The sequence below is a fragment of the Papaver somniferum genome, chromosome 11 (genome assembly GCF_003573695.1).
Source record: "Papaver somniferum cultivar HN1 chromosome 11, ASM357369v1, whole genome shotgun sequence".
NCBI lineage: Eukaryota > Viridiplantae > Streptophyta > Magnoliopsida > Ranunculales > Papaveraceae > Papaver > Papaver somniferum.
This window is the reverse complement of record NC_039368.1, coordinates 25,383,718-25,455,806: the sequence shown is the minus strand read 5'-3', so window position 1 is coordinate 25,455,806 and position 72,089 is coordinate 25,383,718. Positions and strand designations below refer to the sequence as shown.

At 36.2% G+C, this 72,089-nt stretch overlaps 2 protein-coding genes and 1 non-coding gene across 4 annotated transcripts; 2 read left to right on the top strand and 1 right to left on the bottom strand.

The window, feature by feature from the left end:
- The first annotated feature begins 43,056 nt into the window (after positions 1 to 43,056).
- LOC113322366 (outer envelope protein 61-like) lies at positions 43,057 to 48,498 on the top strand. The gene is made up of 11 exons (XM_026570439.1): positions 43,057 to 43,376; positions 43,895 to 44,125; positions 44,609 to 44,665; positions 44,780 to 44,908; positions 45,261 to 45,338; positions 45,710 to 45,780; positions 46,186 to 46,241; positions 46,374 to 46,581; positions 46,889 to 47,471; positions 47,561 to 47,704; positions 47,914 to 48,498. Exons 1-11 carry the CDS (start codon positions 43,281 to 43,283, stop codon positions 48,058 to 48,060), a joined length of 1,800 nt encoding a protein of 599 aa, XP_026426224.1. The 5' UTR covers positions 43,057 to 43,280; the 3' UTR covers positions 48,061 to 48,498.
- A 758-nt stretch (positions 48,499 to 49,256) lies between these two features.
- On the top strand, positions 49,257 to 52,692 carry LOC113322667 (E3 ubiquitin-protein ligase SINAT4-like). 2 transcript variants are annotated; one of them, XM_026570801.1, is made up of 5 exons: positions 49,257 to 49,419; positions 49,544 to 49,607; positions 50,516 to 50,855; positions 50,945 to 51,331; positions 51,927 to 52,692. In XM_026570801.1, the coding sequence occupies exons 3-5, from the start codon at positions 50,670 to 50,672 to the stop codon at positions 52,248 to 52,250; spliced, it is 897 nt and encodes a 298-aa protein (XP_026426586.1). In that variant the 5' UTR covers positions 49,257 to 49,419; positions 49,544 to 49,607; positions 50,516 to 50,669; the 3' UTR covers positions 52,251 to 52,692. The 2 variants fall into 2 exon arrangements, with proteins under 2 accessions (XP_026426586.1, XP_026426585.1); XM_026570800.1 differs by lacking the exon at positions 49,544 to 49,607 and having other exon boundaries at positions 49,259 to 49,419.
- Positions 52,693 to 52,882: 190 nt separating this feature from the next.
- On the bottom strand, positions 52,883 to 52,954 carry TRNAC-GCA. The gene has a single exon. It is a non-coding gene; the product is annotated as a tRNA-Cys (tRNA).
- Positions 52,955 to 72,089: the final 19,135 nt, after the last annotated feature.

Here is a 72,089-nt window from a genome sequence, read left to right as displayed (position 1 = left end):
AATCAATCGAAAACAAAAGATAAACCGCAATTATCTAGTTTCCCACCAACGGTACACGCTAGAGCTTCTCAATCCCAAAGAAGACTTTAAACTGAGCGGCCGTAAGATATTTCGCCTAATTAGGTTACTCTCCTCTCAGAATAGGCGGCTACACCAGTAACAACAACAAAAGAGGAGGTCTGTTGTTACGAAGGATTAGTTTGCTAGAAAGACAAACTTTAAGTATTTATAGATAAGGAAGTTTGGACACCAAGGAATTTTCCAAAACCAAAAATATTATCAAGATATTCTTTAAAGCAAAAATTCGGTTTCCATAATTCCTGGAAATGCTCTGTCCAAAAATAATGATCGAAATCTCTCAGAAAATCTAATTAGTAAATGCACATTACCAATTCTTGTATTTCCCTATAAAATGAAATTAATAACCTTAATTAAAAGATTCTTAACTTACTTATGTTTCGATTCTGGGATTTTCTTCCTTTAGCCAATAAGGAATAACTTTGAACAATTAAAGAAATAAACATTCACAGCACGTGTTCAAAGTATGTCGACATCCTTACTTTGTAAGTTCTCTTTCACACTTACAACCTTGAAACCGATTTGCCACAATTCCAAACAAGTCTAGAATTGGTTCATCTGACTTTCAAGAACTATGTGATTGATCAAACAAACATTCAATCACAATCATGGGTTTAACGGTTCTACCAAAACAAGATTCGGTTCTACCTCCATGTGAGTATTGTGCATAATCACACTAGCTTTCCAAAAATTCGGTTGACTGGGTACTAGGATCGGTTCCCCACATATATATGGTATCTAACTTATATGTGTCGCACATGTCCATAGGATCGGTTCCCCTTTGCCTAAAAACGTGTTGCACATGTCCATAGGATCGGTTCCCCTTTCTGCTATAAACCTTGTCGCACCTCATACAAGGATCGGTTCCCCTTTGTGATGTACTGCACCTTTTACTAGGATCGGTTCCACTTTCCCAAATCTGGTCAGACATAACACAAACCCGATCATACCATCTCAGGTGATTACTTAAGATCGGTTTCACTAATAAAACTCATACCAATACATAAGTCAGGCCTTTGTGAATAGTTCTACCAAGAACACAAACAAGTTGTGAGCGGTTATACTCAATCACACATACTGGTTGTTCATAAGATATGCAATGAATAACAAAACCAATAACACCTGGCAATTTCCTTTTCGGTTCACAAACAAGTTTATGAACTTACTTCCTTAGAACACATGTAAACATTGTTACCTAGGATGAAATCCTCACCTCATACCCATACATAATCAGAATAGCATTCAAATGATTATGGCGATGTCTTATCTACAAATTTTAATGGTTAAGCAATAAACCTCGTATTGTATTCCTTAATACTATGTCTATCTAGAGTTCAAATATGGTTCGCAGTTATGTTTTCAATATGCACGACTTGAAAGATATGTTAGGGAATGAAACAGCTCAAGTAAAATATCACTAACCTCGAGTGGAAGGATGATTGTTGTCGTTGTATCTCCTTGCTTCTTCACATCTTCAAGTTTTCGCAATACTTGTAATGTCACATATCCTAATACTTTCAAGCTAACCTATACGAAGTTGACTCTAGTACATAATCAAGCGACTCTTAACATAAGTTTTGATTCACTAAAATATGACAACCAAACTTAACATACCAACGCTTGGTGGGTTCAACCGAGCAATGCTCTAACAATCTCCCCCTTTGCCAATTTTAGTGACAAAACTCTTACATCATATGGATAAACAAATTACAATAATTCATTACACATACGCTTGATTCCCGATCCAACAGCACAGTAAAACTGCTTACATTCAATCCTTGAAAATGTCGTTGTTGACATTATAATAACAAAGCTAATACTCCTCCTAAGGAAGATAGGTAGATATTCAATCCACACGTCTTTTTTATACCAATTCATATGACATGTTACTCCCCCTTAGTTTGTGCTTTCACTCTTTCGTTAGATAAACGTTCAAGCACCACTGTTCTTTTCCTTAGCGATACCAATCAATATAAAATCAATGCCAGTATCACTTGTTTACTCCATATATTTCTCCCCCTTTTTGTCACAAAAATTACAAAGGAACGAAAAAATAATGGACAACACGAAAAGAATCTTACAAATCTCAATAGACTTGCAGCCTGTAGAGTTAGGCACGAGGGTTCCACACATCATATTCTGATAACCAATATCAAAACCGAATCTACAAGTAGTTTTATTTTGATATGTTACAAAGGAATAAATTGTCCGAAACAATTTTTCCACTTTAGTTTAGCAAAACACAAATCAACTAAGCACTTTAGTCCCTTTTCTAAACTGATTGTTCAAAAACAACCGCTTAATTCGATAAGACCAGAAAAAAGATAACTCTATTTTTCTCATCAGGTTCTAATTATTGATAAACTTAAACCTTCAAATTTCAAACAAGACAAGTACTAGGTTAGTTAACTAGTATTTCTTGCTAAGGTATTTGATTAGACTTGAATAACCGACACCTCACTTCGATAAGTCTAACTAAGATCACAATTAACTTAGTTTCTCTTATCCGGAATCGAATTGTACTAAACAACTCATCCCGTACACCTTTATTTCATTAAGCCATAAATAATATATACAAACTAACATAAATCAACTTGCATAATTATTCACCTCAACCGGAAGCAATTGAAACAACATAGACATTAAAAGCACCGCAATTGCACTGAAATTTTGTAAGCCTAAACAATACCATACAAACGCATGATAACAATAGTTTTTCTTAACCGGAACCAATTGAATCAAACACAACATCAATTGTACCGAAATATGGTAAGCCTAAACAATTGATACCACACAATAAAGCAAGATAACAATAGTTTTTCTTAACCGGAACCAATTGAATCACACACATCCACACACACATCATGGAATAAACATCAATTGTACCAAAATTTTGTTAAGCAAAAGCAATAAATATATATGATATAAACTCAGGCTTTTCTAAAACAGGAAAACAATTAACTAACAAGATTGTTACCTCAAATTTCGCATCCACTTCTCCAATATGTTTTCATCTTCGTCCAGGGAGAATTGATATCGAAATATCATCATGTTGTCATCCTTATGCATAAACAAAAGAATAACAACAACCAACATTTACCTGAGAAAGGTTGAAAATCGACTTTAACAATTGCAAGCAAAGGTTGAAAACCGTTGTAAAACATATGCTCTTATTCTAAACCAAAATCGATTCAACATATTGTGACTTTTTCACATATTGTTTCTACCAGAACCCCTCATGATTCTTTGATAAAGCCTACCAACATGGGCTAGAACTTAATCCTGCTAAATCAAAAAGTCACCCAAACCACAAGGGTTCACAATATATGAGATCGAATATTAAGGTAGTAAAACCAAAATCAAACATCCCATAAACATACATAGCAATAAGATAAAAGCATTCAAGCACGGCTATGTAAACCGAAAACTATCACAAGAAAAATTACCAATCGAATAATTTTATTCATAAATAGACCAATACAATCAATGAAAGAAATCAAAAAATGATATCTATTTTACCATGAATACGAATTTAAACTCATTCATCCTTGTTATCCTCTGTTTCCATGATTTTATCAAGGTTCTCTTCAAACATTTCAAGATTGTTGGAGTGAAACCTGATCATTTGAAGATCATGAAAATCTTTATAAGATTCCCAGCAAACAACATGAAAAATAATTTCCTTTCGAGCAACAAAGGATAATTCCTTCAAGAGTTCTTTTCGTCCTATCAGTTCGAGAACTCCTTCACATAAGCTAGTATCCCTTACTTCAGTAAGAGAGGGCATGATCTGATATGAGCACAAAATCAGAAAAAAATGTCAAATCTCCTTTTGTTGGAGGAATCTAATACACTTTCCACTTCCTGGATATAGTATTCTCCCACAAATTCTCTGTAAGACCTTTTATTCTCAATGAAAAGAATTATATGAATTTTTCTAAGTCGGGTACATCCCCACTCATCTCGACGAGTTCATTTTCTTTTTCAAAGTTTATTGTTTCTAAATCGCTAGACTCAAAATATACTCGTTCCTCTAAACCATTATTAGCTTCGTAATCAAAAGGAAAAACTACATCGTCTAAAACGGGGGTATCTCTAATCAAATCCTCTTCCTTTTGAATAGGTGAATAATTATTAAAATTATTTGGATTTGAACTAGAAATAATATTATTATTAAGCTCAGTTGGAGTAGCAAGTTCCTGATCACTATGCGTATTTATTTCAAATTCTTCATCAACACTATCCTCATCATAATCATTATAATAACATGAAAATGGTTGAACCTCATCTAAACAACAAGTAGTGTTACCAATTATATCCTCGTCATCCTGTTTATGCAAATAACTATCCTCATTTTCAAGGGTATTATTGGAGACACTATATTGAAAATTAAGATTATTTTGAGAAATTCTTTCGTTCGTCTCAGCTATCAACTTGAGGGATTCCTCTATAGAAAGTTTTCTTTCGTCATAAACTAAGTTATTCATCTTAGCTATCCTACGTGTCGACTCTTCTAATTTCTTGAGAGACTCTTCTAAAGGAGAAATATAAGAATTTTGCTCATATGACCGGTGCGTATGTGGATAGTAATTGGGCTCACCATGGTATGGACCATAATCTTCAAGGCTGATGTTCCCAACCACTATTCACACTATGGTCAAAGTAGTAACGTCCATTTTGAAACTCAGTCGGATATTCGTTGTATTGGCTATTGTAATACCAGTTCGACATTCTACTGCAGGGGGTGAGTTGTCACACAAAATAAAACCCACTGACAGGGGATTCGTGGGTGGATAGAGTCTTACCTCCCGTACCAGACGGGCGATGAACCGTTGAAGTCGACTCAGGCCACCGACTCCAATGTCAGTGTACGAACCCGAGGGGCCGAGACAGTATCGTAACTGTCGTCCTTCCCTGCAAACAGTTTATATTTAATTTTTAACCTTCCTTAGGGTTTCAAAATAATAATAATGTCCAGTCCAAAAATAAAAATGTCCAAAAAGGAAAAGAAAAATTACAAAAATAAAATCCTATTTACAGTTTCTAAAAATAAACAAAATAACTATATACAAAATCTTCTTCTTCACTCCTTTCGGATTCCTCTTTTCTTTCCTTCTTTGGCGATGCTTTCCTTTTATAGCACTTTTTCTTTCCTTGTAGCTTCACTCCAAATCTGAAAAGAATCGAAAAATACCAAAACGCGTAAAAAGGAACAAAAAAGAATAATAAAAATAAAATAAACCTAAAACAAATCTAAATACAAATCCCCGGCAGCGCGCCAAAAATTGATGTATTTTAAAGTGATAAGTAGAAGTTCGTTCAAAGACTTGTAAAGATTTGATTTCAGACTTAATTTGGTTTCACTTAATGTTACGAGAGACTGGACTCAGGATTCCACCAATAAATCCATTCATGCGATTCATATAGTTATTCTAGACAATTATCTCAAATAGAATATTGACTCTGTTTCTTTGCCAAGGTAGATTTTGAAAAGCAACGACTATAAATCTAAAGCATGGGATATCAAAAGACTTAACCTAAGTATAACCCATCAATTGAAATCACAACCGTTCAATAAAAACCATAAAACAATTAAAATCCATGCAAAAAGTCATGAAAGAATTAATATAATTACCACACGTATGAAATATGGCTTCCTCCGTCATCCCAGTGTTGGGGTTTAGCTCATGATGTCGTATACAAACTCTCAAAAGATAGAAACATGGCTCAAAGAGTGTTTAAAGATGGAAGTACAAGGAAAATCACCAAACAGATCAATTGCAACGTTTATAGCGTGGCAGATCGACTGTTACTAACGATACAGAAGATGTAAGATGCTGGGAACGATACTATGTGTGTCGTGGATAAACCACATTTTCTGCGACTGACTTGGGTCGTCCAATGTTCTCAGCTTCGTCTTCCCTCCTGTGCTGCAACTTTCTCTGCAGCGTGATTTCTTCGTACCAGAGCCTCCTCTAAACTACGAAAGGCCCCAAACTCCTCGACTCCCTTCTCTGAACTTCCAGCCGCTCTTATATACACTCAGGACCAATAAAACCTCCCGAAATCTTTTGTTTCTCTCTTCTTTTCTTCGCTGCCAAGTTGCGAATAATCTCTCCAAGTTCTTTACGAGTCTTTTAGTCCAATCTGACGTCCTGAATCTCTCAAGGATAAACTAAATCAACATAGAGTATCTTTCCTATCTTTTCATGTAACTTCCAAAAATACAATAAAATCCCGTCAACTTCGTTTCTTCCTGTTTATCAAATCGGTGAACTTATCCCTGTTTTCCGAATCCAAGAGAGTTACCAAACCTGCTTTGAGTCTAGTGTTAATACCAGTCCATATCGGGTCCAAATCCAATAAAATATCGACCCAAAATCCTTCCAAAGTAAACACAGTGACTGTATGGTTATGCAGGTGAGGTTATATTTTCCGCCAAATTTCAATGGGAAAGATGAAGTGCCCATATCAAATCCAGGGTGCCTTTAAGACTTGGGGTGTCCTGGGTGTAAATAGCAAGTGGTTTCCCCTTAGTAAGTGAGTGCCCTTATCCAAATGAGGGGTGCCTTTAGTGATTTCTCCCACGAGCGCAAATACCACTTTTCGAGAGCCAATTTTCCACCAAAGCTTATTTCTCCAAAAACACCTACAAAGACATAAAATAACCAAATAAGTATAAAATCGAGCAGTAACAATATATACAATTGAGATATATTAGACACATAAATGCGTCTATCAAATACCCCCAAACTTATTATTTGCTAGTCCTCGAGCAAATCAAGTAAAATAAAATCCTAACTCACTGTCGCAGGCATCGTCGATTGCATTTAGCGTATGCAATAAGCCTTTAAACCCCTAGGTTTCTAGTGGCGGAGTGTTGTCTCCGGAGGGCTTACCAGAGGTATACCCACAAAACCTTTATACTCCAGACCCTAGCTATCTACACAGAACCTTGGAAGGCACTAAAGAATCTCCTTGGTTGGCATACTTATTGACTACAGAGGAAGTACCCTGATGCGAAATTCCAATTGTTGTACACGAGTTCGCACTCAAGCATACTAAAATTCATATGAAGTGACAGAGCTCTACTCAGATAGTCGCACTATGGACATCAATATCCGGAGTCAAAACTAATCACATGGATAGATCAAGAAGATGGATATAGAGAAAAACATAGATGGTTTTGATGTTTACTAGGTGAACGGTGTTTCTCATATCTGTCTGAAGGCCTCCGCCAAAATGAACCTATCCTAATGGACTGAGATACTAGTCTGACTAATATCAACACACTGGCATATACAAGGGTACCAGTGGTCGATAATCCTAACTCTAGGTCAACACAACTGGAATATACAAGGGTTCCAGTGGTCGACTTTATTGAATTTATTCCAGTTGGTCTGATGGTCTGGTCTCAATTTTTTTTTTTTTTTTTTTGTATCTCAATCACTCTAATTCACCCTAGCATTGGTAACAACTTGAATCGTGAGCCCCACCTAATCACTTAGAGAAACATAGTTTAAAAACAAAACAAAATAAAAACAGAAGTGAAAAGGACTCAACGAGATATGGTGAAACTATCATGTTATTTCTAACACCTGAGCTCTGTGCTTTTATGAATAGACTCTTTAGATGTTGCCATCTAGTCAGATTGGTTCCTCAACTCCTACAACCAAAATGCTTCCATCCACTTAGATTGGTTAGTGCCATCCTTAATAGGCATAAATTTCTAGGCTCTGGAGTTTAATTATGCAACTAAAAAGTTTCTCCTATACCCCCAAACTTAAATCTAACATTGTCCTCAATGTTCAAAGGTGAAATTAAAAGCATGAACAAGGAGAAACTGTTACCATTTGAAGCAAAAGAGATAAGGAAAGATATTACCGTTGCATGAGAATGGGTTACCTCCCAAGAAGTGCTAAGTTTAACGTCTTCAGCCAGACTAAGAAAGGATTAGTCACCTCATAAATCATAAAGTAATAGCCGAAATATCTGTGGGTCATCAAAACCAAATAGAGCTATCACAAGTAAAAGGAATCTGCAACATGCCAAGAAAATGAACAAATAAAGCACACCCTTGTCTAGTTTCCTGTTTAAGACAACTACATCTAGTTGTGGTTCAGGTTCAGGATCTATAACTGGGTCCAAATAAAATATTTTCATGGGTTGCATTTCCTCATAGGTTAGATCCAAATGTTCAGGTTCTAGAGTCTGGAAAAACTCAAATAAAAACTTAGAAGCACATAATAATAACCTGAATAATTGAGGATCCTCTAAGTCAATCAGATTTGACTTACACAGCTGACCACAATGAGAGTGGTGATCTTCCAAACAAGTATGTCGACCCTAATCTCCTAAAGTAATTAGGTTTAGTCTCAAAACTTAATATTCGACACATTTGAAAATCAAACATTCCCACATTTGGAAGAAAAATATTTGGTGGGAAAACAAAGTCAATCTGGGTATCATAGCCTGGGTAAACCACATCAACCAGAGGATGGGTTTCTAATAACTGAAATTTCTTGTGGACATCACTAGGTTCAGGAAAACGTGTATGAAGATAATCTTGTAAAATGGTTGAGGCACATATGTCAAGTCCCAAGTGAGGGACCTTTCTAAGAGTTAAATCACATGGAGAATGATAATCACCCCCAAACTTAGAGTTTTCAGTGTCTCTAGAAAGACTAGTCACAACTTCCCTAATTTCAAGGTCATCTAATTCATGAAAATGGTCAATTGATTCTTCTAAGTCGGGTACATCCTCACTCATCTCGACGAGTTCATTTTCTTTTTCTAAGTCTATTGTTTCTAAATCGCTAGACTCAAAATATACTCGTTCCTCTAAACCATTATTAGCTTCGTAATCAAAAGGAAAACTACATCGTCTAAAACGGGGGTATCTCTAGTCAAATCCTCGTCCTTTTGAATAGGTGAATAATTATTAAAATTATTTGGATTTGAACTAGAAATAATATTATTATTAAGCTCAGTTGGAGTAGCAAATTCCTGATCACTATGCCTATTTATTTCAAATTCTTCATCAACACTATCCTCATCATAATCATTATAATAACATGAAAATGGTTGAACCTCATCTAAACAACAAGTAGTGTTACCAATTATATCCTCGTCATCCTGTTTATGCAAATAACTATCCTCATTTTCAAGGGTATTATTGGAGACACTATTGAAAATTAAGATTATTTCGAGCAATTCTTTCGTTCGTCTCAGCTATCAACTTGAGGGATTCCTCTATAGAAAGTTTTCTTTCGTCATAAACTAAGTTATTCATCTTAGCTATCCTACGTGTCGACTCTTCTAATTTCTTGAGAGACTCTTCTAAAGGAGAAATATAAGAATTTTGCTCATATGAACGGTGCGTATAGTAATTGGGCTCACCATGGTATGGACCATAATCTTCAGAAGGCTGATGTTCCCAACCACTATTCACACTATGGTCAAAGTAGTAACATCCATTTTGAAACTCAGTCGGATATTCGTTGTATTGGCTATTGTAATACCAGTTCGACATTCTACTGCAGGGGAGTGAGTTGTCACACAAAATAAAACCCACTGACAGAGGATTCGTGGGTGGATAGAGTCTTACCTCCCGTACCAGACGGGCGATGAACCATTGAAGTCGACTCAGACCACCGACTCCAATGTCAGTGTACGATCCCGAGGGGCCGAGACAGTATCATAACTGTCGTCCTTCCCTGCAAACAGTTTATATTTAATTTTTAACCATTCCTCAGGATTTCAAAATAATAATAATGTCCAGTCCAAAAATAAAAATGTCCAAAAAGGAAAAGAAAATTTACAAAAATAAAATCCTATTTACAGTTTCTAAAAATAAACAAAATAACTATATACAAAATCTTCTTCTTCACTCCTTTCGGATTCCTCTTTTCTTTCCTTCTTTGGCGATGCTTTCCTTTTATAGCACTTTTTCTTTCCTTGTAGCTTCACTCCAAATCTGAAAAGAATCGAAAAATACCAAAACGCGTAAAAAGGAACAAAAAAGAATAATAAAAATAAAAATAAACCTAAAACAAATCTAAATACAAATCCCCGGCAGCGACGCCAAAAATTGATGTACTTTTTAAAGTGATAAGTAGAAGTTCGTTCAAAGACCTGTAAAGATTTGATTTCAGACTTAATTTTGCTTTCACTCAAATTTACGAGAGACTGGGACTCAGGATTCCACCAATAAATCCATTCATGCAATTCATATAGTTATTCTAGACAATTATATCTCAAATAAAATATTGACTCTGTTTCTTTGCCAAGGTAGATTTTAGAAAAGCAACGACTATAAGTCTAAAGCATGGGATATCAAAAGACTTAACCTAAGTATAACCCATCAATTGAAATCACAATCGTTCAATAAAAACCATAAAACAATTAATAATCCATGCAAAAAGTCATGAAAAAATTAAGTATAATTACCACACGTATGAAATATGGCTTCCTCCGTCATCCCAGTGTTGGGGTTTAGCTCATGATGTCGTACAAACTCTCAAAAGATAGAAACATGGATCAAAGAGTGTTTAAAGATGGAAGTACAAGGAAAATCACCAAAACAGATCAATTGCAACGTTTATATGCGTGGCAGATCGACTGTTACTAACGATACAGAAGATGTAAGACTGCTGGGAACGATATTATGTGTGTCGTGGATAAACCACACTTTTCTGCGACTGACTTGGGTCGTCCAATGTTCTTCAGCTTCGTCTTCTTCATCATGCTGCTACAACTTTCTCTGCGGCGTGATTTCTTCGTACCAGAGCCTCCTCTAAACTACGTAAAGGCCCCAAACTCCTCGACTCCCTTCTCTGAACTTCCAGCCGCTCTTATATACACCTCAGGACCAATAAAACCTCCCGGAAATCTTTTGTTTCTTCTCTTCTTTTCTTCGCTGCCAAGTTGCAAATAATCCTCTCCAAGTTTTCTTTACGAGTCTTTTTAGTCCAATCTGACGTCCCTGAATCTCTCAAGGATAAAAATAAATCAACATAGAGTAATCTTTCCTATCTTTTCACGTAACTTCCAAAAATACAAATAAAATCCCGTCAACTTCGTTTCTTCCTTGTTTTATCAAATCGGTGAACTTATCCATATTTTTCCGAATCCAAGAGAGTTACCAAACCTGCTTTGAGGTCTAGTGTTAATACCAGTCCATATCTGGGTCCAAATCCAATAAAATATCGACCCAAAATCCTTCCAAAGTAATACACAGTGACTGTATGGTTTATGCAGGTGAGGTTATATTTTCCCGCCAAATTTCAAATAGGAAAAGATGAAGTGCCCATATCCAAATCCAGGGTTACTTTAAGACTTGGGGTGTCCTGGGTGTAAATAGAAAGTGGTTTCCCCTTAGTAAGTGAGTGCCCCTTATCCAAATAAGGGGTGTCTTTAGTGATATTCTCCCACGAGCGCAAATACCACTTTTCGAGCCAATTTTCCCGCAAAAGCTTATTTCTCCAAAAACACCTACAAAGACATAAAATAACCAAATAAGTATAAAATCGAGCAGTAACAATATATACAATTGAGATATATTAGACACATAAATGCGTCTATCAAATACCCCCAAACTTATTATTTGCTAGTCCTCGAGCAAATCAAGTAAAATAAAATCCTAACTCACTGTCGCAGGCATCGTCGATTGCATTTAGCGTATGCAATAAGACTTTAAACCCCTAGGTGTTTCTAGTGGCGGAGTGTTGTCTCCGGAGGGATTACCAGAGGTATACCCACAAAACCTTTATACTCCAGACCCTAGCTATCTACACAGAACCTTGGAAGGCACTAAAGAATCTCCTTGGTTGGCATACTTATTGACTACAAGAGGAAGTACCCTGATGCGAAATTCCAATTGATGTACACGAGTTCGCACTCAAGCATACTAAAATTCATATGAAGTGACAGAGCTCTACTCAGATAGTCTCACTATGGACATCAATATACGGAGTCAAAACTAATCACATGGATAGATCAAGAAGATGGATATAGAGAAAAACATAGATGGTTTTGATGTTTACTAGGTGAACGGTGTTTCTCATATCTATTTGAAGGCCTCCGCCAAAATGAACCTATCCTAATGGACTGAGATACTAGTCTGACTAATATCAACACACTGGCATATACAAGGGTACCCGTGGTCGATAATCCTAACTCTAGGTCAACACAACTGGCATATACAAGGGTTCCAGTGGTCGACTTTATTGAATTTATTCCAGTTGGTATGATGGTCTGGTCTCAATTTTTTTTTTTTTTTTTTTTTTTGTATCTCAATCACTCTAATTCACCCTAGCATTGGTAACAACTTGAATCGTGACCCCCACCTAATCACTTAGAGAAACATAGTTTAAAAACAAAACAAAATAAAAACAGAAGTGAAAAGGACTCAACGAGATATGGTGAAATTATCATGTTATTTATAACACCTGAGCTCTGTGCTTTTATGAATAGACTCTTTTAGATGTTGCCATCTAGTTAGATTGGTTCCTCAACTCCTACAACCAAAATGCTTCCATCCACTTAGATTGGTTAGTGCCATCCTTAATAGGCATAAATTTCTAGGCTCTGGAGTTTAATTATGCAACTAAAAAGTTTCTCCTATACCCCCAAACTTAAATCTGACATTGTCCTCAATGTTCCAAAGGTGAAATTAAAAGCATGAACAAGGAGAAACTGTTACCATTTGAAGAAAAAGAGATAAGGAAAGATATTACCGTATTGCATGAGAATGGGTTACCTCCCAAGAAGTGCTAAGTTTAACGTCTTCAGCCAGACTAAGAAAGAATTAGTCACCTCATAGAATCATAAAGTAATAGCCGAAATATCTGTGGGTCATCAAAACCAAATAGAGCTATCACAAGTAAAAGGAATCTGCAACATGCCAAGAAAATGAACAAATAAAGCACACCCTTGTCTAGTTTCCTGTTTAAGACAACTACATCTAGTTGTGGTTCAGGTTCAGGATCTATAACTGGGTCCAAATAAAATATTTTCATGGGTTGCGTTTCCTCATAGGTTAGATCCAAATGTTCAGGTTCTAGAGTCTGGAAAAACTCAAATAAAAACTTATAAGCACATAATAATAACTTGAATAATTGAGGATCCTCTAAGTCAATCAGATTTGATACTTACACAGCTGACCACAATGAGAGTGGTGATCTTCCTCAAACAAGTATGTCGACCCTAATCTCCTAGAGTAATTAGGTTTAGTCTCAAAACTTAATATTCGACACATTTGAAAATCAAACATTCCCACATTTGGAAGAAAAATATTTTGTGGGAAAACAAAGTCAATCTGGGTATCATAGTCTGGGTAAACCACATCAACCAGAGGATGGGTTTCTAATAACTGAAATTTCTTGTGGACATCACTAGGTTCAGGAAAACGTGTATGAAGATAATCTTGTAAAATGGTTGAGGCACATATGTCAAGTCCCAAGTGAGGGACCTTTCTAAGAGTCAAATCACATGGAGAATGATAATCACCCCCAAACTTAGAGTTTTCAGTGTCTCTAGAAAGACTGGTCACAAGTTCCCTAATTTCAAGGTCATCTAATTCATGAAAATGGTCAATTGATTCTTCTAAGTCGGGTACATCCCCACTCATCTCGACGAGTTCATTTTCTTTTTCTAATTCTATTGTTTCTAAATCGCTAGACTCAAAATATACTCGTTCCTCTAAACCATTATTAGCTTCGTAATCAAAAGGAAAAACTACATCGTCTAAAACGGGGGTATCTCTAGTCAAATCCTCTTCCTTTTGAATAGGTGAATAATTATTAAAATTATTTGAATTTGAACTAGAAATAATATTATTATTAAGCTCAGTTGGAGTAGCAAGTTCCTGATCACTATGCCTATTTATTTCAAATTCTTCATCAACACTATCCTCATCATAATCATTATAATAACATGAAAAATGTTGAACCTCATCTAAACAACAAGTAGTGTTACCAATTATATCCTCGTCATCCTGTTTATGCAAATAACTATCCTCATTTTCAAGGGTATTATTGGAGACACTATATTGAAAATTAAGATTATTTCGACCAATTCTTTCGTTCGTCTCAGCTATCAGTTTGAGGGATTCCTCTATAGAAAGTTTTCTTTCGTCATAAACTAAGTTATTCATCTCAGCTATCCTACGTGTCGACTCTTCTAATTTCTTGAGAGACTCTTCTAAAGGAGAAATATAAGAAATTTGCTCATATGACCGGTGCGTATGGTAATTGGGCTCACCATGGTATGGACCATAATCTTCAGAAGGCTGATGTTCCCAACCACTATTCACACTATGGTCAAAGTAGTAACGTCCATTTTGAAACTCAGTCGGATATTCGTTGTATTGGCTATTGTAATACCAGTTCGACATTCTACTGCAGGGGTGTGAGTTGTCACACAAAATAAAACCCACTGACAGGGGATTCGTGGGTGGATAGAGTCTTACCTCCCGTACCAGACGGGCGATGAACCGATGAAGTCGACTCAGGCCACCGACTCCAATGTCAGTGTACGAACCCGAGGGGCCGAGACAGTATCGTAACTGTCGTCCTTCCTTGCAAACAGTTTATACTTAATTTTTAACCCTTCCTTAGGGTTTCAAAATAATAATAATGTCCAGTCCAAAAAGAAAAATGTCCAAAAAGGAAAAGAAAAATTACAAAAATAAAATCCTATTTACAGTTTCTAAAAATAAACAAAATAACTATATACAAAATCTTCTTCTTCACTCCTTTCGGATTCCTCTTTTCTTTCCTTCTTTGGCAATGCTTTCCTTTTATAACACTTTTTCTTTCCTTGTAGCTTCACTCCAAATCTGAAAAGAATCGAAAAATACCAAAACGCGTAAAAAGGAACAAAAAAGAATAATAAAAATAAAAATAAACCTAAAACAAATCTAAAGACAAATCCCCGGCAGCGACGCCAAAAATTGATGTAGTTTTTAAAGTGATAAGTAGAAGTTCGTTCAAAGACTTGTAAAGATTTGATTTCAGACTTAATTTTGGTTTCACTTAATGTTACGAGAGACTGGGACTCAGGATTCCACCAATAAATCCATTCATGCGATTCATACAATTATTCTAGACAATTATAGCTCAAATAGAATATTGACTCTGTTTCTTTGCCAAGGTAGATTTTTGAAAAGCAACGACTATAAATCTAAAGCATGGGATATCAAAAGACTTAACCTAAGTATAACCCATAAATTGAAATCACAACCGTTCAATAAAAACCATAAAACAATTAATAATCCATGCAAAAAGTCATGAAAGAATTATATATAATTACCACACGTATGAAATATGGCTTCCTCCGTCATCCCAGTGTTGGGGTTTAGCTCATGATGTCGTACAAACTCTCAAAAGATAGAAACATGGTTCAAAGAGTGTTTAAAGATGGAAGTACAAGGAATATCAGCAAAACAGATCAATTGCAACGTTTATATGCGTGGCAGATCGACTGTTACTAACGACACAGAAGATGTAAGACTGCTGGGAACGATACTATGTGTGTCGTGGATAAACCACACTTTTCTGCGACTGACTTGGCTCGTCCAATGTTCTTCAGCTTCGTCTTCTTCCTCCTGCTGCTGCAACTTTCTCTGCGGCGTGATTTCTTCGTACCAGAGCCTCCTCTAAACTACGTAAAGGCCCCAAACTCCTCGACTCCCTTCTCTGAACTTCCATCCGCTCTTATATACACCTCAGGACCAATAAAACCTCCCGGAAATCTTTTGTTTCTTCTCTTCTTTTCTTCGCTGCCAAGTTGCGAATAATCCTCTCCAAGTTTTCTTTACGAGTCTTTTTAGTCCAATCTGACGTCCCTGAATCTCTCAAGGATAAAACTAAATCAACATAGAGTAATCTTTCCTATCTTTTCACGTAACTTCCAAAAATACAAATAAAATCCCGTCAACTTCGTTTCTTCCCTGTTTTATCAAATCGGTGAACTTATCCCTGTTTTTCCGAATCCAAGAGAGTTACCAAACCTGCTTTGAGGTCTAGTGTTAATACCAGTCCATATCTGGGTCCAAATCCAAGAAAATATCGACCCAAAATCCTTCCAAAGTAATACACAGTGACTGTATGGTTTATGCAGGTGAGGTTATATTTTCCCGCCAGATGAAGTGCCCATATCCAAATCCAGGGTGCCTTTAAGACTTGGGGTGTCCTGGGTGTAAATAGCAAGTGGTTTCTCCTTAGTAAGTGAGTGCCCCTTATCCAAATGAGGGGTTCCTTTAGTGATTTTCTCCCACGAGCGCAAATACCACTTTTCGAGCCAATTTTCCCGCAAAAGCTTATTTCTCCAAAAACACCTACAAAGACATAAAATAACCAAATAAGTATAAAATTGAGCACTAACAATATATACAATTGAGATATATTAGACACATAAATGCGTCTATCATGTAACCGATCCTAAGTAATCACCATGAGATAGTACGATTGATATTTCTAATTGGTATGATCGATCCTAGTAATTGGTGTAACCGATCCTATTAATTGGTGTGACCGATCACAGAGTGTTGTGTAATCGATGCTTGTAATTGGTAACCGGTCCTGGTAATTGGTGTAACCGATCCTGGTAACTGGTGTGAAAGATCACAAGCAATGCCATGGGAATATGGTAACCAGTCCTGGTAACTGATGTAACCGGTCTTGGTAACTTATGTGACCGATCACAAGTATTTCCATACCGAGGTATAACCGACCCTAGTGATTGGTACAACCAATTGAACCCATGTATGTGATTTGATATTTGATCAATCATAGAGCTATCTTGGAATACGGGTCAACCAATTCTAAACTTGTTTGGAAGTATGGTATAACCGATTCCAAGAATATAAATCCATGTAAATATGAGTAAGTATTTACAGTGAAGAGATGTCAACATACTTTGAACACGTAAAATAACTCTTACTATTTATTGTTCAAAGATATTCTTTAGTAGTCAAGGAGATCCTGAGCCGAAATAAATTGAGAATCTTTTAATTAAGGTTTTTGGTTTATATGCTTTAGTTACCAGCAATTAAATGTGAAAATGCGGGGGTCTAACAACCACACCCAACAATTCGTTTGGAAATATGAGAGGACTTACTCCAATATACTTTCTAGAGAATCAACTAGACAGTCAGACTCAATCTAGAGTAATGTATATCAAAGAGTTTAATATCTCTAACTCTTAATTCAATCCGCAATCAGCAAATATAAATCTGCGAGCCCGGTTGAATAAGAGGAGTAACTTGAACGGTACCAACGACCAATGTTCAAGTGTCAATCAATGTAAATCAACAACCAAAATTGGATATTCTAATTGATTGATCTTAACGCACGACCTATGATATTTCAATTATATAACAAAATATAATGCGGAAAGGAAATAACACAGATACCAGAATTTTGTTAACGAGGAAACCGCAAATGCAGAAAAACCCCGGGACCTAGTCCAGTTTAAACACTACACTGTATTAAGCCTCTACAAACACTAGCCTACTACTAATTAACTTCGGACTGGACTGTAGTTGAACCCTAATCAATCTCACACTGATTCAAGGTACAGCTGCGCTCCTTACGTCTCTGATCCCAGCAGGATACTACACACTTGATTCCCTTAGCTGATCTCACCCACAACCAAGAGTTGCTACGACCCAAAGTCGAAGACTTGATAGACAAAACTGTCTCACACATAAAAGTCTATAGGATTGAATAAATCTGTCTCCCACAGAAATACCCAAGATTTTTTGTTCCATATTTTGATAAATCAAGGTGAACAGGAACCAATTGATAAACCGAACTTATATTCTCGAAGAACATCCTAGTATTATCAATCACCTCACAATAATATTAATCGACTAGCGAAACAAGATATTGCGGAATCACAAACGATGAGACGAAGATTGTTTGTGACCACTTTTCTATCTTTCCTATCGGAGAAATAAATCTCAAGCCAATTTTATAATTGTACTCGTACGATAGAAACATCAAGGTCATATCACACAACTACAAGAGAAGTAGTATCGGTCTGGCTTCACAATCCCAATGAAGTCTTCAAGTCGTTAACCTACAGGGTCTCGAGAAGAAACCTAAGGTTAAAGGAGAATCAAATCTAGCAATACAACTAGTATCACACATGATGTGTGGGGGTTAGGTTTCCCAGTTGTTAGAGTTCTCCTTTATATAGTTTTCAAATCAGGGTTTGCAATCCAAGTTACCTTAGTAACAAATCATTCAATAATCACCGTTAGATGAAAAACCTGATTCAACCAAGCTAATATCTCTCAACCGTTAGATCGAACTTAGCTTGTTACACACAAATGAAATGTACCCTCATTTAGGTTTATGTAACCGTACCCAAACGTGTACACTCATGTTGGATCAATAATTAGTTAACCGAGGTTAGCCATATGTTTACACTCATATTAACCTTTATTCATCTTAACCATAACTAGTTCAAATGACTCAAATGAAACTAGTTAAATAGTTGTTCAATTGCATAGAAGACACAATTGAAACCAAATCGGTTTGATTCACTCGAATCAATCATGAACATTATAGACACGGATTGAAAAGATTGCATTCCTTAAGATTTAAATGTTTAAGTTTATGAACAGACCGATTTGACAAAATAACCAGCTTAAGTATGTGTACTTAAGCAACTGGATTTGAATTTGTTAAGTTTCCAAACTCAGCAGAAATTCTCGGTTCGAAAACTTCCGCCAGTATGCGTACGGGTACGCATACTTAAGGTGACTAGTTTAGGAGTTTGTAATTCCCAAACTCAGCAGAAATTTTCGGTTCGAAAACCCATATCATTATGCGTACATGTATGCATACTTATGTTGTCTCCTTCACCAAATTTGTATACACACATATGCATACACTTGGTTTCAGGTTTATGGATTTATACACAAATGTGCGAACACACTATATATGCTTATATCCAAAGATAGTTATATCATCAACTCTTAATTTCAATCATTGAAAATTTCTTAGAGGACGTTATATAGTTGTTGTTCACAAACTATTCTTCGTGAAAGCGATTTTCAAGTTATTGAAATTATCATAATGAAACATTCCAAGGAAACACCAAATGATTGTATCATACAAACCATGTTAGATGTAACTCGGCAATTTTCATATGATCTTATTCAGACTTTCGTCACGAATGTAAGATGAACATGGCTAAAGTGAAAGCTTGCCAACACATATTTCGATAAATATATAAGCGAGATAAACTCAAATCAAAATCTCAAATGTGTATAATAGAAAATTATATCGTAACACGACTTATGTCTCAATATAGGAGATAAATTAGAAATAGTCTTTCCAAGTGATAGATGAGTTTAAGTCTCCACATACCTTTTGTTGATGAAGTTCCACAAGCTCCACTTAGTAGTTCTTCGTCTTCAAATGATGAACGCCGAGAGATCTAAGCTCAACTGTATTATCTATGTCCTAGTCCAAGACATCTATAAATAGGATATAAACCAAGACTTATAGTTTTGATCACTAACATTGACAAACATGCTTGAGATAGCAACGCATGTGAGTTCGACCGAGCAATGCTCTAAAAAAATGCATATCTCCAGAGAATAAAAATTAGTAATGTGAATTTACTAATTCGAGATTTTCTAATGAAAGATTTCAGAAATTTTGGACAAGCATTTATTGGAATTAGGAAAACCGAATTTTGCTATTCATTGCATATCTTGAGAATATTTTCGGTTTTGGAAATTCCTTGGTGTCCAAACATCCTTGGCCTACAACTACCTAAGTTTGCATTTTTAGAAAACTATCCCAAGAGCCACGCAAACTTTATTTCTTGTTGTTTCTGGTGGAGTCGTCTATTCGGAGAGGAAAATATCCTAATTAGGTGAAATCTCTTACGACCGCTCATTTAAAGACTTATGTGGGATCAAAAGCTCTACGAGTACCGCTGGTGGGAACCTAGATAATTGTAGTGTTATTAGTTTTCAATTGATTTGATTGACTAACGGTTGTTGAAACTTTGATTGCACCTAGTTTGTTTATTCTTGGGAATCTTCTCTTCTGATATAAGATTCACTCAAACTAGATCGAAGTATCGACGAGATCTTTAGAACTGTTTGTAGATCTAAAGACATCTCATAATAATCCACTGTGAACATACTTTGTTCTGTGTGTGATTGATCACAAAAGATTCAAGTGGTATTGTGCAGGTCATTATTGAAGATTGAAGAAGATTTGAAGACGAATAAGATTTCTTATTAGTTCTCATATCTTTGTGTGTGCATAAACCTTGATCGGCTGGGATCCAACTAGAATCAGATTTATTTGATTGATTAGTTGCGTGAGATCGGCATTCTCAATATATCTCTTTGAGATTTATTGTGATTGAGTGCGAAGCTAAACTTAACTGCTTTTGTAGTTATTGGATAGATTGATTTAACCAGACACATGAGTTTATTAGATTAAACGGAAGAGCATTTGCGTATGACTTGAGATATCTTTATCTTGCAAGAATCAATAGAGTTGTTACCAAACAAATTTGTTGTTCCTTTACTATTTGAAATACGATCCAAAGGAATTGTACCAGTGCGTGACCCTCGAAGTCGGAAGCGCAGGGATACTGAGGAAACTAAGTGAACTAGGGGTAGTTGCTTGATCTCAACTATACGAAGTTGGTGTAGATTTTGTATAGCGGCTTAATTCTGAGAGTATTCAATTCTGGACTAGGTCCTGGGGTTTTTCTGCACTTGCAGTTTTCCTCGTTAACAAAATCTTGTTGTGTCTTTTACTTTTTTATTTTCACAATTATAATTGTTTATTGTAATTAAAAGTAAAATACACAAACGTTAATTCTGATCTACTTGATAGTGATCCTATGGAGTTTGGTTAAGTCCGAACCTATTATCAAGTATCACACTTTGGTAGTCGTATTGACTCGATCTCGTATCCGTAGATAATCACACAAAGTGTGAATACCGATTTGTTGTATTGTCTCAACTTTGTCCATAAACGATCGCTTTCGGTAAGAGGACTTATAGGTTGAAAACAAAAAGATTGTGGTGTATTTCGGCACCCTCGTCTTTTCAACATATATCACCCCTGTTAGAGGATCCAAAGTATACGATCGTTCTTGATGCAAATTTCACAATCGACGACCATAAGTATACTCTGAGACATTATTTGGCGGTGGGAATCTATTTACAACAGTGTACTTTCATTAGTTCATGCATACAATCATGCCGGTGTATTATGTGACAATGGTTGAGGAAAAGGATGTTGAATGCGCATTTAAAATTTTGAAAAATAATTTTGTTAGCTTATGGGTCAAATAATGAATATAGAGATCTGATGAGTGTACCATACTACAACGTGGGGCGTGCTACAAGGAATATGAATAAAATTCAAAATTGTGGTTTCTGTGTAATGCTAAAAAATGGTCTGACTACACATCTTTGGCTAAGGTGGGGAGGCAGGCGCGAAATCGCTTTACGTTTAGTTTAATCATTACACATAGTCTTGATTGGAAGTTTAATCCTATTTGGGACAAAAGTCGTATAGATATATAAACTTCAATTATACACATTTGATATTTCGAGCTGAGTTTAACTCGCTTACATATTTCTCGTAATATGTGTTGGTAAGCCTTCGCTTTAACCAAGTTCATCTTATATTCTTGACGAAAGTCAAAAGATGATCATGTGAAAATTTCCTTGTAATATCTTACATGATTTGTGTGAGACAGTCATTTAAGATCATTCGACCACTTGAAAATTACTTTGAATCTAATAGTTTATGTGAGACAATTATTGTCGTCTTCCAAGAATGTTTCAATGGTTGAAATGAGAGTTTAGTACAATTGGATATAAGCACAGTATGCACACTTGTGTAATCCAAGTCCGGGACCATGGTATGCATACCCGTACGCGTACTCATTGGTTTAGTCAAGGTCCGGGAACCAAGTACGCATACCGGTATGTGTACTGGCGTGAGGTTCAAGTTCCGGGACTTTAACTGAGTTTTTAGTATGCGTACCAGTTCGCGTACCGGCGAACCCAAACTTAGTCCGGCCACCTAGGTATGAGTACCCATTTGCATACTTGAGTGGATTATGTTCTAAAATCGGTTTGTTCATGAACTAATACATTTATATATTAAATAATGCAATCTTTTACAAACGGTGGCTATAATGTTCATGACTTGATTCGAGTGAATCAAAATCGATGTTGCTTCAATTGTGTCTTGTATACATCTACGAGAATATAAACAATTGAACAACTCTAGAACTAATTTCATTTGGGTCATTTGAACTAGTTATGATTATGACGAATATGGTTGATATGAAAGTGTTCATATGGCTAACTTCGGTTAACTATAGTTGAGCCAACAAAGGTGCACTCGTTTAGGTACGGTTACTCATATCTAAATGAAATCAATTTCGTTTGTGTGTAACAAGCTAAGTTCGATCTAACGTTTAGGTTTTTCCAAAACTCTGTAGGTTAACGACTTGAAGACTTCATTGGGATTGTGAAGCCATACCCAACTATTTTCTCTGTAGTTGCGTGTTATGATCTTGTTTTTTTCTATCGTGATTGAGTATTATCTTCTCTAAGATTGGCTCGAGATTTAATCTCCAATAGGAAAGATAAAAAGTAGTCACGGACATCTTCGTCTCATCGTTTATGATTCGACAATATCTTGTTTCGCTACCATACGATTAAGATTATTGTAAGGTGATTGATATTTCTAGGCTGTTCTTAGGGAATATAAGTCCGGTATATCAATTGGTTCATGTTCACCTTGAGTTATCAAAAGACGGAAAAAAACTCATAGGTATATCTGTGGGAGATAGATTTATCTATGCAATACACTTTTCGGTGTGAGACAGATTGGTTAATCAAGTCTTCGACTTTGGGTCATAGCAAGTCTTAGTTGTGGGTGAGATCAGCTAAGGGAATCAAGTGCGCAGAGTCCTGCTGTGATTCAGAGGCTAAGGAACATGATTGTACCTTGAACAGTGTGAGATTGGTTAGGGATCAACTACATTCCAGTCTGAAGTTAACTTGGAGTAGGCTAGTGTCTGTAGCGGCTTCATACAGAGTGGTGTTCAAATCTGGACTAGGTCCCGGGATTTTTCTGCATTTGCGGTTTCCTCGTTAACAAAATTTCTTGAGTCTGTGTTATTTCTTTTTTCGCATTATATTTGTTTATATAATTGAAATATCACAGGTTGTGCGTAAGTTCAATCCATTGTGAATCCAACCTTTGGATGTTGATTAAATTGATTGACACTTGGATACTGGTTTTTGATACCGTCCAAGTTATTTCTTATATTCAATCGGGCTCGCAAATTCCTATTTGTTTGATTGCAGATTGAGAAATAGAGATATAACTCTTGGATGTACTTTTCTTGAGATTGAGTCCGACTGTCTAGTTGATTCTCTTGAAAGTATATTGGAGTTAGTCCATACATATTGCTAAGTGAAATATTGGGTGTGGTTGTTAGACCCCCGTTTTTTTCAACTGGTATTAGAGAAGGCAAACACGCTTAAGACCTCATAAGTCTGTATTTGTAGCAATCTGACTATATGGATGAGTCTATCTCTAAAAACGTACTAGTTCAGAAATTACCAGATGATTTTCAAAGCTTGGTTTCACCTGAGAGAACTGTCACATCTAAGTCAATATCTAAACATTTTCTTGATATAGAAATTGTTGATAACTGGGAAACACGCCTAGAAGAATAGTTGGATGAACTTTTTGATGAAGGTGATTTGGATATTGATAGAGATGTTGATGAGGAAGTCTCAGAGTATGTGAAGGTTTTGAATTTGTTGGAAAAGAAGAAGATGACAACTTCTCATGTCACACCTCTTCTGATTCCTCTCTTTCGAGAAAACAAAAAAGTGAAAAGGATTTACGGAGGTCTTTATGGTTGGAATCGCTCTTGCGAATCGATCCTCAAAGATTCCAAGGAAAACCTGAGTAGAAATTCAGTTGAATGTGATAATGTTTATCAAAAATACTTCTTGTTGGAAGAGAAACTTGTAGAAACTGAAGCAAGGATTAACTCCCAGCAAGCAAGTTTTGATGACAGAGAAAGCGCTTATCTCGTTCGAGAAAAATGCCTTGAGGCTGATTTAGCTGTTGTTGGAAGATGACTTAAAAAAGCTCAATACTAGTTCAAGCAAATTAACCACTATGCTAAGAGCAAGTAAAAATAATCATGATACACGAGGATTGGGCTATAAGGGAATATATGCTCCAAGTATTAGCAAAGAGGTAAAATTTGTCAAGGCTAGTGATTCTTCTCAACAAAATATTTCCACTGATGGCGGAAGTGAAATATCTTCATCCGCAGTTAAAATTCGAAAGAGCAATATATATCAACCTCCAAAGTCAGCACATACGGATCGAGGTAAGAACATTCCTTATGTTTGCCACTATTGCGGAAATAAAGGTCACCTGGAAAGGATAAGTCGTTTTCGTATAAGGAATGAGAAACTTCATGATGTTCTTATTTTGGCATCACAAGAAGTTGTGAAACCAACATCATATGCTAAGGCTATGACCCTTAACGTCACAGGTTGTAGTTGTCCAACCTTTAGGCAAAGGAATCAGTGATGTGATAAACCTATATTTTCCTATAAACGTCATACAAATGCTTTCCACGATCGTAATAGTTATCAAAATGATAACTTCGTAAAGACGAAGACAAGATCCGATGCTCCCAATTGGAGAAATACTAACTTGCAAAAGAATAGTCAATCCAATTCTCTTCCGAGAAATTTAGAAGACATTAATGGGAAGAAGGTTCATATTGTTCCTAAACGCACTTAGAAGTGGATACCAAAGAAAGCCAATGATGCTTTGAGTGCGAAAAGGAATGATCTCCCAGAAAAATTCATGACTATGGATAAAGAAGTATCCATGATGTTGGAACTTAAAAGGTTCTTTGGAAAAATGGATTTGGATATCAAAGGTTCTAAAAGTGATATATTTCATGATAATCCAGAAGTGAAACGGAATAAGCCAAAAACTATAGATGGTGAAAAATCTATAGTTACGGAAAAGTCTATTTCAGTCACTTGTGGTGAGCAAGACATTGTTCACCTCAACATAACTTGATTGTGTTGTAAGTGCATCCTCACCAAGGAATGCCCTGTTAAGTATACAGTGAGGGAAGCACGAGAATTGGGGAGCACATATCGTGTTAGATATGATATTGAATATTTGGTAAAGCCGTAGGATTCACGACATGATCCTTCTAAAAGATATGTCTATAAACTTGAACAAGATGTGTGTTTTTATTTATTTACTTAGAGTACTTATAATGATCCATGTAGCTTATCGTTCATTTCTACCTAACTTGATCTGTGTTGAAGGTTCTTAAATATTTAGGTGTGAAAATAATAGTTCGGGATGTTTGGACTTCATGGTACACATACCAGGTATGCATACCATCATTTAAAAAAATCCAGGGATTTTAGTTCGCAAACCCGTTTGCATACTGCTCCAGGTCACGACAATTCGTTTGGAAACCGATATGCATACCGGCCTATAGATGTCGATATTCGGTAAACTTGTTTTGGTCGTAACTTCTTCGTCCGAACTCGGAATGACCTTATTCTTTATGCATTCTCTTCCTCTTTGAATTCTCTTAAAAATAGAGATGCGAATTATTGAATTTGGATGAGTTAAATTGGTATTTGTCCCAACTCTTGTTTTTGAGTGTTTTGCTTTGTTTCGTTACACTTGTTCCACTTCTCTTGGATTTGCGCACTTGGATTCTTGGAGTACTTCTCTTCTAAGCTCTTTTGTAGCTTTTGGAAGATGATTTTGCAGTATTGGTCTTTATTGGTTTCACATATTGCAATTTTTTTTATCGGATATGTGTGTTTGCGTCCGTGAACTATGATTGTCCCATATATGTCAAAAGTTAAGCCTATTGTGTCATTATGCAAATATTGATGGAAGATATGATGAAATTTTGATTAAAAAGATTAAGTATATGATATCATTATGCAAATATTGATAAAAATAGAATGAATCTTTGAATATTCTGCAGTATTCATCTTTCGCCGATCCACTTCTATGGGAAAGTACTGTGCGGCTCCATAAGTTCTCTTTTGTTGAGCATTTCTGATTAAATTAATTGAAAAAGCAGGGGTCTAACAACGCCACCCAATATTTCGCTTAGAAATCTGTATGGCCTAACTCCGAAATACTTTTTAGAGAATCAACTAGACAGTCAGACTCAATCTAGGTAAAAGTATCTAAAGGAGTTAATATCTCTCTCTTGTTTTGATTTACTCAAGCTAATAGAAATCAACGAGTCTTTAATCAAACACAAAGAATAACTTGGATGGTACCAAAGACGAATATCCAAGGATCAATCAATGACAATCAACAACCAAAGGTTGGATTACTCTAATTGATGATCTAACGAACAACCTGTATTATTTCAATTATAAAGATAAAACAATATAATGCGGAAATAGAATTAATACAGACACCAGAAATTTTGTTGACGAGGAATGCAGAAAAACCCGGGGACCTAGTCCAGATTCAAAACACACTGTATTAAGCCGATACAGACACTAGACTACTCCAAGATAACTTAGGACTGGACTGTAGTTGAACCCCAATCAGTCTCCCAACGATCCAAGGTACAGTTGTACTCCCTACGCCTCTGATCCCAGCAGGATACTGCGCACTTGATTACCTTATCTGATCTAACCCACAACTAAGAGTTTCTACGACCCAAAAATCGTAAGCTTTGACAATAAACAAATCTGTCTCACACAGACAAGTCTATCAAAAGATCAATCTGTCTCCAACAGATAAACCCTAAAGGTTTTGTTCCGTCTTTTGATAATAATCAAGGTGAACATGAACCAATTGATAATCCGGTCTTATATTTTCGAAGAACAGCTTAGAGTTATCAATCACCTCACAACAATCTTAATCGTATGGTAGCGAAACAAGATGTTGCGGAATCACAAACAATGAGACAAAGATGTTTGTCACTACTTTTTATATCTTTCCTATCGCAGATATCAATCTCAATCCAATCAATCTGATTGTACTCGTACGATAGAAAATGCAAGATCAGATCACACAACTACGATAAAATTAGTATCGGTCTGGCTTCACAATCCAATGAAGTCTTTAAGTCGTTAACCTGGTTTTAGAAGAAGAAAACCAAAGGTTAAAGGAGAAACGACTGTAGCACGCAAACTAGTATCACACGTAAGGTGTGGGGATTGGTTTTGCAGAATACTAGATGTCTCCTTTATATAGTCTTTCAAATCAGGGTTTGCAATTAAGTTAACCTGGTAACCAAGCAATCAATATCCACCGTTAGATGAAAACCTGATTTAGATTCAAGCTAATATTTCTCACCCGTTAGATCGAAAACTTAGCTTGTTACACACACTTGACAATGCACGTTTCTAGGTTTGTTAACCGCACTCAAAAGTATGCACTTGTTGGTTCAACAATAGTTAACCAAATTGTTAGCTATATGAGCATTTCATATCAACCATGTTCTTCTTTACCATTACTAGTTCAAATGACTTCAAGATGAACTAGTTAGAGAGTTGTTCAATTGCAGGGAAATCTCATGTACTATACAAGACATAGTTGAAGCAAAGATGATTTAATTCACTTGAATTGGTCCATGAACTTTTATAGCCACGGTTTACAAACTGCATTCCTTAGTCTTTTTAAGTTTAAATTCAGAAATCATCTTCAGATATATAACCTTCTCAAGTTCGCAGACTAGGTTCGCGGACTTAAGTTACCGGGCAGAGTTTACAAACTCTAGCAGAAATTCTCGGGAATGAGAACTTCGCCGGTTTGCGGACTGGGTTCGCGGACTTAACTTCACGCAAATAGTTTGTCAACTCCATCAAAAATTTTGGGTTTGAGAACTTCAGCAGTTCGCGGACTTGGCTCACGCCATTCTTCCGGTTCTCTTGATCAACAAAGTTCACAAACTTTGGTTCAAGAAATAGGACTTATACATAAATGTGCTTCCACAACAATGCTTATGTCCACCATTGGTTATGTAATTTAAACTCTCATTTCAATCATTGAAACATTCTTAGAGGACGTTATATAGTTGTTATACCATTTTTCGTCAAAGCAATTTTCAAGATGATTGAAACATATCATGACTTTCGTCACTAGGTAAAGATAAACTTGATCGAAGCGAAAAGCTTACAAACACATATTTCGAGATATAGATAGGCGAGGTATACTCGGCTCGAAATACCAAATGTGTATAATCAACGTCTATATATATAGCATACGACTTCTTGTCTCAAAGAGTAGGAGATAGAGTAGATAGACTTTTGAGTGATAGATAAGTTCAAGTCTTCACATACCTTTTTTTCGAGAAGTTCCACCGGTTCCTTGAGTAGTTTTTCTACTTGTATGATGAATCGCCATGAAGTCCCTGAGCTCAACTACACTTTCTATCTTAGTATGAGACTTAGCTATAATAGACTATAAATCAAGACTTATAGTTTTGATCACTAACATTGACAAACATGCTTGAGATAGCAACGCATGCGAGTTCGACCGAGCAATGCTCTAACATTAATCATGGGTTCTGTTGTGGTTAATTTAATTTAATCATGGGTTCTGTTGTGGTTAATTTATGTTTCATGTAATTTGTTAATGTCCAAAGAAATCCTTCTTTTCTTGCAAAAGCAAGGTCGCTCTTGTTGGTCTTTCGGGAATGATAATTTATGGGGGAGAGTTCTTAATTGAACTTGTGGTTAATCGCCAAACCTTTGTGGGGAGTGCAGCTGTGAAATATTGTGGGAGTTTTCTTGTATCTTTATTAACTCCTTGGTGAATGTATTTAGTTTCGACTATATGATTGCATCTAAACAAAGTTGATCTGTTGTTCGGTTGTGAAGTATCTCTATGGAAATTTCATTAGGATCCCACTAGTTTTCGTATCTTTGCCAGTTATTATTGATAAAAAGGGGGAGAATTAATGTGTAGTTCACATTACAAATACATATGGTTTACCGATAATTATGTAAGGGGGATTAGTTTTCATGTGAGATGAAGTATTGACTAAGGGGGAGTGATACATATAACCATAGTATTGTTTTCAAAGTTGTGATACAATTGGACTTTGATGTTGTGTAATAATACTATGACAATGTATACCAATGATTGAGAGTAATTGTTTTCTCATTGTTATAGTTACGGATCTTCAACAACTATGATGTTGAGTTGAACACATTCAGAATCACTGGAGTACTTGGAAGTGACAAAGATTTCGAGTAATTTTGAAGAACCAAGGAAATCAAGCATTTGGATTGAGAGCTACAAAGTTTATTTATTTTGTATTGCATATGTATTGATAGTTTTGTTACTAAAATTGACAAAGGGGGAGATTACTGCTCGGTCGAACTCGCAAGCGTTGCTATCTCAAGCTTGTTGTCAAGTATAGTTGCCAAAACTATAAGTCTTGATTTCTAGTCTACTTATAGCTAAGTCTCGGATTAGGATAAAAAGTGTAGTTGAGCATTAGACTTCATGGCGTTCATTGATTGAAGACGAAGAACTACTAAGTGAAGCTTTTGGAACTTCATCAACAAAAGGTATGTGGAGACTTGAATTCATCTATCACTTAAAAGTATATCTACCCTATCTCCTATTTGAGACAAAATTCGTATAGCTATATAGACTTCAATTATACACATTTGATATTTCGAGCTGAGTTTAACTCGCATACATATTTCTCGAAATATATGTTGGTAAGCTTTCGCTTTAACCAAGTTCATCTTATATTCTTGACGAAAGTCAAAAGATGATCATGTGAAAATTGCCTTGTAACATCTTACATGTTTTGTGTGAGACAGTCATTTGATGTAGATTCGAAATGTTTCGTATTGATCATTCGATCACTTAGAGATTACTTGAAGCTAATAGTTTGTGTGAGGCAACTATTGTCGTCTTCCAAGAATGTTTCAATGATTGAAATGAGAGTTTAGAACAATTGGATATAAGAACAGTATGCGTACTTGCATATGTGTAATCCAAGCCCGGGAACCATGGTATTCATACCCGTATACGCATTGATTGGTTTAGTCAAGGTCCGAGAACTAAGTACACATACCGGTACACGTACTGGCATGAGGTTCAAGTTCCGGACTTTAACTGAGTTTGTGGTATGCGTACCAGTTCACGTACTGGCGAACCCAAACTTAGTCCGACCACCTAGGTATGCGTACCCGTTTGCATACTTGAGTGGATTATGTTCTAAAATCGGTTTGTTCATGAACTAATACATTTATATATTAAGGAATGCAATCTTTTGCAAACCGTGGATATAATGTTCATGACTTAATTCGAAAGAATCAAAATCGATTTTGCTTCAATTGTTTCTTATATACTTCTATGAGAATATAAACAATTGAACAACTCTAGAACTAGTTTCATTTGAGTCATTTGAACTAGTTATTGTTAAGATGAATATGGTTGATATGAAAGTGTTCATATGGCTAAATTCGGTTAACTATTGTTGATCAAACAAAGGTGCAGACGTTTAGGTACGGTTACTCATTGGCAGGCCCGGGGGAGTGTATAGAAATGATGCGATGAAAACGGGCCTACAGTAATACCGCAAGTGCACGGTCGTCGGTTGTAGCTCGTGCAAGTACGGGTCGATCCACAGAGATCGGGTGTGTTTCGGAAATGTGTTTTAGCTAATTGGGTTCCTAAATTTGCTTTGGGCTTAGAAGCCCTTTGGAAGTGTTGGGCTTAATGTACTATTGGGTTTGTTCTCAATAAAAGGAACTGAGCTTGGGCTCAGTTGGTCTTTGGAAAGCAAATTGGGCTTGGCTATTTGAACTAGGCCTTTGGTCTTAACTATGGAATGGGCCTTAGTGAATTTGGGCTTTGGTCTTAAACAAATGGGCTTTGATTTTGGTCTGCTGATGAGCCCAAGTTATGCTCTGGGCTTGGTTACTGAGTTAGGCTTTGGGCTTACTTGGGCTTCAAAGGATTGAGAGTGAACTGAGCTTTTGGGCTCAGTTGAAGCAGCAGTCTTTGGCTTGGCCTTGGAAGGCAGCAGCAGTGGAAGGGAGGCAATGCACAGCAGCAGAAGTGCAAGAGCTCAGAGAAAGATGATTGGCAGCAGCAGCTGCAGAGAGGCAAGTAGCAGTGCAGCAGGCACCAGCAGCAACAACAGCTCAGGCAGAAAACAGCAAACAGTGCAGCAGATGAAAGTGCACAGCAAGGCAAGTGCACAACAAGAAAAGAAGTAGCAGCACAAGCAGCAGGAGCAAGAGTGGCAGCAGCTTGGCAGGGCAGCTGCACAAGCAGTGCAAAGAAAGAGCAATACAGCACAAGTGCTGCAGGGGCAAGCAATGGAAAGTGCACAGTAGTGCAGCAGCAACAGAGTTGCAGCAACAGCTGCAGCTGCTGAAGCAGTAAAGACAATGCAAACAGGAGAAGCAACAACAGCAGAATGTACAGGCAATAAAATGCAGCAAGGATAACAAAGTAGAGGCAGAGATTAACTAAACATCAACAAAATGAAAGATACAGCAAGACAATAGCAAAAGCAAAGAACAAAACAAAGAATGAACCAAGGCCTAAGGCCAAGGGCAGGGTTGGGGTGAAGAAGCTGAAAAGAAGCAATACTAGGCAGAATACAGGCATTCCTATAGAATGGGTTGAAAACTAGCTTGCTATAAGCACTAGCCTCTCCCAATGCACAATCAACACTACAACCTAAGCATACAACAAGAATGGCAAGAAAATCAGCTTGCTATGAGCACTGATTTCTTGCCATTGCACAATCAGTTCATTGCTTTACAGGATATCTAGCCTAGCATTCCAACAAATGTGAGTGAATAAAACATGACAGTGACATTAACAAATTACATGGCAGTGAATTAAACATTAACAGGAATTTAACCTAAACAGGATACTAACAGGAGCTTGCACAATAAACATGAACACAACTAATCAGAAATTAACAATGAATGCATTAACAGAACATAGTAAACATGAACCAAAACTGAACTGAAATTGAAATGATATTATGAACTGAAATTTAAAAGTGAACCAAAGTTAACAGAACTTGGAAGTTCTGGATGTGGGCTAGTCCCAACATAAGTTCACATCACACCCACAGTTCCCTTTTTATACCCAATTTACATTTTAGGGTTCTTACACCCAATTCCCAAATTTACCCAATTGAACAGTAAAATTAGGTATATGATTTTACCTAACGTAATGGGTCTAATTCGAACCCACATCCCTATTCTAGTTTCCCTATGCTCTCCCTAACAGAAATTAGGGTTTTACAATTTTTCCCCCAAATCAGTCAAAATTAGGGTTTGCAAATTACCTAATTTTATGGCACAATTCCTCCCATGTGCGACGACACATCCTTCCTTGTCATCTTCTCTTGCTTCCCATACCTCCAATTGCTCTGTATCATCAACTAATTTCACCAACTCACTCTTAGGGTACAGTGGTGAGAGAATGGGCGAAATTAATTGTTTGATAGAGATTAGAACGTGATATAGGTGATGGGTCGAGTGTGTATGATGATTTGAGAAGAGATGGTGGTGGTTGTGGTGATTGAGAAGGAGTTGGCGGAGCAGGTGGTGGTGATGGCGACAGCAGGGTGATGGTTCTGCAGAGGGGTGGGTGGAGGAGAAGGCTCGATTGAGTTTGGGGTTAAATGGTTCGGTTGCTAGGGTGTTAGGCGGGTCCATCGAGTTCGATGTTTTGCAACGCAGAGTCATTGGATGCGAAGCTGGTAGGTAGATCGGACGGTGATGTGGAGGCAAGCGATGAGCGACCGTTGGATTATATGATACAACAAAATGAACGGTACTTGATGGAGTTAGGTACTGTAGTGTAAGGCGGAGATATCAAACTTCGATGCACAGCAAGGTAGCGACCGTTGGATTCAACTACCATCTAATCTGAAGGCTTGGAATTTCAGCGCTGTGGTGCTTGGCAGAGACATCAGATTTTGATGATCAGCAAGGAGCGACCGTCGGATGCTTCTGAGAAATGATCTGATGGCTGAGAACGGAGGCGCTTTTGTGTGTAGAAAATGAGGTTGTGCGCACCATTCTTCGCGGCTTCCTTGCGTAATTTCTCCCGGCTTTTCACTACTTTTCTGCTCTTTTCGCTCCGCGACTCATCCGAACTTTATTTATTACCTAAAAATGCAAAATTAATTAATAAAAATATTTATTCTTGAAAACAATGAAAATGCAGAATATGGGATAAAATGTAGAATTAATGCACAAAAGATGAGTTAAAATGCCAACAAAAAGGGATAAATATATACAATATTTGGCACTCATCACTCATATCTAAATGAAGTCACTTTTCATTTGTGTGTAACAAGCCATGTTCGATCTAATGGTTGAAATATATTAGCTTGAGTCTAATCAGGTTTCATATAACGGTGAATATTGAATTCTTTGTTACCAAGGTAACATTGATTGCAAACCCTGATTTGAAGATTATATAAAGGAGAACTCTAGCAACTGGGAAACCTAATTCCCACACCTCCTGTATGATACTAGTTGTGACTATAGTCGATTCCCCTTTAACCTTAGGTTTTTCCAAAACCCTGTAGGTTAACGACTTGAAGACTTCATTGGGATTGTGAAGCCAGACCCAACTATTTTCTCTGTAGTTGCGTGTTCTGATCTTGTTGTTTTCTATCGTGATTGAGTACTATCTTCTCTAAGATTTTCTCGAGATTTAATCTGCGATGGGCAAGATAAAAAGTATTCACAAACATCTTCATCTCATCGTTTATGATTCCATAATATCTTGTTTCGCTACCATACGATTAAGATTATTGTGAGGTGATTGGTTCCTGTTCACCTTGATTTATCAAAGACGAAACAAAACTCATCGGCATATCTGTGGGAAACAGATTTATCTATACAATAGACTTTTCTGTGTGAGACAAATTGGTTAATCAAGTCTTCGACTTTGGGTCGTAGCAACTCTTAGTCGTGGGTGAGATCAGCTAACGGAATCAAGTGCGCAAAGTCCTGCTGGGATTTAGAGCCGTAAGAACGCGATTATACCTTGATCAGTGTGAGATTGGTTAGGCTCAACTACATTCCAGTCTGAAGTTAACTTGGAGTAGGCTAGTGTCTGTAGCGGCTTAATACAGTGTGTGTTCAAATATGGACTAGGTACTAGGGTTTTTCTGCATTTGTCGTTTCCTTGTTAACAAAATTTCTGGTGTCTGTGTTATTTCTTTTCCGCATTATATTTGTTTATATAATTGAAATATCACAGGTTGTACGTAAGTTCAATCAATTGTGAATCCAACCTTTGGTTTTTTATTAAATTGATTGACACTTGGATATTGGTTTTTGATACCGTCCAAGTTATTTCTTATATTCAATTGGGCTCGCAAATTCCTATTTGTTTGATTGCTGATTGAATTGAGAAATAAAGATATAACTCTTGGATATACTTTTCTTAAGATTGAGTCTGATTGTCTAGTTGATTCTCTTGAAAGTATATTGGAGTTAGTCCATACAAATAGCTAAGCGATATATTGGGTGTGGTTGTTAGACCTCCGTTTTTTTCACACGTGACCTTTATTTCTGCTATCAAGGTGGTGATCCTCATCCTTGCTTATCAAATTCAAATCACTAAGGTCCCATATAATACAAGCGATTGCATACCACTCAGACATGCATAAATAAAATCTTTAGAAGCTTCACCTAGTTAACTCTCGAAGTCTTTTTCATTCATAGATGAAACAAGACAATTCAAACCTTTTGGTATATATTGCCCTTTAACTTTAGATCAGATCCACCAGGCGATAAACTTCACCACTGTAATTTTTATTTCATTTTAACTAGTTTAGTATTTTAAATTGAATTTTATTTAATGAAAAAACTTCGACTTACTTTTAAAACTTGATATTACATGTTCAAACTAGTTATTATAATTAAGTTATCTTTGAAAACTTGGGATACCAAATACTCCACCAAATTTTAATTCGGAAACCTATATGGATAATCCTTATACAATATATACGTTCAGTTACGAAACTGTATACACTATTTTTTAATAAGGTAAACCTAGTATTTACCCGAAGTGTTCACGAACCGAATTCCAACAAGAACAAGTCTTTTAATCTATATTACAAGACACGAATTCAACAAGAACGAACCTTGTAGGTTCTTTACATTTGAGTTAATACTATCTAGTTTAACGATATACGACCTATAATATTTCTGAAAATGCGGAGGGTACCAAAACACACCACCAAAATTTTCTTAGGCAACATGTATGGACAAAACCTAAATACAATTCCGAGAGTCCAACTTAAAGAATCTCAATAAATGAATAATATTCATAGTTATATCTCTTTCTCCCACAATCAGAAAGTTTACAGAGACTAGTCCGTGAAGCTGATTTACGTGTGAGAGTACTTGGACGATTCCAAGGATCAATATCCAAGAAATAATCAAGTCATATCCAACAGACAAGGATGGATGTATCTACTTTGATTTATTTACGTACAACCTGTGATATTTCAACTATAAAGATAAACTATATACTACAGAAAAAAATAACACATACACCAAAAAAAAATTTAACGAGGAAACCGAAAATGCAGAAAAAACCCGAGACCTAGCCCATACTTGAACACCAAATTGTATTAAACCGCTACAAACACTATTCTACTACCAATTAACTTCGGATTGGAAAGTAGTTGAGACCGAATTAAACCCTCACAATAATTCGGTTACAGTCTTACGCCTCTTGAATCCAAGCAAGACTCCGCGCAAATCATTCCCTTAGCTGACCTCCTTTACATCCTAAGAGTTGCCTCAACTCAATTGGAGACTTTAACCAATCTGCCTCCCACATATAAGCCTATATGTGATTTTCTTTCTAATCAATGGATCAAGGTGAGACTGGAAATCGATTACAATAGACAAAGTCTAGATAATCTTAAAATACAGACTTATGATTCTCGAAGAGCAACCTAGATTATTATTCACCTCACAAGTATTAAACCCGTGGAATCACAAAGTCTAAGACGAAGAGAACTTTGTGATTTCTATATATCTTGTTCAAGTGAGCAACTCAACAATCAAACAAGATCGGGATACTCGAACTATCAAGATAAAGATAGTTGGACCAGGATTCACGAATCTCTAGGTGAAGTCTTTTTTAGTCGCTCAATCCTAGAAGGGTTTGGGGGAGAAAACGACTCTAGTTTACAACTAAGCCACATAAAGAATATTGTCAGGGATTCAAAAATCCCAGTTTCTTGAGGTTCTCCCTTATATAGACTTTCAAAGTATAAGTTGCTTTAGGTTTAACCTAAGATAGCTTTGGAACTAAGCAAACAACATCCACCATTAGATGAATCTTTGAAATAAGGTTAACATACCAAGATATACACTCTGGTTAGGATGAACCATAACCGGACCGTGTATAAAGACATTGTTCATGGACGGCTAGTCAATACTAGCCGATTGAACCATAAGCTTAATCATTTTCATATGACACTTAAGACTTTGAGGTTGAATCATAATAATAGATTTTCTTATATTATTATGTTTGGCGCCGAATGTTGATCGATGAAGTGATCAACCAAAAAGTTGACAATAATACTCTTATCAATATCTATTTTTTTTTTAATCTTAGAGTTGTTGAATGTTGTTGCAACTTCGATGTATTATTGCTTTAGTGTGGAAAAATATGGTGTTAGGATTGCCTGATTGCAACCATTGAATTCTAGTTCTTTTATTGCTAATAAGTTGTGTGGCATTCAAATAAGGTCATGTAATAAATTCTTAACTGTTATTTTTTTGCGCAACCAGTATTCCAAGTCAGTACCAGTATAAGTAGCATATTGGTGTTGCACTATTTTTATTTGGGTCATCGATTTTCCTTATTATTGTGGGATGCGTCCGAAAGTCACCTTATTCGATTCAATAAGGGTTTCGCTAGTTGAGGTTTGTGAAGATAATTTGTCGATAATCAATATTATTTCCTTGGTCTCCAAGTGAGAAAGACTTAACGGAGTAAGTCTTGGCAACCAAGTATTCCGCACTTAAAGAACTTTGTCACCAAGCATTATACTTTACCTCCAAGTATTAATCGAGTATATAAAAACGTGACCTGATTTGGAGAAGGTATGGAATCGAAAATGGAGTTGTGCGAGATTTCATCCCACCTCTTGGGGTGGTTATCTTGTGAAGAATTTTCATGGTTAGTATAAGGTTTATTCTTGAGCACTTAAGATACATCGTTGGTGAAGGTCAAGATAAAAAAGTGAGGCTATCATGATAGAGTGATTCTTGTATCTAGCGTAAAATTACAATAAGAGGATTGTTCTTCAAGTATTGTATGTAATCGCATCATGGGGTTGCGATGCTAGATAGAAAGATTTGGGTCAAGTCAAGGTTTTCTTCTACACAAGGGTTGTAATGCTATAGAGACATAGGTGGCTAACACATGTATTTGTTCTTCAGAGATTTTCATTATTGCCGAACCACTATAAATATCGTATAGTGGTGTACTTTTATTGTTTACTCGTTTATGCTTGTTTGTTTTGCCATATCTATATTTGGGTTATTCGTGTGTATGTTTGAAGAGCACCAGATGTTAGTAGTCGGGCGTTACCAGGTGGAAACCCCAACAAGTGGTATCAGATCCATGGTTGGATCGGTACAGTCGACTTGGAAGAATCGATGATTAAAGTGTTTGATAATGTGAAGATAGAGATAGCACTGGAAAAGATTGGGGACTTTGTGGTTCGATGAAGGATATTAACAAAACCCAGATTCTTTGGACTCTTAAGTTCAAGTGAAGTATGTAATGAGGTATTTTGACAAGGCATTGAAAGGGAATACTGTAGAGATTTTGGAAGGGTGTTGATCGGCAAGAACGTTTGAAAGAGAGTTGTTTCTTTAGAAGGAACATAATTTTTTTTGTTTTCGATTCCGAGAAGGTATGTTTGTTAACAAACTTCTTAATAATTTTACTAAGTTAATATGTTACTTAATAAATGTGGGAGAAGTTGTTAAAGACAAAGAGCAAGGTATGTTACTACTGCTGTTGTTTTCTGGATATATATGATATGCCGGTGCAATTTAATGTGATCGGGATCAAGGGTTGTATCTAAACAACGGGGAAAAATCTGGAAATAATAAATCCGGATGTAAGGGATTATTCAAAGCTAAATCTGGAAATTCCTAGTGTCATGAAGAAGGATACAGGAAGAAGGTTTTTTCGAAATCTGGCAATTTCTTATTTAATTGTTCTTTTTATATGAGTCTTAGTTTGGCCTTGGTTTACTTCTTACGGTTCTGTAGGAGGTAGTACCGTACTACTCGGTAATAATTGAGGCGTGGTATAGTTGGGATTAGGACAATTATAAATCAAGAATCATGCATGGGGGTAAAGTAAAATCATGTGGACACATTCCTGAGTTGAAGAAGTATTTGATATCACATGGAATTTTTGGAATCCAACGGTTACAGTAGTGTAACAGAAGGTGGATTTCCAAAGGTGATGAAGTCAGACTCGAAGTTGGTAATTCAAGCTAAGAGACAAAGATTTGTGTTTCTTATGTAGTGGTACAGTAGTAGGTGGAGCTTGTGCTGGAATCAGTAATGATGTTGATTCTAGTTCTTCAAGACCTTAATATATATGTGTCTGGGGCATATGAGTGAGAAGAAGCTAGGTGATGGAGTTTGCGAAACTTGAAATCTATGAACGTTGAGTTTATGGAAAGGAGTTTGGCAAGGTTTTCACTATACGGTAGGTATGGCGGGGATGCGTTCTGGAAGGACATATATTGCATTCATTCGAATGCGTGGGAATATTTCTCGAAATTATTCATGAAAATTCTTTATTGTGCTGTATGACGACTTATCAAGGAGAGTGTGGTTGTACACCATGATGATTGGTAGAGTTGTGAAAAGATAGTGCAAGAGACTATGGTGATAAAGACCCAGACTGACAATAAGGTCACACAAGTTACATTGATTAATTGTATGGATTCAATATCTTGAGTCTATAAAGAAGTGTTGTCATTGTTCATGCATACTATGGCGCTTTGCAGTAATAAAAAATTCTAAATGGAGGGAGAAGACACGGTATGGTGCATGTTGCCTAAATATTTTTAGGTAATTAAAGTTTTGTGAGCTGGTGTGAAGTAGCGTGTCATCTCAATTAAGGTTTACCAAGAATATTAATCGTCAAGTTGAATTCATCTAGAATAGGTAAAGTAAAGTTTTTGTTTATTCATACAAAAAAACTTCAACTTGGGTGGAGGATTGGTAAAGCGGGTATGTGGGAATTTATTCCACGAGTATTAATATTCTAATTGTATATAGATCAGGTGGGGATTCAAATTGGTGAATCTCGACAACAACCAAAGGAAGATTTCAAGATGAACAAAGGAAGCCCGAGGACATAAGGTCTCCATTACAGTTGGAGAAGTTTGCAGCGGGAAGAAGGTCGATGGGTGTTCATGTGAAAGAATAAACTCCGAGTACGTAAGGCGTACGGCGTAGTTAAGAAGATTGATACTCAAGGGTTATGCACAAGGAAGGTATTTCTTACAAATATTCTCTCTAGTGGTAAAAATACATGATCCATACCTTGTTGACTATGGTGGTGGTCTGTGGCTGTGCACAAGTCAGAGAACAACTTCTTATATGGTATTCAGGTATTGAGTAAGAAAAGTAAGCAACAAAAAAAAAATCATCTCAAAGGTGTTGTTGTTGCAAAGAGGGAAGTATGTATGGTAGGTACTAAAATTATTGTATGGTGAGCTTCAAAAGGATTAAGAATCGGGAGAATATATGATCGTAGATCAAGACTCAAGGTGAATTGGATTCCGGGAAAAGCAATACTCGTGGTACGGGTACAAGATTTACGCACATTAACAATGATTAGTTGTACGTGGATTGATTGTGTTTAATGCGTAATACGTGATGGTTAGTTTATCGGAAACTAACATAGTCAGCTTAACAAATGGTGATTCCTCCGTACGTGGGTTTACATGCTTGTTGCTGCGAAGAGCATGGTGACTACTGAGAAATTGAAGTCTCATTTTGGTATAGAGTTTGAGATGAAGTTTTTTGAGGTACCTAAGGGGTACAGTAGAAAGATTTGGTGTACCAACGGGATGGTGGTGAAGATCCGCCATAAATTTGTGGGGTAAGTAGATTCTGATGATGGGATGATGTGGATTGCTTTAAATCTACAAACTAGATATGTATTTACAATGTCTTGACGTCCAATAAGCCGGAGTTTATCTTTATAATTATTTGCAGCTCAATAAAATGAGGCCATGGTGGAAGCTACTTGGATTGGCTCGATTGGATATATATGTAGGATACTGTGCTACAGATTTGTTGAAACATAAAGACTTTTCAAGCAATGGTAAAACATATCAATGTTCAGTTTTAATTTGTGCGAGATACTATTACGGTGAAGAGTTTTCAGTACCAAACTGACACAAAGGGTAATCTCGTAGACAAGCTTAAAAAGGTGGTACACATGAGTACATTCAAACATTGTTTACACTAAATAAATTTTCTACAGGAACGGGTGTCGAACGGTGCAAGGTGGTGGCGACGATGAACGTGATGTGAAGAACTAACGAGGAGACGAAGGATTATCAACAAAAGTGGAGATTTGTGAAGATAATTTGTCTATAATCAATATTATTTCCTTGGTCTCCAAGTGAGCAGGACTTAATGGAGTAAGTCTTGGCAACCAAGTATTCCGCACTTAGGAAACTTTGTCACCAAGCATTATACTTGACCTCCAAGTATTAATCGAGTATAAAGACGTGACCTGATTTGGAGAAGGTATGGAATCGACAATGGAGTTGTGAGAGATTCCATCCCACCTCTTCGGGTGGTTATCTTGTGAAGAGTTTTCATGGTTAGTCTAAGATTTCTTCTTGAGAACTTAAGATACATCGTTGGAGAAGGTCAAGAGAAAAAGGTGAGGCTATCATGATAGAGTGATTCTTGTATCTAGCGTAAGGTTACAATAAGAGGAGTGTTCTTAAAGTATTGTATTTAATCGCATCATGGGTTTGCGATGCTAGATAGAAAGATATGGGTTGAGTCAAGGTTGTCTTCTAAACAAGGGTTGTAATGCTAGAGAGACATAGGTGGCTAACACATATATTTGTTCTTTGTAGATTTTCATTACTGTGAAAAGGATCATCATCGCAAGTGGACGTAAGCGCATTGCCGAACCACTATAAATATCGTGACGTAGTATGCTTTTATTGTTTACTCGTTTATGGTTGTTTGTTTTTCCATATCTATATTTGGGTTGTTCGTGTGTATGTTTGATAGAGCACCAAATGTTAATAGTCGACCGTTACCAGGTGGAAACTCCAACAAGGTTCAGTTGTAGGTTTAACGAGGGTTTCGTGTCATAAAGTTGGGCCCAAGCGAGTCTACCACTTGTTTCAATTGCGCTATAAGTGATCGGATTTACAATTCTTGTTCACTTACCACTCAATTGCTTTTGTTTGTAAAAGTATTGGTGTGTGGTGTGAGGCTATCTTTATTAATGTGTAACCCCAGCATGTGGATTGGCGCTATGTCAATAGCTTTACTGGGTCGCTATAGGATGATGTCCTGACCTTGTTGGTTGTTCATCCATGTGAACGAATCATCAAAAAGGTGAGGCTATCATGATAGAGTGATTCTTGTATCTAGCGTAAGGTTACAATAAGAGGAGTGTTCTTAAAGTATTGTATTTAATCGCATCATGGGTTTGCGATGCTAGATAGAAAGATATGGGTTGAGTCAAGGTTGTCTTCTAAACAAGGGTTGTAATGCTAGAGAGACATAGGTGGCTAACACACATATTTGTTCTTTGTAGATTTTCATTACTGTGAAAAGGATCATCATCGCAAGTGGACGTAAGCGCATTGCCGAACCACAATAAATATCGTGACGTAGTATGCTTTTATTGTTTACTCGTTTATGGTTGTTTGTTTTTCCATATCTATATTTGGGTTGTTCGTGTGTATGTTTGATAGAGCACCAAATGTTAATAGTCGACCGTTACCAGGTGGAAACCCCAACAAGGTTCAGTTGTAGGTTTAACGAGGGTTTCGTGTCATAAAGTTGGGCCCAAGCGAGTCTACCACTTGTTTCAATTGCGCTATAAGTGATCGGCTTTACAATTCTTGTTCACTTACCACTCAATTGCTTTTGTTTTTAAAAGTATTGGTGTGTGGTGTGAGGCTATCTTTATTAATGTGTAACCCCAGCATGTGGATTGGCGCTATGTCAATAGCTTTACTGGGTCGCTATAGGATGATGTCCTGACCTTGTTGGTTGTTCATTCATGTGAACGAATCATCAAAAAATCTCATATTCAAGATTTCCATTTGATCAATCAACTTAAGAAAAATTTGTGTATCCTAGAATACGATCATTTGAAAGCAAAATATTTTCTGCTTCTGACTTATGTTTCTGAAGAAACAAAATTATTTTTGTTTTTGGTATCTGAATGTCCTTGGAGATAATTGTATTTTGATTGAGTTATTGATATTAAGAAAAAAAAAACAAAGAAAATAAGATAGTTTTTTTACTTGCTCAATCACAAATTCTTCACTTCTCAACCGATAACAACAGAAGGAGTCGTACTTTCATTACTATTGAGCATGATATAAGAATATCAAAATTAAAAGTAGCTCATAGTGCAACACAGATGTTTGTGTTACAATCCAGGGTGTTTAGTTCCTCAAAGAAAGAAAAGAAGAAAAAAAAAGAATCTACTCCCTCCGTCACTAAAAGAAATAACTTTCCTCATTTCATACAGTATACGTACCAAAAAAAAAAAAAAAAAAGTATATACCACGTGTAATTCAAATTTGGGGGACAGGACAGGCATAATATATACCCGCGGACAATACTTTCGTCCTCCGATTCTGGTTTTGTTTAGTAAAACTCGTTTCTCTTCTTCTTCTATTTCTTCCTGGTTCGGTTTCCCAATCTGGTAGGAAAAACGATTATCCTTTTCCAGTAGAGTTTCATCACAATTCAGTTTATATTTATCTCCTATATATATCTTCTCTTTGGATCGAAAATTTCTTCAATTTGATTTTGAATTAAAAATCGAGGTTTATCTGTGATCTGATTAAGAAAAATGTTTAACGGAATGATGGATCCTGAATTGATGAGAATGGCTCAAGAACAGATGAGTCGAATGTCACCAGCAGAACTTGCGAAGATCCAACAACAGGTGAGTTTCTTAATTCAAATTATTTGGCCTTTTTCTTTTATGATCGTAGAATTACGGATCTAGATGCATGAATTGTAAATTCAAAGCTCTTCCCTTTCATCATCGTGAATTGGGGTTTAGAATAATCAAATTCAATACTCAATTTGTGTTTTTTTAGCTGAAATTTTGCTTTTTAAGTTAGAATTTGATTTGAAATTTGGTTTATGGGTTATAATAATCGTCGTAGTTGAGAAAATTTTGAAGTTCTGATATTGAATGGGAATTTAGATACTATACCTTAAGAAGTACTTAGAAAAGAGTTGACTGTTAGTTACGTAGTTGGATTTTTGTTTTTTTTTCAAACAACTGAATATGTTGAATTGGTCGTGAAAGCTCATCGAATTCAAATTTGACACTCGCTTAGTAAACGATTTTATGGTCTTCGTTGTTGATTTTCATGCGACTTTTTGCCTGAAGAAGACTTGTGTTGTATAAGAATGGTTATAATTGTAGTATTTTATTGGTTTTGACTTTGGCAGATGATGTCAAATCCCGAGTTGATAAAAATGGCTTCTGAAAGCATGAAGAACATGAGACCTGAAGACTTGAAAAGTGCTGCAGAACAACTAAAGCATACTCGTACCGAGGACATGCTTAATATTGGGGAGAAAATCGCAAATGCATCTCCTGAAGAGATTGCGGCTATGGGTTCCCAAGCTGATGCGCGTATTCAATATGAATTGAGAGGAGCTCAGATGGTCAAAAATCAGGTATCTATTTTATTATGAGATCCCTATAGTTGTAACCCTAGTTAGTGTTATTTATAACGTGTGTGCTTGAAGTGCCTCTGATTGTCTCTTAATACCTTTGGTGAAAGAGGTCTAGAAAGACTAAGGAGTTGACAATGATGTGACTGCTGGTTTGGAAATTTCTTTATGTGGTAGTAATTGGCCTGGTTATCGTGTTGATCTATTTTTAATCCCTAGCCATACTTCACGCTTCATCCACACAAACCTCTGACGCATATATGTACTGATAAACCACAACTGTCAATGGGGTTGCAATCCTTTCTGTGTATATCAAAATGATCATGACCTTGAAGTGGTTTAAGATATTTATTTACTCTTTAATCAAAATTTAAAGCCGTAGGCAAAACATTGACATTTGTGGATTTAATCTGGTTTCTTGTGTGTTTCATTCTGGATATCATATCACCTATCTACTCTGTTCATGAGATCATTTTCACTTTGCAGGGCAATGAACTTCATAGCCAGGGAAAATATAGTGAGTCCGCGGAGAAGTATTTACTTGTAAGTGCGAACTTGTCTTACTGTTCATTTTTTATAAAAATTCTGAATAGTGTTCTCCTGCTTTCCTCATTTTCTCTTTCTTAATCAATTATATTATTATTCTTGTGTTGTTAGGCAAAAAACAACCTTAAAAGCTTGCCTTTTTCGAAGGGCAGAGCACTCCAGTTGGCATGTTCTCTTAATCTGATGTCATGTTATTTGAAAACGCACCAGTACGATGATTGTGTAAAAGAAGGATCAGAGGTATTTCTAAATTAAACTTCATCATGCTGTTTTACTAATTGAGCTAGTTGAGCTAGTTACCTGCGTACTAAGTAAGCTGGGTGGCTATGGATAGTTGGGTGTGTGTGTTAATAAGATGGGACCTGACGTAAGGCGAAAATTCTATAAAATGGGTGGATAGTCTTTTTGGTCTACAGGAAGGGTTAAAGGCCACTTTTACCACATTTAGATTTCTTATCCACATGTTTGACGGTTTAAGTTAGCAGTCGATTACTAGTGCAGGGGAAGTTGGGGGTAACCACTTATTTTGTCGGTGGTCCTAAATTTATATGTGATGATATAGTTTCTGAATGTTGCATCTGCATTTTTCCAGGTCTTGCAACATGATGCAGTGAATGTAAAAGCTCTTTATCGACGGGGACAAGCTTACAAAGAGTTGGGCATGTTACAAGTGAGTTTTATTATATGTATCTGGTCTGCTTTAAAATTTAGAGCTAGCAATGGTTAGCATGTCAGGACTGTAGGTTAAGACTTTCTTAATTTTCTTTCTTTCCACTTTGCGATAGCCGATACCTTAGGTTGAGAAGGATGCATTAGTTCTGTGACTACCCCAAACTAGTTCGTGCACTCTGCATTTCGTTAAACAATTGTGTTTAACTTGCTTAGGTTATTTTGCATTATTTGTTTTAAAAGCACAAACTAACTTGTTACATGTTTAATGACGGCCTTCCTGTACAGGTATCATATATGCCATAAGAGATGTTTTCGCTTGCAATCCTTGCATATTCTGATCATGATTTTATTACCTGTTTTTTGTATTAGGATGCAGTCTCTGACTTGAGCAAGGCACTTAAAGTTTCCCCTGAGGATGAAACCATTGCAAATGTCTTAAGGTATGGATTTCACTTGGCCATATAAGTTTAGATATTTTTTCATTATATTTGCACCGGTAATCAAGTAGTTGAATCATCTAATTAAGCTTTAATCTGACCCAACTTAAGGCCCTATTCCAAGCATATAGGTAGTCCCTGTTTTAGAGCTCTCTTTGGGGATTTATATTAGTGGATAGGTATGCTTGCAAGTTGCAATGGTTACTCCTCACTGCACCCAGATATTCTTAATTCACTTGTGCAACAGTTTATTTTTCTGTTTGTGTTATTGTACACGCTCAATAAGGTTGTACATAATTGCACCCGATGCCTCATGTTGCATTTGTTATATTTTATTTTGACTAAAAAAGGGATGACCTATTCCCTTTCCATGTTACTACGAGGATTCTAAGTTTTCAAGTAATACAGGGACGCTCAAGAGAGATTGTCAAAAGAAGGTGGAGGGCCACGTGCATCATCAGGGGGTAAGGAGCATTGTTCCTTTCGCTAGATGCCTTTATCGTGTTATTGATTGAGTAAAACCAAGCAATTGTTTTTGCGCTTCAGGTGGAAAAGTTGTGGGTTTCTTAAAATGTTTATGTTTTTTTGTATCACAGGGTTGAAAATTGAAGAAATAATTGAAGAAAATGTCAATACCACATCACTTGAAACAAATAAAAGTTCTCCACCAAAGGATAACTCTGTGGCCAAACCACCAGAATCTGAAAAGGATTTACAGAATCAAGTTAGGCCCAAGCCCAAGATGGGTTCCGCAGCTAATGCTGAGAATTTACAGGGTTTAGCAGACAACCCCGAGGCCATCAGGTACGTTATTACTCATCGTTCATTTTTTGCTTCACTGGTACCTAGTTTATTGTTCATGTGAGTCCGACATGTTTCCATATCCAAATTGTTGATTTATTTCATTCACCGGATGTGCGACTTAATTGATTTTCTTTTTTCTTTCTTTGTAAACTCTCCCTTTGTCTGTTGTCCATTTGTCAAAAATGGTACATCTTCAAATCCCAAATATGAATGCTTACAAAGTGGAGCTGCAATTTCTTCTCAGTTTGGACACTATCATACTGTGGACGCATTGACTGATACCTATCTGTTTATTACGCATTGACAGGTCATTTCAGAATTTCATTTCACAAGTTGATCCTGATACTCAGGCATCTTTGGGTGGTTCAAATGCCGAAGGTGTGCTACCAGACATGATTAAGACTGCTTCAAGCATGATTGGGAAGATGTCACCCGAAGAGCTTCAGAACATGATTAAAATGGCTTCCTCATTTCAAGGTAAAGTTCCATTTCCATCTGGGACCAGAGAAGGCGTTGGCAGCAATTCAAAAGGTGGACCACTTCCACAGGATTTCTCCCCCGAGATGCTCAAGTCCGCATCTGATATGATGGCCAACATGCCTCCTGAAACTCTTAAGCAAATGTTTGAAGTCGCCTCTTCTTTGAATGGCCCAGCTTCCTCGGCAGCAGCACCCAGTGCTAATAGGTCAAGATCTGATAGTGTGTCGAGACACTCGGAAGAAATTGGAATTCCATCTGTAAACAGGAGTAGTGATATTGGTGAGAGTAGTTCTTTTCCGGAGTTCCCAAATTTTGGAGCTGATCCATCATCCACTTCAAGTTTCCCAACTCCAACGGCTGATATGCAAGCACAAATGAGGAACCAAATGAAAGACCCAGCAATGCGGCAGGTATGTTGGTGAAGATCCGTTGATTATGTTTTCTGTTGTTTATTATCATTTCTTGTTTTTCTTATTTCTGCACTTCTGCACATGATTAGATGCTTACATCCATGATCAAAAATATGAACCCTGAGATGATGGCAAACATGAGTGAACAATTTGGGGTCAAGCTCTCACGAGAAGATGCAGAGAAAGCTCAACAAGCCATGTCCTCGTTGTCTCCTGATGCCTTGGAGAAAATGGTATTCCCAATCTCTATCGATATTCTAAGTTTTTCCAGTATGGTCCATATGCATATTGTATTAAGATCGAGTGCTTTCTAGTGGCTCTGCTCCTGGATTATTTACTTGCTTTTTAGGTGTTTGACCCTAAACCAACTTATCTATATGGATCCATGAATATGCAGATGTAAGTACTTTTTGTTAATTCATGTTATGTATATCTTTGGCAGATGAAGTGGGCAGATAGGATACAAACCGGAGTAGAAAGTGCAAAGAAGACAAAGAACTGGCTCTTGGGAAGACGTGGCATGATTTTGGCGATATGCATGCTTGTTTTAGCCATCATTCTTCACCGACTAGGCTATATTGGCAGTTAAACAATGACGTGTCTGGTTCTTCACATTAAAACTCTTGAGACGAGGATAGCTTGGTGTCTCCGCCTTAGCAGCAACATGTCTCGTGTACTAATCGGGCTACTAAATGTATAGCTATTGGTTGTCCATTTTCTTTTTGTGTGAAAATTGGATGTTGAATGCAACAGCTCATAGTATAATTCTCTCTCTCTCTCCCCCTTGTTTAAGTAGGAGTCCAATTGATCACAAATGAAAATGGTAACTTATAGAGTTGCAACTGGGTGATGGTAATCATTCGATCGGCAATATCTCTGTTTTTTTTGTAACCATGTATTCTTTTTCTTTCTTGGAATCTTGTTTGTCTAACTTGATCAATCTGGTTAGAAGTTCAGAAGTTGAAGCAAGTTGAAGAGCAGACATCAGTAAGCGTTATTTATTGTTGTCTCCATGCTCTGTTTCTGACAACAGCAGTCTTTGTTGTTTTGAAGTATTTGGTTTATTTTAAGAAGAGGAACAAGAATGTCCTGTTTAAATTAGCGTATGGTTTTCTCAGGAATGTGAATTCTTATAATTCATGGGTTCTAAGCTGAGAAATTTATGACCCAAGCTGTAACAGTTGTTGCAAACTGCTGGCGCCTAATTTATGGGAGCTCTAGGTGTTTTGTTGAAAACACTCTTTCCCTGTGAAAGAAAGCTCACTTCCTTATGCGACGCTGCAGACCGGGAGGATGAAGTTTGGGAGGGGCATTTGCAAGTCACGAGCATTAAATGAAAAACATGACTTCTTCCAAAGCCGTCTGTCACTACTCACTAATGTCGGATGTACGTCAAGCAAACAGAGGCATCTAGCAAGTTGTAGTTGCCGGTCGCCATTAGCAAGGTGGATAAATGTTCCACAACCCCACCAATATAAGACCCAATCACCCAAACCATAACACCACTAGTTCAGAGTAGAGACATAGATACAAATCCAACGGCTCATATTCAAAAATGGTCCACATGGTCAATGTCATCTATTAAGCATTAAAAAACCTCTACGGCATACGTGTTTATCATGCGTTGCTTCTCATGGGATAACGAAGCTCTAATGAGACAAAGCCAATGAAAAACACCCACGTTATAAAAAGTTAGAATCTTAAACTGATTAGCGGAACACGAAATCATTTTTATCTTATCGTAGTTGTCCCACCAAAACAGGAGAGAGAAAAAACAAACACAAATTTCGTTTCCCATTCTTTTTATTTCATTTTAAAGAAATTATTTCATTTCAAGTTTCTCTTCAGATTCTTTTTTGCATCAAAATAAGGGCAACCCAGGGTTTTGTGAATGAAGAGACGAATTTCTGCTTCTTCTCTTTGATTTTTCTTGTGGAACAATTGATTGGTAAGTTAATTCAACTTAATTTCTTGAATTTTCCTGTTTTTTTCTTTTTTTTTTTCGAATTTAAATTTCTGGATTTTAATTCATATTGATGTTTTGTTAGCAATTAGAATCTCTGTCATTTCAGGTGTTCTTTAAATTTTTAAGAAATGTTCGTAGTTTGGTGGAATTTGAAAGGTTTCAAAACAAAGGTTGAGCCTCTCTGTCTTTCGTTTGCTGTTTTAGGGGGTACCGGTTTGGTTTTGCATTTTAATGGTTTGGAAAATTATGAGGCTAAGTACAGTCTGTGGAAGAAGTGTATGGTTCTAGGTTTTACTTTAGATTAGTTGCTTCATATTGTTTAGTATATTGTGGTCATTTTACTGAATTTCCAGAATTCTCAATTATTTTCTAGGTTAACATGTGAAGATATATATACTGGCTAAATGTATTGTACTTGTATCTTGAGATATGAGTATCTGTATGAGGTATATAAAGAATGTAATGTTCCGTTGTGAACTGGTGCTTAAGGAAATTGGTATATTTGGGAGCGTCAACTCGATTTTGGGATGTTTTTTCGTTTTATATATGGTTTGTTCCACTTCATGTGTTACTTTCTTCCTTTTAGTGTGGAGTTCCTTAAAGTGGTGGGTGATCAAGTCATGTTAAAGATCTGTTGTAATGTATTGCTTTTACGCCATTCTTTCCAACACGTGGTCGTTTATGGCTATCTACTAATTTTCTTTGTTTAACATTGTCAGTGAGAAGTATCAAACCTTTTGGTTCATTAGTTTGTAGTGTTTATAATGTGATCTTTAGGATCAAAATTTTACATTTGAAAAAGCAAAGAACAATTATTTTTTTATCACACGTTGATGAGAAAGAAGAACCTCTAATTTTGAGTTTAAATTTGTTGTAGTCCGTATATTGCATTAGTGTTTTCATTATTGCAAATCCTCTGTCTCTCATTTGACTTCTTAAAATAAATTTTCATACTGTCTAGGAGATAAGGCAAATGAAGAAGTCAATGCTGCATGTTTATGCTTTATTAGGTATATAGAATACGTTATTTTATTACGATGATTTCACTTACATTTTTATTATTGTATTGGAATTGCAGGCAGTACGAGATTAAATCGCTGTAATACGGACAGTGTCAAGAAGTTACGACATCAATGAAAAGGAATGCCTGTCCTCGGTTAGGTTACATAATTTATTCATTTTAAATTGGAATGCAATAAATAACGGCCAGGAATATTCGGTTACATCTACAAATGGATAAGTCTAATTTACTGTCAGTGGATGATGATTCCACCCTCGTAGGAGGGCCAAAGGAGCTGTCTCACCTTCTTTCTGAAGCACCCCACAGGAGAAAGTCTACCATACTTTCAGATGCAGATATGTACAAAATAATGGAGTGCCCTGTTTGTACTAAATCCATGTACCCACCTATTCAGCAGGTCTAATTTTCTGCATCCTCATAGCTGCCTATAAAAATGCTTCTCCTTCTTCCCGCTTACCTCCTCATGTGCTTCCTTTTTTTATGCAGTGTCCCAGTGGGCATGCCTTATGTTCAAATTGCAAAATGAAGGTCAATAACAAGTGCCCTGTTTGCAAAAAGGAAATTGGAAACATAAGGTGTTTGGTTCTTGAAAAATTTGCAGTTTCCCTTCTGCTTCCATGCTCAAATCACACTCTTGGTTGCCAGGAGATGCTACCTTATTATGGCAAGGAGAAGCATGAGTCCCAGTGCATCTTCAGGCCATACAGTTGCCCCTCCCCAGGATCAGAGTGCTCTGTCATGGGGGATCTTCCAACACTTCTGGCACACCTTAGGGTGAGTCACAGGGTGGATATACAGACGGGGTCAAGTTTCAGCCATTGTTACGTGAAACAGGATCCCTGTTCAGTTGCTGATGTATCTTGGACGCTCTCTGTAAGTGGAAAACATATCATTATCTTTATAGACTGATTGCATATTATTTTTCTCACTAGCATGAACGTGTTCAATGGAGAGTACTTAAAGAGATCTCACATAGCTCTATGAATACTTTGCTGGGTGAGCCTTAAAAACGACCCCCTTAGGATTACTATTGGGAGGTTAGTCTTTGTAGTCGCTTACAAAATGATTCAATAAAAGAAATTGATATGAAATTCATGGTTACTAAAAGAAGGCTTATCAACAAACTCGTGCTAACTGTACTGAATTTGGATGACATTGTTCGTAAGATTGAATGTAACGAACGTTAGTTTTGTTATCGTGCTCTTAAAACTCTTACCATTACAATTTATTTGTTAAGAGTTAACACACACAATGTTGTAGGCTCACAAGTTATTCACCCTAAAAGCCCCTTCAACAAAGGGTTTTTTAATGTTGTATCTCCTTTTTTTCCCAGCTTCAGGTTGTATAAGCATAAGCTAAAAAACACATTAATATCAAGTGCTGCCTTTAATTTCAGTTTAATGTTAATCTTACTCTTTATTCATGATTTGGTCTCTACATCACTAAATATCTATTTTCTTTTGAGCAGCTCTTCAATTGTTTCAATCAGTACTTCTGCCTTCACTTTGAAGCTTTTTCCCTGGGAACCGAGCCAGTTTACATGGCGTTCTTGCGTTTTATTGGCGAGGAATCAGAAGCAAGAAAATACGGATACTGCCTTGAAGTAGGTGGAAACGGCCGGAAGCTGACATGGCATGGTATACCACGGAGCATTAGAACCCATCATAGGAGTGTCAGAGACAGTCATGATGGACTGATAATTCAGAGAAGCTTGGCCCTATATTTCTCTAAAGGTGATGGAAAGGAGCTTAAGTTAAGAGTCTCTGGTAAAATATGGAAGGAAGATTCATAAACTTTGTTAAATGAGGAACACAAAAATAGAAACAATGGCAAGAGAGGATTCACAGTTGAGGATGAAACGTGTTAACAACCATAATTGGTAGCATGTATAACTGCCTCTGTTTTCTAAGAAACGTGACGTGGAACTCTTTTCACCCTAAGGTCACTCATGCACACAAGCCTGTCTTCTAATTTTGATCCTGACGTCGCATTACTCGAAAGTAAAGGAAGAATAGAAGATCCATTAGTACCAGAAAGTCTTCTCCCGGGCAACACTTGCCCAAAATGAGAGGAAGATAAATCTCTGTACTTTTTTTTGCATCATTCACATGTAGATCTAAAATGAAAGTGAGCGAACTTGGGGTTGGTCCTTTATATATATAAAAGGGAAGTTATGTTTTGAAAGAAAAATTATGTTAATAGATTGGAATTGGATGCTTCCTATTGAATGACAATAATGAGTTTTAGGTTTCCTACTTGCAAGTGCTGACAAGATTCTTAATTCTTTTTCCTAGAACTCGAGCCCTGCCATTACATGTGCTAATTTCTTCTTCCCTCATGGAGGGATATGTAAATAACTAATCTCAACTTATGGCTGAAACTGTATCCAGAATCTCTCTCACGATGTGATCAAAAAAATATACAAGGGCCCAACCGGGTTCGAACCGGTGACCTCTTGATCTGCAGTCAAATGCTCTACCACTGAGCTATGGACCCCTTTTTTGGAATAATTACAAATTGTTTCCATTTAATCTCAACATCTGCTTTTGTTTGGCCCCAAAATGACTTATTCATATTCTGTATTTTGTGTGATGTGCCGGATATTATAAAAATATATAATAAAATGTTTTATAGTAAAATCTCTATTTCAGAATATTGTGGGACCATACAAAATATACGGAGATAATTTTTACAACGATCAAATCGATCTGGGATAAAAATATTTATCCACATATGGAATTTATTTCTTGATAGAGTATTATTATATAGAGGTTTTATTGTGATCTGTCTGACAAATTTAATTATTCTGTTTTACTAGAGTTTGGTTTGTATTAGATTGTAACATGTACGAATTGAGTCAATTATCATCATGTGGAGTCTTAGAAGGTCCTTCTTTGTAAGCATCGATTATGTTTATATATGTGGATTTTATAATAGAATATTATATAGGCCAATTGTTTTTTCTAGCTTGTGTGGAACTAAAGATGTGTTTGTTGGCCTTTCTAACAGAGGTTTTACTATTCCTTCAATGATACCAGAAGTCTGGCGTCCCTCTAAGTTGCCACAAACATAATCACTATTGGAACACTTATCAAAATAGGTAGAAAGAAGAATCATATTTCCATCATATCTAGACCTTCTTATTCTTCCACCAGGACACGTGCAAGATCTTTTACTGTTTTAGGGTAAATATAAATAAGTGGGATAAGCCGATGCTTGTGTGAGAACGAGTGATCAAGTGATGCAAAAGTGCCCTAAACAAAGAAATGGTTGTCATGTCTTTCTTCGGTCACGAAGAGGAGAAAGGGTTGGTCTTAGTTAGGAAAGAAGAGAAAATGTTGAGATTAGAGTGTTAGAATCTTTGTGGTGCGATTAATGTGTATTCTGTATGTGAAGAGTTCTCAGTGTATGACCGAGAGAAGGCTTCTATGAAATCAGATTATAAAACTTGTTTGTAAGTTTCTGTTTGATTTATATAGATCGGAGTATTGTAGGAAGTGGGGGTTATGAAGTAGATTCAATTTCGATCGTTCATCTTTAGTTTTCAATATTTTGTTTGTGAAAACTAAGTGTTCGAAGAATTAACCAAAAGACCTCTTCTCTTTTACAACTGTTACATGAATTACAAATAATTTAGGAGTAATATTCCAAGCTCGGATTAACATGGAAGCTGAGAAGAAGGCGACAACACAAAGATGTTCGATTAAACAATCTACGTATTACAGAAAAGGAAAAACGAGCAGCAATGATGGAAATTCCAAAACAAGAGCTTCTTGAAAAAAAACGAGAGCATCACGATATACACATGCAAGTTCTGGTGAATATGCATGAGATGGATAATTGTTCTTTGATTATTAGCCTATTAGAGATGTACGTTTTGAACAATTTAGAGCGTCCACAGTGGGAGAGTAAACCCAAATATTTGGTCTTTTGAACAGACGTAGTGAAACGTACTATCGATCAAATTTTGATCAACGACTAAAACCCAGAGTATATTTGGTCTGGGACCAAGACTTAACCCAGATATAGTCGAGCGTTGATATACTTCACGCCCCACCACCAGGTGGACATATAGTGCACGTCCCACATCAGGCGTTGGTATAGTCTACGCCCCACACCAAGCGTTGGTATAGTTTACGCTCCACATGGGGCGTACGTAAAGTCTACGCCCCATTTTTTTTTTTTTAATTATTTTGTATGGGGCGGGCATTATACCCCCGCCCCATTCTTTGTTTTGAAAATCAATTTAGTGGGGCGGGCATTATACCCCCGCCCCATTCTTTGTTTTGAAAATCAATTTAGTGGGGCGGGCTTTATACCTCCGCCCCACTTCTTTCATTTTTTTTTTTTTAGTGCACGTCCCAATCAGGCGTTGGTATAGTCTACGCCCCACACCAGGCGAACGTATAATGTACGTCTGACCAAATTTAGTCTTTCAACCGTAGCGTCACACACCATACTATACCCAAAATTTGATCTTTTTTTCCCTCTTTGATCTTTGGTTATACTCGCACCACTGCAGTTGCTCTTAGGTCACATTTTGTATTAAAATCATGTGAATGGTTGGCTAAGAATTGACACAGTTTTTAATATTTTGTCATCTTGCATTTTTAATGTGTAGTTTAAATAGTTTCTGCGAGGATTGCTGGATTTTGTTTGTGCTTACGACGTCGAAGCATTAAGATGTTTCCCGTATGGGTACTCTTAGTAAACCACGTGCTTAAAAGCTTAAGTTTAAGACCTGATCTATAATGATAGTTTGCTAAAACTTATACCATGATGACGTTGTATGTTGATTGACTTAATTTTAGTTATGTCGAGTTGATGACATACTACTGCGAAGTATAAGAATTGCTAATTTCTTTGTGGATACTTCTAATATGGTTTGTTGGAGTAGTATATTAGTTGATTATTTTGATCTTTGTTATTGATTTTTGAGGCGAGACTACTTTGTTGTTGTTTGACACCTTTGTTGTTACTTTAAGCTACTTGAGGACATGAGGTTATAAGCAGTTTTTGTGATACAGGTACTCTTAGTAAACTGTAGTTTAGAGATGGGGTATGCATGCATGAAAACCGAGTATGAGTGAGTATATGATCGTCCCATAAGTTAAGTTCAACAGAGATTCTTGTTCAAACATGTTTTTGCATACACTTTGACATTGAGTATTCTTAAAAGACAAGCTTCTAATATAAGTGCAGAAGGGAAAATTACTTTCAAACACGGTTTTATGGCTCATATAATCTCAAATTCCATCCAACTTCATAATCAATTATAAATCTAAATACCTGGAAGACAGAAAAAATACATTGATATAACTTTTTTTAACCTATTTGTTGCCTATACTTTATTTATGAATCTCCATTGATTCCCCAAATCTTCTAGCAAGTACGATGATGCGTGTCGTAGGCACACAAATTAATTCACTTATCTTCTACTTTACTAATGAATAATATAACAGTAAATAAGATTTGTTTCCACGAAGAGCAGAGAGTTTTAATTGTCAGAAGTGCCACAAATTGGGGTTTACTTTAGATTTTAAAACGAAATAAATAACAGAGCAATTAAGAGTAGTAAAGATTGCAAGCAATTGAGAGAAATATGATCATGGAATCCTTTTTCGTTATTAAATATTCATTAAATTAATATATTCGTCTATTTATTGTTAATAACATGTTTCCAACCATAGGATAACATATACACTTAGTTAACCCCAAAATTCCTTAAATCACTACAAAACAGGTACGCTTAGTTGTCAAATTCTATCAGACTGAGCTACCTTGAGGTACGCTTACAAGATGTAACTCAGTCGAATGCCTTAAGGTTTGTGAACTTAGGTTTGGTCCTAGCAGTTAAACTTAGTACGCTAGGTTCACTTACTACGGTTGTTTTTACTTGCAGTTGCTCCACAGAGTCCCTCTGCAAGGTTTCACAATTTCTGCTTGTGTAAGAGTTATTCAACAATTACAAGTATCCTAACTCTTTACTAGTATTAAATTAATCATTAAAAAAAATTAGTTGGCCACCCAAACAATTTAATAATTAATCATAAATATTAATCTTAGTAAAAACAAGCGAAAATCATGTGAAGAACTCAAAATAAATTTATTTTATAATTTAAAGCATACTTAGAACTTAGAATTCAAAAGTACTTTTTGTTGGAAGAGAAACTTGCAGAATCTGAAGCAAGGTTTAACTCTCAACAAATTAGTTTTGATGACGGAGAAAGTGCTTGTCTCGCTCGAGAAAAACGCCTTGAGGCTGATTTATCTGCTGCTCTTGATAAAATCAAGATGTTGGAAGATGACTTGAAAAGGTTCAATACTAGTTCAAGAAAATTAACCTCTATGCTAGGAGCAAGTAAAAATCATCGTGATACACGAGGATTGGGCTATAAGGGAATAGACGCTCCAAGTATTAACAAAGAGGTAAAATTCGTCAAGCCTAGTGATTCTTCTCAAAAAAATGTTTCCACTGATGGAAAAAGTTAAGTACCTTCACCGGCAATTAAGGTTCGAAAGAGCAAAGTTTATCAACCTCCAAAGTCAGCACACACGGATCGAGGTAAGAACATTCCTTATGTTTGCCACTATTGCGGAAATAAAGGTCACCTGGAAAGGAGATGTCGTTTCCGTATAAGGAATGAGAAACTTCATGATGTTCTTGTTTGGGCATCACAATAAGTTGTGAAACCAAGATCATACGTTAAGACTGATCCTCTTAACGTTACAGGTTGTAATTGTCCAACCTTTAGGCAAGGGAATGATGCTATGATAAACCTAGATTTGCCTATAAACATCGTAGGAATCTTTTTCACAATCGTAAAGGTTATCAAAAGGATAACTTCGTAAAGACGAAGACAAGATCCAATGCTCTCAATTGGAGAAAGACTAACTTGCAAAAGAATAGTCAATCCAATTCTCTTCCGAGAATTATAGAAGAGAGTAATGGGAAGAAGGTTCCAATTTTTCCTAAACGCACTCAGAAGTGGATACCAAAGAAAGTCGATGATGTTTTGAGTGTGAAAAGGAATGATCTCCCTGAATATTCCATGACTATGGAGAAGGCAATATCAATGATGTTTGAACTTAACAAGTTTTTGGGAAAATGGAATTGGATGTGAAAGGTTCTAAAAGCGATCTATTTCATGATAATCCAAAGGTCACTTATGGTGAGCAAAACATTGTTCACCCCAACACAACTTGATTGTGTTTTAAGTGCATCCTCACCAAGGAATTCCCTGTTATGTATACGTTGAGGGAAGCACGAGAACTGGGGCACACAGATTATGTTCGGTAAGGCTATAGAATTCGACTGGATTCTTCTAAAAAGGTATGTCTACAAAACTGAGCAAGATTTGTGTTTTTATGATCCATGTACCTTGATAATTGTTCATTTGTACCTAACTTGATCTGTGTTTAAGGTTCTTAAACGTTTAGGTTTGAAAATAGTAGTTCGGGATGTTTGGACTCCATGGTACACATACCTGGTATGCTTACCATATTTTAAAATAAAAATCCAGGGGTTAAGTTCGCAGACTTGAAAATTCGTTTGCAAACCCGTATGCATATTTGCCTGTAGACGTCGATATTCGGTCGACTTGCTTTGGCCGTAACTTCTTCGTCCGAACTCAGAATGAACTCATTTTTTTTTTGAATTCTCTTTCTCTTTGAATTCTCTTCAAAATTGAGATTAGAATTATTTATTTTGGATGAGTTAAGATTTGTATTTGTCCCGTCTCTTGTTTTGAGTGTTTTGCTCCGTTTCGTCGCACTTGTTCCAATTCTCTTGGACTTGGGCACTTGGATTCTTGGAGTATACTCTTCTAAGATCATTAGTAGCCTTAACAAGAATGTTTTTGGTGAATCACAAAGAAGGAAGTTCAAGAATGGGATGTAGTACGCATTGCTATGGGATTCTTGAATGTTCACAATCATTTTATGTGAACTATGATACATAGTCGTTAATGACTTTGTGTGTTCTTTTTTGTTAAGAAAACCTTTTATACGCCTTTGGTAGTTATTCTTGGTGTGAATCCGGGCGAAAAAGGTTGATTCTACCCTCTAAGGAAAAATCATCTTATATGTGCATTACGAGTTTGTCTTGATGCCTAGTAAATCTTCGGATGAGAATTTATTTCTTATTTTGTTTAGAAGAATAACTAGAGTTTGGAATAGCCATTCTTGTGTTTACACATAGCTATGTCCAACGATTTCATCTTCATGTTTTTAGATTTATTGGTTTGAATTCTTAATTTTTTTGGGAGATGATTTTTGCAGTATTAATCTTTATGGTTTTATATATTGCAATATTGTTATGGGATATGTGTGTTTACGTCCGTGAACTATGATTGTCCCATACCTTGTCAAAATTAAAGTATTTCATATGTCGATATGCATGTATTGATAAAAGAATGAATAGACTTTTGACAAATACAAAAGTTAAGCCTATGATGTCAATTATTGATGGAAGATAGGTTAAAATATTTTGTTTGTAAGGATTATGTCTATTGAATGTCGTTATGCGAATAGTGATGGAAAATAGAATGAATCCTTGTGGTATTCCGCAGTATTGATCATCCCTGATCCATATTTTATGTTTTACTATGAGGCTTCGTAATATATCTTATGTTGATCACTACACAACCAAGTTGATTTTTTGGCTTAGTTGGTGTTCCGTGAGGTATGTTATGTCGAGCATATTGAACTAAATTAATCATCTTGTTTGGTTATTTAGTTATTGCTCCGTAAGTTTTCTTATGTCGAGCAAAACAAATGAGAATTAAATTGATTACTTTTGTGATTAGTTTGGTTGTATATTCCAATTAGATTAATTATGGGTTCTCTTATAATTAATCTAGTTGAGTATTTTCGTGCCTCTATAAGTTCTCTTATGCTGAGCACAATCAATTGAATTGATCACTTTTTGAGTTTAATTTGGTTGTGTATTCCGATTAAATTAATCATGGGTTACTTGTGATTAATTTGATTGAGTTTGTGGATATAGGAAATCATTCTTATGGTTTTTGGTGTCCAATAAAAATCCTTCTTTTCTTTTGAAATTAAGGTCGCTCTTTTTGTTCTTTTGGGAATGACATCAAATGGGGGAGAGTTCTTTTGAACTTGTGCTTAATGGTCATATCTTGAGGGGTGTGCGGCTGTGGAATTTTAGAGGGGTTATCTTGTATCTTTAAACTCCATGATGAATGCATTTAGCTTCGGCTTTATGATTGCATCTAAATTAGTTGGTATGTATTTTTTCCTTTTGTCATGAAATGTCTCTCTCGGAAATTTCATTATGATCCCGTTCTTGTACCTTTGCCAATTTTATTGACAAAAAGGGGGAGAATTAATATGTAGTTCACACTACAAATACATATGATTTTCGGATCATTGTGTAAGGGGGAGTGGTTTCCATGTGAGATGGAGTAATGACTAAGGGGGAGTGATACACATCACCATAGTATTGTTGTTGAAGTTGTGATGCAATTGAACTTTGACGCCGTGTAATAATACTATGACACTATATAACAATGATCGAGAACTATGTTTTCTCATTGTTATAGCTACGGATCTTATACAGTGGTGATGCTAAACTTACAACCTTTGGGATCGTTAGAGTACTTGGAAGTGACGAAGATTTCGAGGAATGTTGAAGATTAGACATGTGGAATAGGAGCTACTAAAGTTTCTTTATCATTTTTGTATTCCATATGTATTGATAGTTTTGTCACTAAAATTGGCAAATGGGGAGATTGTTAGAGCATTGCTCGGTCGAACTCGCGTGCGTTGCTATCTCAAGCATGTTTGTCAATGTTAGTGATCAAAACTATAAGTCTTGATTTCTAGTCTATTATAGCTAAGTCTCGGACTATGATAGAAAGTGTAGTTGAGCTCAAGGACTTCATGACGATTCATCATACAAGAAGAAGAACTACTCAAGGAACCAGTGGAACTTTTCGAAAAAAAGGTATGTGAAGACTTGAACTTATCTATCACTCAAAATTCTATCTACTCTATCTCCTACTCTTTGAGACAAGAAGTTGTATGCCATATATATAGACTTGGATTATACACATTTGGTATTTCGAGCCGAGTATACCTCGCCTATCTATATCTCGAAATATGTGTTGGTAAGATTTTCGCTTCGATCAAGTTTATATTTACCATGTGACGAAAGTCATGATATGTTTCAATCATCTTGAAAATTGCTTTGACGAGAAATGGTATAACAACTATATAACATCCTCTAAGAATGTTTCAATGATTGAAATGAGAGTTTAGATTACATAACCAATGGTGGACATAAGCATTTTTGTGGAAACACATTTATGTATAAGTGCTATTCCTTGAACCAAAGTTTGCGAACTTTGTTGATCAAGAGAACCGGAAGAATGACGTGAGCCAAGTCCGCGAACTTTCGAAGTTCTCAAACCTGAGAATTTCTGATAGAGTTGACAAACTACATGCGTGAAGCTAAGTCCACGAACTCAGTCCGCAAACCCAGTCCGCGAACCGGCGAAGTTCTCATTCCCGAGAATATCTGCTGGAGTTTGTAAACTCTGCCCGGTAACTTAAGTCCGCGAACCTAGTCTGCGAACTTGAGAAGGTTATATATCTGAAGATGATTTCTAAACTTAAACTTAAAAAGACTAAGGAATGCAGTTTTCAAACCGTGGATATAAAAGTTCATGAACCGATTCAAGTGAATCAAATCATCTTTGCTTCAATTGTGTCTTGTGTAGTACATGAGATTTCCTTGCAATTGAACAACTCTATAACTAGTTCATCTTGAAGTCATTTGAACTAGTTATGGTTAAGAAGAACATGGTTGATATGAAATGCTCATGTGGCTAACCGTTTTAATATTGTTGAACCAACAAGTGCATACGTTTGGGTACGGTTAACAAACCTAGAAGTGTGCATTGTCAAGTGTGTGTAACAAGCTAAGTTTTTGATCTAACGGTTGAGAAATATTAGCTTGAATCTAAATCAGGTTTTCATCTAACGGTGGATATTGATTGCTTTGTTACCAAGATAACTTAATTGCAAACCCTGATTTGAAAGACTATATAAAGGAGACATCTAGTGTTGTGCAAAACTAATCCCCAAACCTTACGTGTGATACTAGTTTGCGTGCTAGAGTCGTTTTTCCTTTAACCTTTGGTTTTGTTCTTCTAAAACCAGGTTAACGACTTAAAGACTTCATTGGGATTGTGAAGCCAGACCGATACTACTTTTATCTTAGTTGTGTGATCTTCTTGCATCTTCTATCGTACGAGTACAATCAGATTGATTGGCTTGAGATTGATATCTCTGATAGGCAAGATATAAAAAGTAGTCATAAACATCTTCGTCTCATTGTTTGTGATTCCGCAACATTTCGCTACCATACGATTAATATTGTTGTGAGGTGATTGATAAATCTAGGCTGTTCTTCGGGAATATAAGACCGGATTATCAATTGGTTCCTGTTCACCTTGATTATTATCAAAAGACGGAACAAAACCTTTAGGGTTTATATGTGGGAAACGGATTGATCCTTTGATAGACTTGTCTATGTGAGACAGATTTTTTTATTGTTAAACCCTGCGATTTTGGGTCGTAGCAACTCTTAGTTGTGGGTGAGATCAGCTAAGGGAATCAAGTGCACAGTATCCTGCTGGGATCAGAGGCGTAGGGAGTACAACTGTACCTTGGATCGGTAGGATACTGATTGGGGTTCAACTACAGTCCAGTCCGAAGTTAGCTTGGAGTAGGCTAGTGTCTGTAACGGCTTAATACAGTGTGTATTCAATCTGGACTAGGTCCTGAGGTATTTCTGCATTTGCGGTTTCCTCGTTAACAAAATTTCTGGTGTCTGTTTTATTTCTATTTCCGCATTATATTATTTTATCTTTATAATTGAAATATTACAGGTTGTGTGTTAGATCATCAATTAGAGTAATCCAACCTTTGGTTGTTGATTGTCATTGATTGATCCTTGGATATTGGTCTTTGGTACCATCCAAGTTACTCCTTGTGTTTGATTAAAGACTCGCTGATTTCTATTAGTTTGAGTAAATCAAAACAAGAGAGAGATTTTAACTCCTTGAGATAATTTTACCTAGATTGAGTCTGACTGTCTAGTTTATTCTCTAGAAAGTATTTCGGAGTTAGTCCATACAGATTGCTAAGCGAAATATTGGGTGGTGTTGTTATACCCCCGCTTTTTCACTTTAGTAACAGTTTCATAGGGATGAAGCTCTGCTGCAGTGTGGTTGTCTTGACTAAATTCACTAATGTCATCAATAACCACGTTAATTGATTCCATCATAACTTTGGTTCTGAGATTGTATACTCGGAAGACACGACCTATCAGAGGCATAGCCAAGAAAGATTCCTTCATCACTTTTGGAATCGAATTTTCCTCTATGTTCCCTATCTTTGAGAATATATTATTTGCTTCCGAAAACCCTTAAATAACTCAGATTGGGTTTTCTTCCATACCATAATTCATATGGAGTATTCAGAGTTTTAGATCTTAAATAAACTCTGTTTATTAAATAACAGGCTGTAAAAACAACTTCCCCCCAGAAGTTTAATGGTAGGTTTTTATTGTGAAGCATCACTCTTGCCATTTCTTGAATATTTCTATTCTTTCTCTCAGTTACACCATTGGCTTGGGGTGTAATAGGAGCAGAGAATTGATGGGAAATCCCAAGATCATTACAGTATTCATATACTTTCGTATCCTTGAATTCTGTACCACGATCGCTTCTTATCTTCTTAAGTTTACGACCTTGTTCATTTTGTATTCTTTTCATGATAATCTTGAGTTCATCAAGAATGTCATTCTTGTGCTTCAGAAAAGAAACCCATGTAAAACGTGTATAATCATCTATCATCACTAAAGCATACTTATTTCCTCCAACGGATGCTTGTTGGATTGGACCAAACAGATCCATGTGAATAAGATCGAGAGGAGCACGAGTGGCTATGTCTCGAGAAAGTTTGTGTGGAATTTTTCATTGCTTACCCTTTTGGCATGCCCCATAAACACCTTCTACTTTAGTGTTAACTTTTGGAACACCTTTGACAAGTTCACGATTAATGAGCTTTCCAAGCATTCGGTAGTTGATATGACCAAACCGTTCATGCCACAAATGGGTTGACTCGACTATAGTCAAGTTACAATACAGACTGAACTGTATATCAAGAAGGTAACAATTATTCATACTTCTACGTCCTCGAAAAATTATTTTTCCGGACTTTGTCTTCAATATCACAACCTTTCATATTGAAGATAACTGTGTTACCTTCATCACAAATTTGACTTATAGACAGAAGATTCGCTTTCATTCCTTTAACATAAACAACATCATGAATTTCGGGAATACCATGAAGTTTGATAGTACCTTTCTTACTAATAAGACAGCTGCTTCCATCTCCGAATGTTACTGAGCCTCCCTTATAGTCTCATGTCCTTGTGAACCAAGAGAGATCACCTGTCATATGTCTATTACAACCACTATCTAGGAACCACTGGAATGGTGAAGTTGTTTTAAGTGTGAAGGCTCCCAGACATTGTTCACCAGGTTTAGGATGACTTGTTAAGTTCTTATAGAGATCCTTAACACGATTGATCAGAAGTTTTTCAAAACAAATTTTCTGACAAAAATGACTCCATCCTTCTTGAAAGAAATTCCTGGACTGTTTACAACATCTAGATGTCGGAATTGAACAATTTAGAGAATCCTTCGAGTCATTTAAATTTTTTTTCAGTTTTCTATTACTCATGATATTACTGATTTCATCAGTAAATAACCGGTTTTGTTCAATCCATTTATCTGACATCTTGACAAGGCATGAGAGATATTCATCAGAATCTTGTTGAAGATCTATAGAGGATCTTGAAACCTTAATTGAATCGAACATGAATTCAATTTCTTATAGGTTGTATCGCACCAAACACATATTTTTATATCTTTTCGTGTTTGCCTGCTCTGATACCAATTGAAAAGGCGAGGCTACCCAAATATACCACAAGCTAAAACTTTTCCTACCTATAAGTCCTTTCTCTGAAAGTGATTGTCTATGGACTGATTCGAGACAATACAACTAATCGGTTCACACTTTGTGTGATCATCTATGGATACGAGATCGAGACAATGCAAAGTATGTTTACTTGATACAAAGGTTCGGACTTAACCAAACACAATAGGATTGCTTATCAAGTAAATAAGAATTAACGTTTGTGTAATTTACTTTAATTACAATAAACAATTATAATGCGTAAATATAAAGTAAATGACACATCAAGATTTTGTTAACGAGGAAACCGCAAATGCAGAAAAACCCCGGGACCTTGTCCAGAATTGAATACTCTCAGGATTAATCCGCTACACAAAATTACACCTAACTTCGTATAGTTGAGACCAAACAACTAAACCTATAGTTCACCTAGTTCCTTCTGTATTCCTACACCTCCAATTTATAAATAAGTCACGTACTTGGAACAATTCCTTTGGTTCGTATTCCAAATAGTAAAGGAACAACAAATCTGTTTGGTATAAACTCTATTCAACCAAGTGATATGATTCGGACAAAGGCTCTTCCTTTTATCTTAACATAAACTCCTTCGTCAGGTCCTTAGATCTATCTTATGTTCAATTACCAAAGTAATCGTTTAAGATTAAGCCAACAACACTCTTAATCCAAAGAATTGTGTTGATGCCGATCTACTCAATTAATCAATCCAATCTACCACAAGGATAAGCCGATTATTAATTGGATCCTGTTTTACCAAAACAAGTATTGTGCACACCAAAGATTATATACCCAAGTCAGATCTTCAATATCTTCTTTGTCTTCAAATCTTCTTAAATCTTCAATAAAAACCTGCACACAATCACTTGAATCTCTTGTGATCAATCACGCACAGAACGGAGTCTGTTAACAATGGATTATCACAAGATCGTCTTTAGAACTAACAACAGTCTAAAGATCCCTGTCGAAACTTTGAAATAGTTTGAGTGAATCTTATATCATAAGAGAAGATCCTCAAGCATAAACAAACTAGGTGCAATCAGATTTCAACCAACGTTAGTTAATCAAATCAATCGAAAACAAAAGATAAACCGCAATTATCTAGTTTCCCACCGACGATACACGCTAGAGCTTCTCAATCCCAAAGAAGACTTTAAACTGAGCGGCCGTAAGAGATTTCGCCTAATTAGGTTACTCTCCTCTCCGAATAGGCGGCTACACCAGTAACAACAACAAAAGAGGAAGTCTGTTGTTACGAAGGATTAGTTTGCTAGAAAGACAAACTTCGAGTATTTATAGACAAGGAAGTTTGGACACCAAGGAATTTCCAAAACCGAAAATATTCTCAGGATATTCATTAAAGCACAAATTCGGTTTCCATAATTCCTGTAAATTCTCTGTCCAAAAATAATGATCGAAATCTCTCGGAAAATCTAATTAGTAAATGCACATTACTAATTCTTATATTTCCCTACAAAATGAAATTAATAACCTTAATTAAAAGATTCTTAACTTACTTATGTTTCGATCCAGGGATTTTCTTCCTTTAGCTATTAAGGAATAACTTTGAACAATTAAAGAAATAAACATTCACATCACGTGTTCAAAGTATGTCGACATCCTTACTTTGTAAGTTCTCTTCCACACTTACAACCTTGAAACCGATTTTCCACACTTCCAAAAAAGTTTACAATTGGTTCATCTGACTCTCAAGAACTATGTGATTGATCAAACAAACATTCAATCACAATCATGGGTTTAACGGTTCTACCAAAACAAGTTTCGGTTCTACCTCCATGTGAGTACTGTGCATAGTCACACTAAATTTCCAAAGTTCAGTTGACTAGGTACTAGGATCGGTTGCCCACATATATATGGTATCTAACTTATATGTGTTGCACATGCCCATAGGATCGGTTCCCCTTTGCCTAAAAACGTGTTGCACATGTCCATAGGATCGATTCCCCTTTCTGCTATAAACCTTGCTGCACCTCATACAAGGATCGGTTCCCCTTTGTGATGTACTGCACCTCTTACCAGGATCAGTTCCCCTTTCCTAAATTTGGTCAGACATGACACAAACCCGATCATACCATCTCAGGTGATTGCTTAAGATCGGTTTCACTAATAAAAGTCATACCAATACATAAGTCAGGCCTTTGTGGATAGTTCTACCAAGAACACAAACAAGCTGTGAGCGGTTATACTCAATCACACATATGGTTGTTCATAAGATATGCAATGAATAACAAAACCAATAACACCTGGCAATTTCCTTTTCGGTTCACAAATAAGTTTATGAACTTACTTCCTTAGAACACATGTAAACATTGTTCCCTATGATGAAATCCCCACCTCATACCCATACATAATCACAATGGCATTCAAATAATTATGGCGATGTCTTATCTACAAATTTTAATGGTTAAGAAATAAACCTCACATTGTATTCCTTAATACTATATCTATCTAGAGTTCAAATATACTTCACAGTTATGTTTTCAATATGCACGACTTGAAAGATACGTTAGGGAATGAAACAGTTCTAGTCAAATATCACTAACCTCAAGTGGAAGGATGATTGTTTTCCTTGTAGCTCCTTGTTTCTTCACATTTTCAAATCTTCACAATACTTGTAATGTCTCATATCCTAATACTTTCAAGCTAACCTATACGAAGTTGACTCTATTACATAATCAAGCGACTCTTAACATGAGTTTTGATTCACTAAAATATGACAACCAAACTTGACATACCAACGCTTGATGGGTTCAACCGAGCAATGCTCTAACACCAAGGAAGACAACTCATGCAGATCGACCAAGGTATTCAATTAAGTAGATATCAAAATGCTCTCCTTGATGGAGAGTGGTGCCTTTATATTTCTTAGTGACGCCAGTCTATTTTCTTATGACCTAAATTCTTCTTGCTCCAAAATACTTGTTAATTACGATGAATATATTTATCAAACAATACCTTACATTAAAATTTTATATGCGAATCATAAGGAATCTTTCTTATTATAGAAGGAATATTTTTTAAGGAAATCTAACTTCTCTGAACTAGAAAATAGTGATCCACAAAGAAAAAGGGGAACAATAATAGGATAGGAGATCCTCTATGATATTTGGATACTGTAATTTTAATATAGTAGGAATAACTATTAAGGATATCTAATTGTAGGCAATATTTGGTTGTGCCTAATATTGTTTTAGAAGAGCATAAGGAGCCCGATCTTCATGCTAGACCAAATGCCCAAGTATGAAATTTAAGCTCGAAATACGATTCGCCATTGTGATCCAAAAATTGTTGTGTAGTATTTCAAGATTAACTTTTGATCGAAGATATATATTGTGATCTTTCTTACAACTTTGGCTCAAAGTGTGTTACTACCAATGATAATAATTCAAACAATCAAGAGAAAAGAACTAGGCTTTCCAAAAAAATGATTTAGCTAAGTAGTAGCAATTCGTAAGTGTATGGAAAGTTCTCATCGAAAATCAAAGAAGAAAAATGAGCCCAAGGCCAATAAAGTATTTAGTTTCCCAGTTAAGCTTCGAACACAAAGAATTTAGTTTGTGAACTAATAAGAGAAAAAATATAATTCATAAGCTTGTAGGTTCATGAACTCAAGTATTTAGGTTCGTGAATTCAAATGTGAAAAAGGCTCCAGGAATAAAAAAACCTTATTAGGTTTGCCAACTCAAATGATAAATAGGCAACATGAATGTTATAGCTTAGTTGGGTTCACGAACACAAGTACTTAAGTTCACGAATTAGAATACAAAAGGGCATCAAGAATAATAAAAGTTCCTTAGGTTCGTGAACTCAAATGTTCCAAAATCCATCAGAGAAATTTTCTACCATAGGTTCGCGAAGTAAATGACTTAAAAGTCACATTTAAAGATTTGTTATATATCCAGGTCTGCGACCTCAACCAAATATGTTAGCAAACTCAAGTGACTGAAGCCTTATTTTTGAGTTCTATAAGGGTTTATGAACCATGTTGATTGAAAATCATCAATGGTAAACTGCTTTTTTTTTTGACAAACTCAAAAATGAATTTGCAAGTCTTGAGTTTTCATCAAAACACTTATGCATTTTCTCAAACAAATCTAATAATAAAGAGTTAATATTTATGAGCTAATGCTTATTATATGTATCTGCAAGTTAACTAAAGAGGTAACAATTTAAAACATCATGTCATCGTCTCAAACAAATTTAAAAAAGTTCTTAATTTCATTATTTTAAATCTTGATGTAATATAATATGATATGATGTCTTCAATATAATGAGGTAATAACACATGTCACATGTGATACCACATATTTCACATATTTATCTCTAAACATTCACAAGTGAAATTTTATATGTTTGAAAGTTTAGTTAGAGTTTAGCTTTTACCATATACATACATTGTATATGTATAAACTTCTAATAGACCATATATTTTAACATCATTCTTTGTTGTCGAAATATATGCCTAAGAAAACCAATCTAACTGCAGCAATCGTAGTAGATAGGAGTGTGCCAAACCCTATTCTTGACTTTGTCCTTCTTCTTGTTATTGAATGATTTTGCGACAAATATTGTACCTATAACAGCAATCGAAGAAAAACCAAGAAAAACTACGAAAAAACCCCTTGCTTTGAGAACCCTTCTCACCACCTCTGGTATCGCATCGCACTTGTCTCATTTATCTATGATTTGAAAATTTGTTAAAGTAATCTCGAGCAGCGCCATAGTCCTAAAACCGAATCCGACTTTGGTGATGTCATCTAAGTTGTCGAGCCAATCTTTTGTTTTTATCCTTATCAAATATCTTCTCATCTTCAATCCTGTAATAAAAAAGTTGCATTAGCACTTAGAGTAGTGGAAATAAAAATAAAAATGAAAATGAAAATGAAAATGCACATAATAAGAATCTTCAATAGACTTTTCCTCTTATTTGAAAAAGAAATTAGACCGCAAGAATATGTTTAATATTGAAACATATTAACTAGTTCATGTAGACATTAACAAATGAAATAAAACGCATGAAAAAATAGTACTTTATTTATCAGAATCTTAGTATGAACACATATTATAGATTTATGATAAACAAGTTGCAATTTTGGATGGTTTGTTTATTTCCTTTATCAAATTTATTTGTATATGGTACCCGACGCGATAAAATATAACATTATCAACAATATGGACTATTAGATCTATAATAGGTAGGAGTGGGGATAGCTTGTCAAACCATTTTGGTTTATGGATCCGAACGTATTATTTATTACAGAAACAAAAGTGGGAAGTGAGGTTGTGTTGTTTTTTTTATTTAAATTTTTTTTGTTCTCGACATAGCCTGAATTCAGGGACTTAACTTTGAAATGTCTATTATTGAGATAAAGTGCTTATATATCAAATTGCACACATAGGATTACAACAAGTAACATCATTGAAAACATGAGGTCGGGGTATGACCTCAAAGTTGTTTAGATCTTCTTTTGAAAACAATCAAGTGAATAACAAAATGGAAGACATAATCTTGCATCTAGTTGCTCTTAGTGATAAATACTCTCATTTGATGGTCATCACTCAGGGACTTACTAGTAGGTCTTTTCTCCAAAGCATGAAAAACACAATAAGTAAAGAAGAAAGATCACCAGAGCAAGAAGGATGAATAAGAAAATGCAAAATTGTGAAGAATAACCACACAAATTGTGACCAAGAATAAAATCACCCTAAAATAAAAAACTTATCATTTGTCGAAACGAGACGAAGGATTTCTGCTTGACTTCTTATAGGAGTTCTTTGAGGAAATAAAGTAAAAGCTTCAGAACTTATGAAAAAAGGACTGGAGAAAAAAAAAAGGAAATGTTGTAAAATATTTGAGGAAGAAGCGTCTGATATAGTGAAAAGAAATAGAAAACTCTTAGTCAAAAGAAAATCTCTTTTAAATGGAAAAATATCCACAAATATTTTTAAATGGCGTCCTTGGTAGAAAGGCTCATAAAAGGAAATTAATGTGAACATCACAAAAATTCAGGGACGTGGAAGTGGATTCATATAGTCCAAAGAAAAACATCCGAAAGTCTGCATACTGCACTGCGCTGTACTAATTTGAAAAAAATTAAAAACTAAAAAGTATTACAAAAAAAAAGTGAGATTTTACACTCAAGATAAAAATGAAATAGAACTTCAAAAGATATAAGCCTCACTAAAATCAATTTGAGAACTAACGCAAGTAAAAAAAAAAATCGAAATCACAATACAATGAAGTACCCATCATGAGACTAAAGTACCACGTTATTGATACTTGAAAAGATGAGGGTACCTAGTATACCACGATTTTTTCTATATTAACTTAGTAAGACACACCTTGTGTAATTTAATACAGACAAACATTGTCAAGGAGATTACTTAAACAAGATGCACACTTGGCGTAAGTTTGAAATTGTGCTAATCTATTGTGATCAAACCAAGTGTTGATTAATGTTGATACATGAAAATTATTAACCATTAACAAGACTAGGGAGCCCCTAAAGGGGTGCCAAACCCAACATGAAACACAGGGACTAAATCTCAAGTCCACTAAGAAGTACCCATGAGGAGAAAAGTATAAGGGGGGAATTAAAGGAAAAGAAAGAGGTTGTATTAGACAAGGAGTGACATTAGTGGTAATTAAGGAAGTTTAGGACATGTGGCATGATGTCATAAAATGAAGGGATTTTGGGAAAGTCTTTATAAAGAGGTACATAGTACAATGGAAAGGAAGTTCTCTCTCATACCATTCCTAGAAAGTGGAGTCATTTGGTGTAGCTAGGACGGGTAGAACCAAAACCATATTCACCCCTCAACATTTGGCGACCACACCCCGAGGCTCCTTCCTAGCTCGCCATGACACACCCATGAAGTACTAGCACATGTGTGCTAGAAAATCAGCTGAACAACCAGCCTCCCAACACGGAAGGCGAGAGAGTGGGAATAGTATCAAGTCCGATCACACAAGGAAGAAAATCGGACGCCGCGCAAGAGAAAGACAAACAGACAGTATTAGGGGATATGCCCCCTACGCGGCCATCCATGCAGGAGATGCAGAGCGAATTGGACGATCACGTCCGAAGATAGCGAGAACTGAGGAAATTGTTGTGAACGTCTGAAACCGAGCAGAGCACCAAGGAGATGACGAAAAACTAGGGAGAGGAAGAGGAAGAACCTATGGTCATGTCGCAAGAAGCGATGGATAAGTATCTAGAAGCAAATTATCAGGTAGTAAAGCACGATAACTACGAATTCATGACTTGTCCGTACTCCTCTGAAGTCGCGGACTACCAATACCCAGAAGATCGTACCTCGCCAAAAATCAAAGTATACAATGGACAAGGGAAGGCGCGTGAACACCTTAGACGATTCTTATTAGCTATGAACGATCGAGTGGCCGATGAAAAATTATGTTTAAGGGAATTCCCGAAGTCACTGACCGATACAACGTTCACCTGTTAAGACAACTTAAATCCAGGAAGCATTAGCTCGTGGTCGAAAATATGTACCCTTTTCTTCAGAAAATTTTATTCAGCTAACTATTGACCTGAGCAGGTGTAGTCAACGTGTTGGAGAA

Excerpts from the sequence above, each read along its gene's own strand:
- LOC113322366 (XM_026570439.1), top strand. The coding sequence starts at position 43,281 with ATGTTTAACGGAATGATGGATCCTGAATTGATGAGAATGGCTCAAGAA. Across the intron at positions 44,126-44,608 it reads CTCAGATGGTCAAAAATCAG|GGCAATGAACTTCATAGCCA; the intron begins GTATCTATTTTA and ends TTCACTTTGCAG. Across the intron at positions 45,781-46,185 it reads ACCATTGCAAATGTCTTAAG|GGACGCTCAAGAGAGATTGT; the intron begins GTATGGATTTCA and ends CAAGTAATACAG.
- LOC113322667 (XM_026570801.1), top strand. The coding sequence starts at position 50,670 with ATGGATAAGTCTAATTTACTGTCAGTGGATGATGATTCCACCCTCGTA. Across the intron at positions 50,856-50,944 it reads TGTACCCACCTATTCAGCAG|TGTCCCAGTGGGCATGCCTT; the intron begins GTCTAATTTTCT and ends TTTTTTATGCAG. Across the intron at positions 51,332-51,926 it reads ATGTATCTTGGACGCTCTCT|CTCTTCAATTGTTTCAATCA; the intron begins GTAAGTGGAAAA and ends TCTTTTGAGCAG.